The sequence below is a fragment of the Lissotriton vulgaris genome, chromosome 1_1 (assembly GCF_964263255.1).
Source record: "Lissotriton vulgaris chromosome 1_1, aLisVul1.2, whole genome shotgun sequence".
Taxonomy (NCBI): domain Eukaryota; kingdom Metazoa; phylum Chordata; class Amphibia; order Caudata; family Salamandridae; genus Lissotriton; species Lissotriton vulgaris.
Window position 1 is genome coordinate 2,057,813,974 of NC_141685.1, and position 72,089 is coordinate 2,057,886,062.

Sequence of the window (72,089 nt, forward strand, 5' to 3'; positions counted from 1 at the left end):
CGGAATCCAAGGAAAAGCACTGGAATGGGTCACCTCGTTCCTTGCCGGAAGAACTCAGAGAGTCCGCCTCCCACAGTTCAAATCAGAGGCCTCTGAAGTCATCTGCGGCATACCACAAGGATCTTCACTCAGCCCCACCCTCTTCAACGTATACATGAGCCCCCTCGCAACCATCGCACGACAACACAACCTCAACATCATCTTCTACGCTGACGACACGCAACTAATTTTCTCACTCACCAAAGACCCCATCACCGCCAAAACCAACTTACATCAAGGAATGAAAGAAGTAGCAGAGTGGATGAAGCTCAGCCGTCTGAAACTGAACTCGGACAAAACAGAAGTCCTTATCTTGGGAACCACCCCCTCCACCTGGGACGACTCCTGGTGGCCAACGGCCCTTGGAAAAGCACCCATCCCGACGGACCACGCACGGAACCTGGGCGTCATCCTGGACTCCTCACTCTCGATGACCAGACAAGTCAACGCCGTTTCATCTTCTTGTTTCAACATTCTTCGCATGCTCAAAAAAACATTTCGCTGGATCCCCACCGAAACCCAAAAAAATGGTCACCCACGCACTGGTTACAAGCCGCCTGGACTACGGAAACACCCTATACGCCGGGTCCACCGCAAAACTTCAGAAAAAACTCCAACGCATCCAGAACACATCCGCTAGACTCATACTAGACATCCAAAATGTTGGCCTGCTCTGGACCCTCAGAATGAACTATCTACTCACCCGCCTGCAATGTCACACTCCTAAACACTAAGGGGCCTATTAGGATGGCGGACGGACCTGATCCGTCCGCCACCCCGAGGTGGAGGGACCATCCGCAGGGGCAGCGGCGGTCCCTCAGGTGCAATTAGGATGTGACCACCACCCTGGCGGTCACATCCTGTATCTTTAACCTTGCGGCGGGTGCTGCTTCAAGCAGCACCCGCCGCAAGGTTAAAAATGCATGTTTTACATTTACATGCACAAAGCGGCAGGCACCGCGTGGTGCCTGCCGCTTTGTGCATGTAAATGCTGGGGGGTACCATAGGTACCCCCCATGTGAACCCCCCACCCCCTGACACCCTGGGGGTCCGCAACGGGACCCCAAACACCAAAGATCACATGCTTTTCCATGGCGGAAAAGCTGCAGTGGAAAAGTGTTAGACCTGACATCTTTTGGCGTGATTACCCCTATCTTTTTGCCTCTGCCTCCTGTATTTTTGATGCTGTGCTGGATTCGTTTTTGCTGGTTTAAGATGCTTTGGACACTCTGCCACTGCTGATCAGTGCCAGAGTGTAAGTGCTCCCTATGTAAATTGTTATTCTGATTGGATATACATGTTTGGAATATTTGTATCACCATGAAGTCCCTAGTAAAGTGCACTGGGTGTGCCAGGGCTGGTGATGGCAAATGCTACTAGTGGGCCTGCAGCACTGATTGTGCCACCCACAGGAGTAGCTCTAAAATGGTGTCTCAGGCCTGCCACTGCAGCGCCTACGGGCAGTTTAGAACTGCCATGTCCTCCTGGTCGGCGTCCTGGCTGACCAGGCCTAACCCTTCCCTTTTCGTGCACATCAGTCACCCCTATGGAAGGCCCAAGGTACCCCCCTGGGCAGGGTGCAGTGTATGTGAAAGGTAGAGCATGTACTAGTGCAGGTACCATGCTCTGGTAGTGAATTACAGCCATTTTCGTTTTTCACTATTGTAAGGCTATCTTGCTCCATAGGTTAACATGGGGGATGCTGGCTACAGTGGTTAACAGCATTTCTTCCCATAGGAACAAGATAGGACATAAGTATCTAGTATCCCTGAACTCAGAATTTAATAATACATCTTTTAGGAAAGGTGGTTTTTAAATCCTGTGTTTGAGAACAGCACTTTTAGAAAGTTGCTGTTCTCTTGTCTGACCCTTCTGTGTGCCTGGGCATGTTTGTGTATTGACTGTCTGGTTTGTGAGTGACAGGGGCTGGGGAATTCCCCCAGAGGCTGGATGAGTCAGCACTAGGCTGAATGAAGCAATTGCAACCTGAGTGGTGGGAGCAGTTAGCACCTGGGCTGAATAGGGCTGTGCCTGCCTGCCACAATGCTGGCTCCACCTCCTGCTGGGCGGCTGAGGACCCTGCCCCTCACTCTGAAAGGAAAGATGCAGCCAGCAAAACAAAGTGCTCAGGATCCACCCAGAACTGGTTCAGACCGGGCTCAGGGCCCACATGCACAGAGAGAACAAAGACTTTAGGGGTATAAGTACAGGACCCCTGACAACAGAAAATTAGATCATCCTGGAAATCAAGAAGGAACCTCTGCCAAGGAGAAAGCTGACTCTGAAGAAGGAAGACTGTCCTGCTGTTGCTCTGCTGGACTGACCTGCTGTTGCTTTGCTGCCAAGGAGAGGGGAAGGACTTTGCTGTGAGCTGTGTCCCCTGTCTTGTAAGGAATCTCCAAGGGCCTGAGAAGAGCTGGCTCCCTGTTTTGAAGTCCCAGGAACAAAAGGACTTCACCCCCAGTCTCCCTGAACTCTGCTGAGAGAGTTCTGTCCTTCCTAGAGTGCTTGATCCAGTTGTGGGGCCTCTGGAGGTTGAATCTGAGCTGGGAAGCTTGAGACTAAGCTGAGAACTTGTGAAGCTGAAAAGTGTCGCATCGCTCGCTTGCGGAGCGCATCCCCGACAGTGCGAGAAGTTTCCCGCCGCTACGAAGGTCGAGATCGGCGCAGCGCCTGACGCCGCTGCCGGAGCCGTCGCATCCTTCGTTTGCGGAACGCACCAGACCAGTGCGGGAGAATCGAACATCGCTGCGAGTGTCGTCGCAGAGCCTGTCGTCGCTGGGTGAGATCGCCGCACCGCTTGCTTGCGGACCGCATCACGTCGCTGCGAGCACCGTCGCAGAACCATCGCATCGAGGAGCTGCGAGAGAGAGGATCACCGCTGGACCGCGCATCGTCGCCCCGGAGATCGTCGCAGCCCCTACGAGATCATCGCATCGTGCCTTTTGCGAGAACAGACTTCCCACGGAACCTACGCACCGGAATCTACGCAAGCTGCCTTCCTCCCCATACAGATCGGATTCGTCGCCACACGCCCGCTGCTGCAGCGGGGCTGTCGCATCGCCTCCCCAGGGTCTCAGGAGTGACGCATCGCTTGTTTCCACCGCACCAGCTTCCTGCTTGTGGAACTTTGTTGCATCTAAAAGGTACTGTGAGTAAACGTGACGCATCTGTGAACTTTTCACGCATCTGTGGATTATTTTAACGCAACTTAAAGAACTTTGATTACAACCTGAAGAACTCTTTTGAAACCATATCCTTGAACTGTGTATGTTGGATTTTTTGCCGTTTTGGTCTTGTGTAGTTTAGAATAAATATCTTTATTTTCCTAAACTGTTGTGGAATCAGTTTGTGGTGTTTTCACTGTGTTACTGTGAGTGTTGGTACAAATACTTAACGCATTGCCTCTGGTTAGCCTAGACTGCTCAGGCCAAGCTACCTTGAGGGCGAGCAGGGGTTATCTGAGAGGGTTATCTCCTTGTCCTGACTAGAAGCAAGGGTCCCTATTTGGACAGTGGTACCTACCTCTGCCAACTAGAGACCCCCAGTTCTAACATTGGTGGTCAGGCGGTGGGATTTGAACTTGTATTTGTACTTGACCCACAGTAATTGGTGTACATCACTAGTGAGTGCAGACCATTACGCCACCGCATACTACTGGTTTTGAGTTTTTGAATCCTGTTGTTGAGTAACTCTTCGAAAAGCATCATGTCTCAGAATGGGAAGGCACCCAGTGAGAGGGCAGAAGAAGCAGAATTAGAGTTTTGCATTGAAGATTTGTGTTCATACAAAGTTGAGCAACTGAGGTACTTCTGCCAGCAGTTTGAGTGCCCCATAAAAAGCGCCTACAGAAAGGAGGAGCTACAGAGAATCTTGAGAGCCCATTGGGAGGCGCAAGAGGAAGATGATGTGGATGTAGAAAATGGTTTTCAAAGCAAAGATCTGCCAGTGGGCAGAGTAGGCTCAGGAGCTGGCAGCAACCACTCCGGTAGGGGCCTCACCCCAGAAGAGTTACAGGAAAATCAAAGAATAAGAGAATATGACTTGGAAGTCATGAAAATGAAACTGAGGCAATTGGAGTTGGAGAAAGAAAGGGCAGCGGAAGACAAGAGAGAGGCCCGCGCCTTAGAGGAAAAGAAATTGCTTTTGGATCATGAATTGAGAATAAAAGAGCTGGATCTGAAAAACAAGGAGGTGGATGCCAGTTCTAATGGTGGCAGCGTGCAGCCGGTGCATGGGGGTAAAGTATATATTCCCAAAGACCTGGTACAGAATTACCATAGGAGTGAGGATATTTATGCCTGGTTCACTTCGTATGAAATTGCATTGAAGATGAATGATGTGCCTGACAAGTATTGGGGGGCGGGCCTGTGGAAACATTTTGAGGCGTCTGGGAGGAGTGCTCTAGAGCCTTTAGAGTTGACAGGTGCCATGACCTACCCCAATATGAAGGAGGCCTTATGTCTCAGGTATGGCCTTACTCCAGAGCAGTACAGACTGCAGTTTAGAAACTCCAAGAAGAAAGAGTCTGAGACTTGGATGGAGTGTGTGAATGGGTACTCGCGTGCACTGGAAGGTTGGATGAAGGGCAGTAAAGTAACTGATTTGAAGGGGTTGTTGCATTTAATCAGTTGGGAGCACTTGAGTAGTCTTTGTGTTCCAGAGCTGCGCCAGCATCTTGTAGACAGCAAGCTGACAGATCCCATTGAGCTTGCTAAGGAGGCGGACCGCTGGACCAGTACCAGGGTCCACAAAGGAATTGTGGGTACCACAGCCAAAGGTGGGCAGGGTCCCCAGCAGAAGAGTGGGGGGGACAAGGGTAACCAAAAGGAGTTCTCGCAAGGGCCCCAAAGTAGTTCCCAGGAAAAGGATTCCCAACCCCCCAAGCCTAAACAGCCATGGCCCTCTAAGGGTAGGCGGGACAAGAGAAATAACCAGGGTCCCCCTACCTGCTATCACTGCAACGAGGTGGGCCATATTGCTCCGAAATGTCCCAAGAAGAAGCCCGCACCCACTGGTGCTCCCGCCCCAGCGTTAGCTAGTATAGCTTTGGGTGGGGATTTGGTTTCTAGTGACTGGGGAGAGCCAGCAGTTATGACCCTTGTCTCGCTAGGAGACCGAGAGATGGTCCCGGAAACCTTACTGCCCTCTAACACTAAGAAATATGGGCAGAAGGTGACCATCAATGGGAGGGAGGTTGAGGCTCTGAGAGACACCGGAGCCAGTGTGACATCCGTGAGGTGTCAGTGGGTGTCTGACGAGCAAATCATCCCTGGTGTACTCCGCCCCGTAGTGGCCGCTGACAGCTCAGTGCGCCTCTGCAAGCTAGCGAAGGTTTCCTTTGAATGGGGAGGAGTCTCTGGTCTTTTGGAGGTAGTTGTTAGTGATGCCTTGCCTGTGGACTGTCTGTTAGGCAACGACCTGGAGAGTTCTCCATGGAAAGACATAGAACACCGAACTCACTTGGAGATGTTGGGTCTGCCTGCGTGGATCTGCGTGACCACGCGTGCTATGGCAGCCAGTAAGGGTGAATCAGCAGAACTGGAGCCTGAAACAGTGGCCCAGAGACCTGCCAGGAGAGGAAGAGGCAGAGGGCGCGGGAAACCAGCCCCAGCCGTTCCCACGGTCCAGGAGGAAGCAGAACCTGAGGGGGATGCCCTGGAACCTACAGGGGAACAGGTGGCCGAACTGGGAGACCTACCTGAGCTGACCCATTGGCAGCAAGAAGGTGGTCCCTCCAGGGAGGAGTTCTGCAGGGAGCAGAAGGAATGCCCTTCCCTCATTGGTCTGCGGCAACAGGCTGTAGATCAGGCAGCAGGTGGAGCAGTCAAAGATCACTATGTTTACTGGGAAGGTGACCTACTTTATAGCGAGCCTAAGTTTGCTGAGCCCGGTGCAGCCCGTGTGCTGGTGGTACCCGAGCGCTTCAGAAACTTCCTAATGGGTCTGGCTCATGACGTGCCTCTCGCAGGACATCTGGGGCAAGACAAGACCCTAAACCGGCTTGTCACCCACTTCCACTGGCCCCAGATGAGGAAGCACGTCGGTTCCTTTTGCAGATCTTGCCAAACCTGTCAAGCTAGTGGCAAGACTGGAATGAAGTTGAAGGCCCCCCTTCAACCCTTCCCAGTGGTGAGCACCCCTTTCGAGCGGGTGGGCATAGATATCGTAGGGCCCCTGGACCCCAAGACAGCCCTAGGCAACAGGTTCATCCTGGTCTTGGTGGACCATGCCACCCGGTACCCGGAAGCAGTCCCTCTCAGGACAATCACAGCACCCGTGGTGGGCCGTGCATTGATGGGGATCTTTTCCCGTGTGGGGTTCCCCAGAGAGGTGGTCTCCGACCGGGGTACCAACTTCATCTCTAGGTACATGAAGTCTCTGTGGGAGGAGTGTGGGGTAACTTATAAGTTCACCACTCCTTACCATCCTCAAGGAAATGGGCTGGTTGAAAGGTTCAACCGGACCCTGAAAGGTATGATTATGGGCCTAGCGGAGCCCATGAGACGTAAGTGGGACGTCTTGTTACCATGCCTTTTGTTTGCCTACAGGGAGGTGCCTCAGAAGTCCTTAGGGTTCAGTCCCTTCGAACTCCTGTATGGCCACCCTGTCAGAGGACCTCTCTCGTTGGTGAAGGAGGGTTGGGAAAAGTCCCGTGGGAAAACCCCCCAGGATGTGTTCAGCTATGTGCTGGCCATCCGTAACCAGACACAACGCTTCAGGAAGCTCGCTCAGGCGAACCTGGAAGCAAGCCAGGAAGAAATGAAAAGATGGTACGACCAGAATACCACTCTGGTCGAGTTTCAACCTGGGCAGAAGGTTTGGGTGATGGCACCAGTGGAGCCTTGCGCGCTCCAAGACAAGTGGTCTGGGCCATACGAGATGGTGGAACGGAAGAGCGAGGTAACCTACCTGGTTAACCTGGAGACTCCCAGGCAGCCCCTGAGAGTTTTGCACGTGAACCGCCTCAAACCACACTTTGAGAGGTCTGAAGTAACCATGCTCATGGCTACAGATGCAGGAATGGAAGAGGATAGTGATCCTCTCCCTGACCTCCTGGCAGTCAAAGAGCAAGATGGGTCAGTGGATGGTGTGGTCCTCTCGCCCACCCTGACCCCAGAACAGCAGAATGACTGTCGCCAAGTGTTGGGTCAGTTCTCCTCTCTGTTCTCCCTGACCCCAGGAGTCACCAACTGGTGCGTCCATGACGTGGACACTGGAGACAGTCTGCCTGTGAAGCAAAAATTTTACAGGGTAGCTGACAAGGTCAGGGCCAGCATCAAGGAAGAAGTTTCCAAGATGTTGGCGCTAGGGGTGATTGAGCCCTCCAGCAGCCCCTGGGCTAGCCCGGTGGTCTTGGTCCCCAAGAAAGCTGCTACCCCCGGTGGCCCGCCAGAACTCCGGTTTTGCGTGGACTACCGTGGGCTCAATGCGGTCACGAAGACTGACGCACACCCTATCCCCAGAGCTGATGAGCTCGTGGATCGGTTGGGAGCTGCCAAGTACCTCAGTACGTTCGATTTGACTTCGGGGTACTGGCAGATTGCCTTAACTGATGGGGCCAAAGAGAGGTCGGCATTTTCAACGCCAGAGGGGCACTTCCAGTTCCGTGTCATGCCCTTTGGGTTGAAGAATGCCCCTGCCACGTTCCAGAGACTGGTTAACCAGGTACTGTCCGGGCTGGAGGAATTCAGCGCCGCATACCTGGATGACATTGCTGTGTTCAGCTCCACGTGGGGGGAACACTTGCAACACCTCTGCGAAGTGTTGAAGGCTCTGCAGAAGGCAGGCCTCACTATCAAGGCCAGTAAGTGCCAGATAGGGCAGGGATCTGTGGTGTATTTGGGACACCAGGTGGGGAGCGGCCAGGTGGCGCCCCTACAGGCAAAGATTGATACCATTCTGGCTTGGGAGCCCCCCAAGACCCAGACAGAGGTGAGAGCCTTTTTAGGACTCACCGGGTATTACAGACGGTTTGTCAAGGGATATGGCACCATTGTCGCCCCCTTGACAGAACTCACTTCCAAGAAGTTGCCCAAAAGAGTTGACTGGACTGACGCCTGCCAAACTGCTTTTGAGGCCCTGAAGACTGCCATGTGCACAGCACCGGTGCTCAAGGCACCTGACTTTTCCAGTGAGTTCATAGTTCAGACGGACGCTTCAGAGCATGGTGTGGGAGCAGTACTCTCACAAGCCACTGAGGAGAATGGAGACCAGCCAGTAGCTTTCATTAGTCGGAGGCTACTCCCCAGGGAACAGAAGTGGAGTGCGATTGAAAGGGAGGCTTTTGCTGTGGTCTGGGCTCTGAAAAAGTTGAGGCCCTACCTGTTTGGGACTCACTTTCGTGTTCAGACCGACCACAGGCCCCTCAGGTGGTTAATGCACATGAGGGGTGAGAATCCAAAACTGTTGAGGTGGTCCATCTCCCTACAGGGAATGGACTTTACGGTGGAACACCGCCCTGGTACAGAACACGCCAACGCTGATGGTCTGTCCAGGTTTTTCCGCCTTAGTGAAGAGAACTCCCAAGAGGGTGGGTAGTTCTCCCCACTTTCAGCTGGAGGGGACACGTGTTAGACCTGACATCTTTTGGCGTGATTACCCCTATCTTTTTGCCTCTGCCTCCTGTATTTTTGATGCTGTGCTGGATTCGTTTTTGCTGGTTTAAGATGCTTTGGACACTCTGCCACTGCTGATCAGTGCCAGAGTGTAAGTGCTCCCTATGTAAATTGTTATTCTGATTGGATATACATGTTTGGAATATTTGTATCACCATGAAGTCCCTAGTAAAGTGCACTGGGTGTGCCAGGGCTGGTGATGGCAAATGCTACTAGTGGGCCTGCAGCACTGATTGTGCCACCCACAGGAGTAGCTCTAAAATGGTGTCTCAGGCCTGCCACTGCAGCGCCTACGGGCAGTTTAGAACTGCCATGTCCTCCTGGTCGGCGTCCCCGCTGACCAGGCCTAACCCTTCCCTTTTCGTGCACATCAGTCACCCCTATGGAAGGCCCAAGGTACCCCCCTGGGCAGGGTGCAGTGTATGTGAAAGGTAGAGCATGTACTAGTGCAGGTACCATGCTCTGGTAGTGAATTACAGCCATTTTCGTTTTTCACTATTGTAAGGCTATCTTGCTCCATAGGTTAACATGGGGGATGCTGGCTACAGTGGTTAACAGCATTTCTTCCCATAGGAACAAGATAGGACATAAGTATCTAGTATCCCTGAACTCAGAATTTAATAATACATCTTTTAGGAAAGGTGGTTTTTAAATCCTGTGTTTGAGAACAGCACTTTTAGAAAGTTGCTGTTCTCTTGTCTGACCCTTCTGTGTGCCTGGGCCTGTTTGTGTATTGACTGTCTGGTTTGTGAGTGACAGGGGCTGGGGAATTCCCCCAGAGGCTGGATGAGTCAGCACTAGGCTGAATGAAGCAATTGCAACCTGAGTGGTGGGAGGAGTTAGCACCTGGGCTGAATAGGGCTGTGCCTGCCTGCCACAATGCTGGCTCCACCTCCTGCTGGGCGGCTGAGGACCCTGCCCCTCACTCTGAAAGGAAAGATGCAGCCAGCAAAACAAAGTGCTCAGGATCCACCCAGAACTGGTTCAGACCGGGCTCAGGGCCCACATGCACAGAGAGAACAAAGACTTTAGGGGTATAAGTACAGGACCCCTGACAACAGAAAATTAGATCATCCTGGAAATCAAGAAGGAACCTCTGCCAAGGAGAAAGCTGACTCTGAAGAAGGAAGACTGTCCTGCTGTTGCTCTGCTGGACTGACCTGCTGTTGCTTTGCTGCCAAGGAGAGGGGAAGGACTTTGCTGTGAGCTGTGTCCCCTGTCTTGTAAGGAATCTCCAAGGGCCTGAGAAGAGCTGGCTCCCTGTTTTGAAGTCCCAGGAACAAAAGGACTTCACCCCCAGTCTCCCTGAACTCTGCTGAGAGAGTTCTGTCCTTCCTAGAGTGCTTGATCCAGTTGTGGGGCCTCTGGAGGTTGAATCTGAGCTGGGAAGCTTGAGACTAAGCTGAGAACTTGTGAAGCTGAAAAGTGTCGCATCGCTCGCTTGCGGAGCGCATCCCCGACAGTGCGAGAAGTTTCCCGCCGCTACGAAGGTCGAGATCGGCGCAGCGCCTGACGCCGCTGCCGGAGCCGTCGCATCCTTCGTTTGCGGAACGCACCAGACCAGTGCGGGAGAATCGAACATCGCTGCGAGTGTCGTCGCAGAGCCTGTCGTCGCTGGGTGAGATCGCCGCACCGCTTGCTTGCGGACCGCATCACGTCGCTGCGAGCACCGTCGCAGAACCATCGCATCGAGGAGCTGCGAGAGAGAGGATCACCGCTGGACCGCGCATCGTCGCCCCGGAGATCGTCGCAGCCCCTACGAGATCATCGCATCGTGCCTTTTGCGAGAACAGACTTCCCACGGAACCTACGCACCGGAATCTACGCAAGCTGCCTTCCTCCCCATACAGATCGGATTCGTCGCCACACGCCCGCTGCTGCAGCGGGGCTGTCGCATCGCCTCCCCAGGGTCTCAGGAGTGACGCATCGCTTGTTTCCACCGCACCAGCTTCCTGCTTGTGGAACTTTGTTGCATCTAAAAGGTACTGTGAGTAAACGTGACGCATCTGTGAACTTTTCACGCATCTGTGGATTATTTTAACGCAACTTAAAGAACTTTGATTACAACCTGAAGAACTCTTTTGAAACCATATCCTTGAACTGTGTATGTTGGATTTTTTGCCGTTTTGGTCTTGTGTAGTTTAGAATAAATATCTTTATTTTCCTAAACTGTTGTGGAATCAGTTTGTGGTGTTTTCACTGTGTTACTGTGAGTGTTGGTACAAATACTTAACGCATTGCCTCTGGTTAGCCTAGACTGCTCAGGCCAAGCTACCTTGAGGGCGAGCAGGGGTTATCTGAGAGGGTTATCTCCTTGTCCTGACTAGAAGCAAGGGTCCCTATTTGGACAGTGGTACCTACCTCTGCCAACTAGAGACCCCCAGTTCTAACAAAAAGCATGTTGCAATGCACATCGTAATTTGGCTGACGGTGTCTTGCAGACACTGCCACCAAATAGCCCTCCACATCCCGCGGATCAGCGGCCGACAAACCTGCCATCCACCGCTGGTCCCACCGCAATACGACCGCCATGCTAATCTGGTGGCGGGTGTTTTCTGTGGCCGCGGCGGTGAATCCGCATCCTCTGGGCCGGCGGTGGCTTCCGCCGGCCCGGAGGATGCGGATTCACCGCCATCCTAATGAGGCTCCACGTTAGTTCCTGTCCAAGAGAAGACAGGACTATTATGAAGAAGACCTCTACTTAGTGTAATGAAGGGTACCAGTAAGTATTCAGGGTGGGGGAGAAAAAAACAGAAGTGAAAAAACAAATCAATGCATTACCTTTTTCTATGTTATTGTTAACCCTCACTTGTGTCGTACCATTGATATGTCACTGAAACACCTTTCAGTAAGCTAAGGGATGAATTGCATTTAATTCACTGGAAGAGGGAAGCGTGGTTTGGTAATGGTGTGGTCAGTAGGAGCATCTGTTTTTCTTTGAGTTGTGAGGTTCCTTTGGTGGCAAAACCTAAAAAGCTTTAACAAGTTTCCTCAAAAGGAAAAGGCATCCATTGCCCGGCAAACGTATAACTATGCAAAGCAGCTGATGAATGCCTTAATGGTGAGGGATTTACATATCTGAGTTGTGTTAACCCTATACGCCAGGGAGAAGTTGGAGCTGCATATGGAGCGCTACAAAACTATGCGACACTCATGTGGTTCCACATTCAAAGTAATAAACAACTGCTTACAAGTTAAAACAATGATAGAGTTAACTTTCCTAAAGTTAAATGGCTGAAAGTCTGAACAAATGCTACTGGACCTGAAGCATACCTGGCCAAGACCTATCAGCACTATTATCATTCCAATAATATTCAAAATTAACACTCCCCTGCTAATGCCTTTGGCTCATCTCAATTACCCACTCTTGATGGGCAGTCAGATCAATTCAGTCGTTAAAATGCAACAAACGTCTTCTTTTAAACCTGCATTTGTGCAATTCTCATTATCACAGCTTACAACAACCACATTGTACAAGATACAAAAGCCCATGTCATAACATGACAACAAATTGAAACTGAAAAACTAATTTGCAACTCGAAGGGGAATTTAAAAAATAGTCACATGTTTTACAAATACGTTTACGGATTAGTTCTTAACTAACTCTTCTTAATGGAAAAAAGCTCAAATAGCCTTGCAAGTTCACCTGCACGTGAGGGAGAGTTAATGGTTCTCAAATCCAGCACCAATCCTTTAGATTCTCCAATCTTGGCTATCCTTGCCCTGTAATATCCCCATTTCTTTAAACGGATAAAAACCCCTAACTATTAGGAATTTAATTTTGTTCAAAGCCAAAGTTGAATGTTCATGGCAAGCACGTGTACAGGCAGCTGTTTCTTTACTCACGCTGCCAAGCGCCTAATGTAACTGTTTGGAGCAAGGTTCAAAAGTATCTTGGAGGCTTATTGGTTTACAGTGCGTTACACAAAACAAAGCATAAATAACCAGGACGGTATCGGGTATCAGACTTTTTTGACGTTTATGAAAAACAATTCTTTTATTCACACCTCAAAACTTGAACCGTCATTTCAAACTGAAGATAAAGCCCATGTGAGTGTCAGCATACCCATCGATATGGAGTACTTTTCCCAGTTGCTCATGTTGGTTAATCTGGGTATCATGAGACATCCATCGGCTCGTGAAACCAAAGTGCCCCAGACTATAGCCTTGAATTTGTTGGAAAAATTCAGGTCGCAGTGCTCTAAATCTTAAGGACTAGAGTGTCCGACTGCCCCAAGCAGAGATCAGACAGACATACTGCAAAGAACTATCGGAACCGGTTTAGCAAAGGGATTTGGAAGCTATAGGGCACAAACACATTCTTAACCCTGAATATACAAGTGAAAATGCAGTGGAAATGCACACCAGTCATGGAAGCAAAGTAAAAGCAGCGCTTGCATAGAATGGGAGAATACAGCTAAACAAACCAGACCGGAAACAAACATGCACAAAAGAGTACTTCGTTATTATAATGCACAGGGGTACAAACAAGATAAAACACGTAAACAGATTGCTAAAGTAATGCCTTTGAGGAAACAGATGCAGCGCGCAGGGCACTTTCAGAATTATAGAGTCTACACATATACACCTCTGTAAGTGCAAGTCTCTTGGCTGAGGCTTAAGTTACTACATTTTAGTTTCAACTGTGCGTTGCCATTCATGGTATCCTGTAAACTTGATCGGCCAGTGATTGTATTTCAGTTTTGGGGACTGTAATTGAGTATTAGAGATTGTGGGGGTGTGCATTGGGGGGCTCCTTTGTTAAACGACTCTTAAAGTTGTAGGGGTTTTATCCCCATCAGAAGGCTTTTGAAGAGACCAACAGAGAGCTGGCGTCATGTTGTTATAGTAACACAAGTCTCAGCCAACAGACTTGCACTTTCTTACAGCAGTATATATGTACAAATGGATGCATATGTTTCATGCACAGGGGAAACACACAAAGCGGGGGTACAACGCTGTAATCACCCCCTGCAGGTGACAATGTACCTTAGCAAGAATATGACCACCACCCAAAGGTGAACATGAAGCGTGACGCATCTGTGTCATTTTTGCCCCATGGTGCGCCGCATTGTAAATGCGGCGCATCCAGGGTGCTGATATGCAGGGATGCACCAGTTATTGTAAATCAGCCCAAACATTTTTATCATCTTCACATAGGTCATATATTTATTGCTCAGGGTGAAACGTAGGAAACGGAGTAGTTTTCTGCTGCATACTAAACTTGAGTGGTTTGTCCCCTTAGCTAACCAAGACCGTAAATGCGTATTTCGTATTAATCAAGATGAAGACATTATTAACCCAATCAGTCATGTTTTAGCCCACAATTGATAGTAATTTCCTGAAGCTCTCCCAACCCTGCTTGTAATTTTACAGCATATATTTTCCAGTCGGACTGAAAAGTGATAAATCGCTCACAGTCCGGGAACTTTCATTATTCCCCTCATTTATGTCTCGACTAAAAATAAAAAAAAGCGAAATGTTTATAGAAATGACAGAATACAAGTGGCTATTGGAGCTCTGTTCTGACATCTGTGAATATAAAAAGATTAAGGCAACTTCTAAATTAAATAAGAATGCTTACTTCTAATTCAAACATTTAGTCAAATCTTTATTTAAGTTTTGGAAAGAAAATAAAGTCAGTGCATTTCTAATTGCTCAGTAGAGCAGCGATTAAATGAACGCGGGTAGTGACCTTGCAAGCAAAGCCCTCTGCTTAAAACTGAAACTCAATTCACTTTTTGAAATACACAAAGACCAGGCTGTAGCAATTCAAGTCTGTCTGCGACCGAAATACCTCAGCTGTATGGTTTGTAGTCAGAGATAAGTAATCAACACAAGAAACTTGTCTGGAGTCCAAAGAAAAAGGTCAACCAAGATAGCACACTCAGTCCAGCTGGCATGTGAAGGAAGAGTACACAGAAGTTTACCCAGATATGATACGGGGATACCAAGAAAATAACCAGACATATGTCAAAATTTGTCGTTGCTACAGCCTAAGGACCCCGTTTTCATTAGAGATGAGATTCACTGCAGATTAAAGTATTGCTTTGCAGTTATTACATAACATTTATTTTGTTTGAATGCAGCAACGTGTTTTATTGACCCAGCTCTGTTGTGCAGATAACGGCAACTTATTAAACATATTAACTACGACTGTCTTTGATTATAAAGATGCCTTTCCTAAATTTGTTTAATATATATATATATATATATATATATATATATATATATATGTGTGTGTGTGTGTGTGTGTCTGTTTGTGTGTGTGTGTGTGTATATGTATATATAAATATATAGGGCCTTATTTATGGAGGCCTTGCGTAATTTTTGTGACGCCACTTTTTGTGACGCACCAGCGGTGTAAAAAATGCGCCTCGTTGCCATATTTAAAAAGTGACGCATCTAGGTAGATGCGTTTTTTTTTAAACCCTTCGCCACATTATACCTGCGTCAGGTATAATGTATGCAGAGGGGGCGTTCCCCCGCAAAAAGCCTCGTAATAGTGACGCAGTGAAATCAATGAGATTTCACTGCGTCACTTTTAGGACGCTGTTGCGTCAAAATCTTGCGCCTGCCTCACAGCAGGCGTAAGACTGACGCAAGCCCTTTCACATGGGGCTTTCCCCATGTGAAAGGACGCATTGCTGGAGTTGCGTCACTTTTGTGACACACTCCAGCAATGCGCCACTTTTACGCTTACAGATACGTCAGAAATACTGACGTATCTGTAACTCCTTGCGACATGATGCGTCATACATTAAATATGACGCATCAGGAATGTCGTAAGTGGTGCGCAGTGAAAAGTGACGCATCGCTGTTTTCATGCAGCGATGCGTCACTTTTCATAAATGAGGCCCATAGAACGTGGAGAAGGAGCAGTCACCGCCTTGTGAGCAGTACCTCAACCAATCAGAGCGGGGATGGTGCTTTAAATGTGGACTTAGACAGTACTTACTTGTTTGGTGGCACTTGAGAAAGTCATTTCATGAGGAAACGCGTCATGATGTGTGCCAAATAAACGAGCAACTCTCCTGGTGACCCGTGTATGCTCAAACTTCTTTTCAGCAAGGGAGTGTGGTTTTGGTGCGGCCATGAGCACTTGTGAGCGCCCACCCCTGAAGCAGTTTGGTGGATTTGTGGCAAATTGTGGAAGTCTAAAAACATTTGGGAAACGACGAACCGCCACATTTGCCGCAGGATTGCCTTACCAGCATTGCTTGGGACTGTGATTATACAGAGGGATTCTACTTACTAAAGTGAGATCCCAAGGACTCATATGGGATACAAGCGGTGGGGTGAGGATTATGGAGAGCTGTTCATCACCCAGAATGAGATCCAGAAGGGCGTGGAGAAGGAGCAGACACTGCCCACTAGGGAAGTACTTACGTTGCAGTTTCTTCTCCACATGGACTCGGAGTTCCGAGTTCGGGACACTCCCTTTCCAGACTGTCAGCAGTGTCTCAACCAATCAAAGCGGAGCATGATGTTTTAAATGTGGGCATGGACAGTACTTGCTTGTTTGGTGGTATTTGAGAAAGTCATTTCTCAAATACCATGCCGTGTGCCAAATAAACAAGCCACTTTCCTGGTGACCTGTATGTGCTCAAACTTCTTTTCAGCAAGGGAGTGGGATTTTAGGGTTTTGGTGCTGTCACGATGACCTGTTAGCGCACATCCCAGAAGCATTTTGGTGGATTAGTGGCAAACTGTTGGAGTCTAAAAACATTTTGGAAACACCGAACAGCCACATTTCCCGCAGGATTGCCTTACCAGCATCGGTTGGGACTGTGATTATACAGAGGGATTTTACTTTCTCAAGTGGGATCCCAAGGCCTAATACAGGATACTAGCGGTAGGGTGAGGGTCCCGGAGAGCTGTTCACCACCCACAATGAGATCCAGGAGGGCGTGGAGAAGGAGCAGACACCGCCCATTAGGGAAATACTTACGTTGCAGTTTCTGCTCTACACAGACTCCGAGTTCCGAGTTCCCCTCGCCAGCCTGTCAGCAGTGCCTCAACCAATCAGAGCGGGGCATGGTGGGCTTAGACAGTACTTGTTTGGCGGCATTTGAGAAAGTCATTTCGTGATGAAACGTGTCATGCCGTGTGCCAAATAACTATCCTGGTGACCCGTGTGTGCTCAAACTTTTTTCAGCAAGGGTGTGTGGTTTTGATATACATATATATGTATGTGTATATATATATAAAACCTTTGAAATTCACTGAAAAAAACATAGGTTTCAGACATGTTATAGTTAGGAATTAGCATTTAAAAAACCTTAGAAATTCACTGAGAAAACCTTTGGTTTCAGGGGTGTTATCGTTAGCTAGACATTTCACACCTACAAAACCATTTAAATTCCTCCGTTATAGTTAGTTGTACTAACTATAACTTGCGCGCCCGCAATCCACTGCTGATGATGTCACATATTACATCATTCATGACATGGTCAGTAACATCAGTGATGACATCACTGATGACATCTCAAATGACATCACTGATGATATCATCCAGTGAATGTTGTTTGGTTCGTTATTTAAATATGTTTTATATATATAGCAATCTGCATTGAAGAATGAGTGGATTTATTAATATCTGGATGGAGGATTTAGTAGCAGTGTGATTGACTGTTTACTTGACTAATTTATAGATTCCAACTAAATATATTGGATAGTGAATAAACTGTGTGAATATCTGTTTCACTTTGTCAGTTGTTGTGTAAACTGCTGCACCAGTTGGTTACTAGCTATGTGAAAGTCTATATTATTTATTGATTAGTTAACTTAGTATTTGTATGGGAAAGTGAATGTGTGCGTGGTTAGGTGGGGGGGTGTGACTTCCCTAAAATATGTGAATAGTTGATTTAGTAGATATATGAGGTTAAGACTAAATATTATACCAGTTATTTGGTTGAGTGAATATCTTTATGTGTGTGGTGATGAGCAAATATATGTCTGAATGGTACATGTCCAACAAACTGGAAAAATAAAAGGCAGTGTATGTGACAGTTGTTCTATATAAATAAGTATTAAGAAGAGTCAGTGATTGTATGAGTGACTGTATGAATAACTGTATACTTGTTAAAGTGATTTTATAACACACTAATAATGATTTACTATCTACATGAATAAATGAAGTGGTGTTTGTATAAGTTTGTAGCTGAGTAAATGTAAGTATGTTCCATTGTTTGCCTAAGTGAGTAGGAAGGATGACTGCATAAGTGAATAGGATATGTGCTGGTGTGTAATGTCAATATAGGTGTATAAGTATATTTGATAGTGTTCTATTGATCATTGACAACATATATGAGTGAATCTATAGGTAATTGATTAGATGTGTGTGTAGATCTAGGAATCACTGAGTGGATATTTAGATACTTGTATTGCTGTGTCAATGGATTCAAATATGGTACTCTGTATTTTACTGTGAGTGATGAAAGGTTATACTAGTGTATAATGAGGTGTATCACATTGTCACATGGATGATGTCATCAGTGATGTCAATAGAGTTGTCATCAGTGATGTCACTGACCATGTCATGAATTATGTAATATGTGGAATATGTGATGTTATTCCGCGGGATAATATCCTGCATACCATTACTCCGCATTTTTTATAACGCAAGTGCGTTTACTCCGACCTACCATGACCCCGCAAACATTTACTCCGTATATGCCTTTACCATGCATGTCATTACAACGCAAAGGCATGCATGGTGAAGGCATAGACTTTTTAAAAGTACTATGTGTATATATATATATATATAAATACACATATATATTTTGTTAATTTAAAAAAACATTTTTAATTTAAATTGAATTATTTATATATATATATATGTATGTACAGTAGGTAGTTATAGTTAGGATTTTTTTCAATGTTAAATCTCAAAATTCTATTTGGAATAACTTTGGCACCGGTTGACGAATCTGCCTGAAAATTTCCTGAAAATGGCCTCGTCGAGCTCGGGTCCTTCCTTGAAAGTTTGGGGGGGATACGTCAAGCGGGGGCCGAGATAAAAGGGGGGTCCCAAAACGCATTTTCCCCATGTAAATTTCCATAGGGCGGTCGATTTCACTTTTAGCCCGAACGGCTGAATGGATTTCCAGCAAACTTGGCAAAATTGAAGGGACTGGTAGCCCGATGTGCCTTTGCTATGTCTCAAGATATGTGCTGCAGTGGATTTTGAGTAATTTAGGTTCAAAAAAATATATATATCTATAGGCGCTCTCCGGTGCGCGCACCGGAGTGCGCTCCAGGCGCGACACGCGACTTGCGCGCAGGAAGCTGATTGGCTCTTGGGTGTCTGTAAACATTCTAAACAGTCTGGAGCGGCCGCCATCTTGTGTCTCGGTAAAATCGAGACACAAGGGGTTTGAAAAAAAAAGGGGCAAATGACCATAAGGGGGAAGAGTAGACCCCCTCTGACCCCCTAGGTTTGATGTAGGGGCTAAAATAGGGTCCTGCAGGGCATTACATTTTTTATTTTTTTTTTCGTTTTGCGCGGGGGAAGCGCATGGTACGCGCACCGGCGAAGCACGGGGAAAATCCAGGACCATATTTATGAAGGCCTTGCGCTGCTAGTTTTGCGCCTCCTGTGCGTCAATTTTTGTGACGCACCAGCGGTGTAAAAAAATGCGCATTGTTATGCAAAATTTAAAAAGTGACGCATCTATCTAGATGCGTCACTTTTTAAATATAGTGCAACGAGGCACATTTTTTAACACTGCTGTTGTGATGCGTCACTTTTCTGTGCGCACTCCTTATGACATTCCAGATGTGTCATATTTAATGTATGACGAATCATGTTGCAAGGAGTTACAGATACATCAGTATTTCTGACATATCTGTAAACATAAAAGTGATGCGAGGCAGGTGCAAGATTTTGACGCAACAGCATCCTAAAAGTGACGCAGAGAAATCTTATAGATTTCAGTACGTCGTTATTACCAAGCTTTTTGCGGGGGAATGCCCCCTTTGCATACATTATACCTGACGCAGATATAATGTGGCGCAGAGTTTTAAAAAGTGACCCATGTACCTAGATGCGTCACTTTTTAAAAATAGCGTCAGGTATAATGCATGCAGAGGGGGTGTTCTCCCGCAAAAAGCTTTGTAATAGCGACGCAATGAAATCTTTGAGATTTCACTGCGTCACTTTTAGGATGCTGTTGCGTCAAAATCTTGTGCCTGCTTTACAGCAGGTGTTAGACTGACGCAAGCCCTTTCACATGGTGCTTTTTCCATGTGAAAGGACACATTACTGGAGTTGCATCACTTTTGTGACGCACTCCAGCAATGCGTTACTTGGAATGTCATAAGGAGTGCGCACAGAAAAGTGACGCATCGCACCAGTGGTGTAAAAAAATGTGCCTCGTTGCGTTATATTTAAAAAGTGACGTATCTAGGTAGATGGGTCACTTTTTAAAATCAAGCGCCACATTATATCTGCGTGAGGTATAATGCATGCAGAGGGGGTGTTCCCCCGCAAAAAGCTTTGTAATAGCGACGCAGTGAAATGTTTGAGATTTCACTGCGTCACTTTTAGGATGCTGTTGCATCCTTTAAATATAGTGCAACGAGGCACATTTTATTACACTGCTGGTGTGATGCGTCACTTTTCTGTGCGCACTCCTTATGACATTCCAGATGTGTCATATTTAATGTATGACGAATCATGTTGCAAGGAGTTACAGATACGTCAGTATTTCTCACATATCTGTAAACATGAAAGTGACGTGAGGCAGGCGCAAGATTTTGACGCAACAGCATCCTAAAAGTGACGCAGAGAAATCTCATAGAATTCAGTACGTCGTTATTACCAAGCTTTTTGCGAGGGATTGCCCCCTCTGCATACATTATACCTGACGCAGATATAATGTGGCGCAGAGTTTTAAAAAGTGACCCATGTACCTAGATGCGTCACTTTTTAAAAATAGTGTCAGGTATAATGCATGCAGAGGGGGTGTTCCCCTGCAAAAAGCTTGGTAATAATGACGCAGTGCGTCTTTTTTAGGATGCTGTTGCGCCAAAATCTTGCGCCTGCTTCACAGCAAACCTTTCACATGGTGCTTTTTCCATGTGAAAGGACACATTACTGGAGTTGCGTCACTTTTGTGACGCACTCCAGCAATGCGTTACTTTTGTGTTTACAGATACGTCAGAAATACTGACATATCTGTAACTCTTTGCGAATTGATTAGTCATATATTAAATATGACATATCTGTAATGTCATAAGGAGTGCGTCCAGAAAAGTGACGCATCGCTGTTTTCACGTAGCGATGCGTCACTTTTCAGAAATGAGGCCTCCAGTTTATTCACTGTGTCATAACTTTCTTTTCTAACACTCACCTTCTTTCATTCCTCCTACTTCACTTCCTTTCACCTCTCATACCTTTCTGTTCTTTCTTACTCATTCTCCTTTCAATTATCAATGCACTATATTTCACTTACTCTTCATTTTTTTAAGAATATAGCTCTTTGATGAGAATTGGAGGTAGTTCTGAAAAGAACTTTTGGTTTTCTTCTTTTAACTGAACAGGAACAAAAACAGGGAATGGAAACTGCTCAACAGGAGCAAAAAGAAAAGAAAAAAATTAGGGGTGGGAAGGGCAGCGATGGTTCTCCAATGCTCGAACCATGAGCAGGACACTTTGCTCCCCATAGGTGAGGAGTTGATTGCAGTATCTGCATTTGACGACCCCATGGTTAAATGCAGGTTGTATGTTTGCCACCTGCTCCTGCGATTGTTCTCTCCCAGAAGAAGTTGCTCCTCCTGTTGATGTAGAGGCCCCATCTCTGGGAACCTCTTGTGCCAGAGCCCTGACACTTTCCCGGGCAAAATTCTGGGGGTGCCACCTCTCCACATGGCGAATCATGGTGAAGTTGCCAAAAGAGTATTTTTTTGGGGGGTTACCCCGTGACAGGACCTGTTTGCAGATCCTGCACTCTACTTTTGGTGCATTCACCTTCTTCTGGTCTGCTGGAAACTTAAAAAATTTCCAGATGAAATGTTCTTTGACCTTCGGCTGTGGAGGCTCTTCATCAATGAAATCATTGGAGTCATCTTCACTGCTGGATGGTCTGGCAGCCATGATTAATCAAGGAATATGGAACAGCAAAAAAGGCAGGTCTTTCAGTCACAAAAGTGAAAGAAGAAGTGAAGGAAATGGGTGGGGATTTCATTCATTGTAAAAAAAAACTGTTAGCAACCAATGAAAAGTGTTATTTTAGGGTCACATGACCCGACGCGTTTACGCTGCGCGCTCCGGAGCACTTCCGGTGCGTTTACGCAGCGCGATCGTAGGCGCTTCCGGGGCACAAACGTGGCGCGATCGTAGGCGCTTTTGCGTGCGTTTATGCGCCGCGAACGTAGGCGCTTCCGAGGGCACTTACGTTGCGCGCCGAAGTGACGTCATCAAACTTTTACAGAAATGCATAATCATTTTCCTTATTAAAAAAAAACTAATTTTATTTGTATGGTACGAAATGTTTTGCATTATTATTAACTTTTCATTCATATTTTTTTCACGAACGACAGTTGCGCTCTGGGTGCGCTTTCAGATGAGCTCACGGAAAAGCTTACCGGAGAGCTTAGCTGAAAGCTTCCCGGAGCGCGCACCCAGAGCGCAAAAGAAAAAAATTATATAAAAAAAACATGAATACTTTAAAAAAAACAGCAAATTGTAAAAAAAAAAAAAGGTTAGAAACTCGATATACAAAGGAATTAGCATTTAAAAAACCTATGAAATTCACTGAAAAAACCATAGGTTTCACACCAGTTATAGTTAGGAATTAGCATTTAAAAAACCTATTAAATTCACTGAAAAAACCATAGGTTTCACACCAGTTATAGTTAGCTGTAAATTTTACTGATATAAAACCATTGAAATTCCCACGTTATAGTTAGATGGACTCACTATAACTTGCGCGTGCAATGCACTGCTGATGATGTCTTATTATGCCAGTTAACCAATCAATTTTTAAAAACCATCCATTTAGACACTTATTTAAACATTTATTCTTCCATCAACTTTTACATATACATATATAAAATATATTTATTTTTCAGAAAGACACACATTCACTGGATGGTGTCATCAGTGATGTCATGAGTGATGTCACTGACCATGTCATGAGTGATGTAATATGTGACATCATCAGCAGTGCATTGCACGCGCAAGTTATAGTGAGTCCATCTAACTATAACGTGGGAATTTCAATGGTTTTATATCAGTAAAATTTCCAGCTAACTATAACTGGTGTGAAACCTATGGTTTTTTCAGTGAATTTAATAGGTTTTTTAAATGCTAATTCCTAACTATAACTGGTGTGAAACCTATGGTTTTTTCAGTGAATATATATATATATACATATATATATATATATATATATATATATATATATATATATATATATATAACTTCAAAACGGCGTTCCAAAACAGGCACTCGGGTACATAACCACAGCTCACGTGTCTAATCCAAGTAGTAAGGTTTATTAAGCCATAAACCCAACGTGACGCGTTTCGCGCTCCACAGAGCGCTTGATCGCACACATTGTCAATAAAGTTCATCATGTTTAACCACATCGTACTTAATAATAGAAAGAGGACTAGCGACCTCGTTTTTGCGAGCCATCTTAGCCTAGTACACATTGTTATATAACACCATCACAAATGCATTATTTGTACATTGATAGTCTCATCAAAAGTAGCATAGTTGTTTATTTCACGCTCATTTCTGATCATTCAACCGCCCTTAGATTTTGACAGCAAGTGTATGTAACACTCTGAGTTATCGGCCGAGCACACACAAATACTGCTTAATACTATTCCCAGTCATGGGCCACAATTCTAGTTTCTATTGTGTACTAATGCCAGTCGAAGTTATATATACTCTTCGTTCAGTCGCTTTTTACATTAGCTGTATACCCCAGGACAATCATGCATCATCCAAGGGCGTGGTGCTAACCTGAGTGGGCGGGGCCTGGCGCGGTACTGTTTATCCATTGCCATAACTACCACTTGGTATTGTTTGTAAGACGGCAACATGTGAGATGCAGTTCATCTAGTTTAGGCACCAATGAGGATCCTCCTATGTTGGGGGTGCATACCTCGCTGTGCAGTCAAAGATGTTTGAAACAATCTAAGCATTGCAGAGCCAATAAAAGCTGTGATGCCCTCAAACAGAATGTAATGTCAGACCCTAACGTAAGGCTGCCTGTCATTCCGTATGTAAGCCCGGACCATCTTGTCCGCGTGTAAAACTGTGTTCTTCCTAGTTAGTGGAATAAATGGACTGACAAAATAGCGACTGTACAAGAGCACTACTCTGGTTAGTGAGTGCAGTCTACTAAGTCTCTCTGTCAATATACGTTGCACATCAGTGGTTAAAGAAAATCCATGAAGAGGCCTGACAAACCTCTTCATGGGAGCATGGGAGGCTGATATTAAAAATGATACACAATTCAAAGAGGACTTTGACAAAGTCCAATTATGGCTACGGTACATAGATGATATTTCCGTCATCTGGAAAGGTGGGAAAACACAGGCCTCTGAATTCATAGAGAGGTTGGATAACAATACTAGAAATATAATTCTCACAAGCAACATCAGTGAAAAAGAAGTAGAGTTTTTGGACACTAAAGTCCAAATTAAACAGAACACCATACAGACAGTACTCTTTAGAAAAAGCATAGCAGGCAACTCTCTACTTCACGCAGAAAGTAGCCATCCAGAAAACCTCAAGTGGAGTATTCCCTTTGGGGAATTACTAAGGGCAAAACGAAACTGCAGTAACAACAATGATTACCTTGCTGAAGAAAAAGTGATGACACAAAGATTTCTCACTAGAGGGTATCCAATGTGGGTTATCAAAAAAGCAAGCAAAAAAGTGGCAGAAATAAGAAGAGAAGATTTACTATCTGTCAGAGAGAAGGATAACAAAGACAAGGAAGAAGAGGGAACAACCAGAGTTATCTTAACTTATAATGGAAATACCAACCAAATTAAGAGAAGCTTAGTTAAGAATTGGAATTTACTAACAAATGATTCAATTATGGGTGACACTCTTCCCACTCGACCAAGTATAACCTATAAAAGAGGGCGTACCCTTAGGGATATACTTGTACACAATGACATAGGTAAAAAGGTAACCCCTAGAGGAATCAACTTACAGGGCTTTTAAACATGTGGCCACTGCAAAGCTTGCGCAAATAGTCACATGGTAAAAGAATACTGGAATCCTAGCAGCAAAACCATGCAACAGATTAAACAATTCTTGACTTGCACCACTACCTTTGTTATTTATGCATTGGTATGCCCGTGCAAATTAATCTACATTCGCAGTACAACACACATGGCCAAAAAACGGGTATTAGAACATACTCGTGCTATAAGCAATCTGGACTAGCAATACCCCATAGCACGCCACTTCGAAAGCCATCATTTTTCAGACCCCAAAAAATTTGCATACTATGTTTTAGAACAAGTAAATTTAGGTCCTAGAGGTGGCAACTGTCTAATGAAATTGAGACAAAAGGAATCCAGATATATTATAAGCTTATGCACCCGTTACCCAAAAGGCCATAATATCGATGAAGAATACAATGTACATCTTCAAGAATGATGTGTATGATATTTGTAACATATGTACAATAATTTTCTTAAGCTGTGTATGCCAGTTGTATGTATATACCTCTGACTTTTGCCTCTCATTCCTTCTTTCCCACAGATGCAAAGGGAGGGATGGTGTCTAGAGATCCACGACACAAGTACCCTAATCCTTTCACTGTGGTTATCTTCCATCTGGAACGAAAGTATTTGGTTTTAAATTTTAATTCACATTGTTTACACTGAGTTATAAAGTTGCATGTGTTACCTATTAACAAAAAGTTTGGGCTGTATAGCACTATAAAGAACATACACTTAATGTCTGTTCTGAAATAATTAATTTGAGAAGTATTACGCACAATATGATGGTCCTCATACCATATCAATTGGGATAAAACCAGTAATGTACATCTATTCCACTAACCAGGAATGTACATCTATTCCACTAACCAGGATACAATTGTAACACTATCACGCTATTAACGCGATCGGAGCAACCCGTCAATACCTTGCCATCATGGTAACCATGACTACCCCCAACGATATGCGGTCTTGAGACCCGATAGCCGGGAACCAGGGGTCTGAATTTATATAAGTTTCTACGAGCCCGTTTGGTTCGATATCGCATTAATAACGCGATCGGAGCAATCCGCCAACAACTTGCCTCATGGTAACCATGACTACCCCCAATGATATGTGGTCATGAGACCCGATAGCCGGGAAACAGGGGTTTGAATTTATATAATTTTCTACGAACCTGCCTGCTTTTATCCCAGCGATACGGTTAAAAGGACATATATAATTTAAATGTTATAAATCATATAAATTTAAAAGCACTATTTGCAATGAATTTATAAGCATATTAGTACCATAATGTTTAGGTCCTATGCGTATACTGTTCCAACATGGCGGCACCCATACAATCCAACAGGGCGGCACCCATGCATTCAGTCTGCTTTCTACTCCGATGAACATGTAAACTTAAAAATGTTTGTAATGGTAATAGCAGCTTGTTTGATCAAGCTCTCTGTGGAGCGCGAAACGCGTCACGTTGATTTATGGAGCAATAAATTCAACTTTGTTGGACCTGTACGTGGATTGTGGTTTTGTACAAACGACGCCCGAGTGCTCGTTAAGGAACACCGTTGTTATACGGATATTGTTGCCGGTTACTCCGCCGGATCGAGCCACCCCAGAAAAAGGAGAGGGGTGGTCAGTAGGAGCAATTTGCTGTGGAATATATATATAGGTAGTTATAGTTAGGATTATTTTGTATAGGGAATTGGCAACATTCTATTGGGAATAACTTTGGCGCCGGTTGAGGAATCTGCATGAAATTTTCCTCAAATTTGCCTCGCAAAGCTTCTCTCCTTCCTTGAAAGTTTGGGGGGGATTCGTCAAGCGGGGGCCGAGATAAAAGGGGGTCCCAAAACGTGTTTTCCCCATGTTAATTTCCATAGGGCGGTCGAACTCACTTTTAGCCCCAACGGCTGAATGGATTTCCACCAAACTTGGCAAAATTGTAGGGACTGGTAGCCCGATGCGCCTTTGCTATGTCTCAAGATATGTGCTCCAGTGGATTTTGAGTAATTTAGGTTAAAAAAATATATATATCTATAGCCGCGCCCCGGAACGCGCACCGGGGCGCGTACCAGCGTGCTACGCGAGTTTGCGCACGGAAAGCTGATTGGCTCTCGGGTGTCTGTCAACATTCCAAACAGTCCGGAGCGGCCGCCATCTTGTGTCTCGGTAGGATCGAGACACAAGAGGTGGCAAAAACAAAGGGGGAAATGACCAAAAGGGGGCAGAGTAGACCCCCCCGACCCCCTAGGTTTGATGTGGGGGCCATAAAAGGGCCCCGCGGGATAAAAAAATCAAATACAATTTTCGATTTGCGCGGGGGAGCGCCCTTTACGCGCACTGGGGAGCGTACCGGGGAGCGTACCATGGGGAAAAAAGAATGACAGAGTTCTAAAAAAATTTAGCTTTTTTAATAAATTGGAGGTAGTTCTAAAAATAACTGTTTTTTTCTTTTTGTTGTTTTATATTTTTTATTGTTTTTTTTAACATTTTGTACTTTTTTTGGCTTTTATGAACATTTTTATATTTTTTTGTTATTTTTATGAGGAGAAACAAAAAACAGAATTGTAAACGGCTCAACTGGAGCAAAAAAAAATCATGAAAAAATTAAGGTTTTTTGGGGCAATTGTGGTTGTCACCAGCACGGTTGATGAGCCTTATGCTTTGCTCACCATAGGTAATTGTTTTACCACAAAATATCCAAGTGATTTTGTATTGCCCAAACTGGGGTTGTATGTTTGGGACCATCTCCCTTGTCTCTGGACCCGATGGGGTGGGTTGCTTTCTTTTGGAGGTGCTGGGAGAAGATTGGGGAGGGTTTCTGGCCAGTTCTCGGACCTCTGCCGCAGCATAGTTGTTAGGATGCCGGCGTTGCATGTGGCGAATCATGGTGTTATTGCCAAAAGAGTACTTCTTGTTAGGGTTCCCCCTTAAAAGTTCAGTGCCACAGATTAGGCAAGTAACCCTTGGCGCATTCACTTTTTTGAGGTCCTTTAGGATGGAAAAAAACTCCCAGATAATGTGCTGCTTTGGCCTATATGGGGTATTATCTTCTGGCAGGAACGTCCTCCTCCTCTTCTTCATCTCCACCACTGTGGTGTTGTGGTGGTCCTCTTGGTGGTGGTGGTGGTGGCTGAGATGCTCCTGCTGCTGCTGCTACTAAAGCCATTTTTCAGTCCAAAAAGGTACAGAGAAGTCTTTCAACAGGTCTTCTTCACTCAAAGTACAAAGTGAGAATGAGGGAAAAAAGGTGGGGGCTTTCATCATTAGGAAAAAAAACTGTCCTGAACCAATGAAAAGTGTTATTTTCAGGTCACATGACCAGGGCTTTCATCATTTGGAAACCAAAACTGTCCTGAACCAATAAAAAGTGTTATTTTTAGGTCACATGACCTGACGCGCTTACGCTACGCGCCCCGGGGCATGCCGCGTAAGCGCGTCGGATGCTTATGTTGCACGATCGTATGCGCTCGAGTGCTTCCGGGTGCGTTTACGCCGTGCATATCACGCGAACGCGGCTACGCGATACGTCACGATGATGTTTTCGTTCGCGGCAATAGCGCTAACGGGACGCTCACCGGTACGCGCCCTGGGGCGCGCCGCACGACTGCGCTTACCGGTGCGCTCCAGGGCAAAAAAAAAAAAAAAACATGAACAATATACATTAAATAATAGTATTATATAAATATATAATATAGGATTCATTATAAAAAATATTACATTTCATAGCTATAGAAATTTGCTATTAAAAAACCTTTGAAATTCACTGAAAAAAACATAGGTTTCACACCAGTTATAGTTAGGAATTAGCATTTAAAAAACCTATGAAATTCACTGAAAAAACCATAGGTTTCACACCAGTTATAGTTAGGAATTAGCTTTTAAAAAACCTATTAAATTCACTGAAAAAACCATAGGTTTCACACCAGTTATAGTTAGCAGGAAATTTTACTGACATAAAACCATTGAAATTCCCACGTTATAGTTAGTTGGACTCACTATAACTTGCGCGCCTGCAATGCACTGCTGATGACGTCACATATTACATCACTCATGACATGGTCAGTGACATCACTCATGACATCACTGATGACACCATCCAGTGAATGTGTGTCTTTCTGAAAAATAAATATGTTTTATATATGTATTTGTAAAGGTCGATGGACGAATAAATGTTTAAATAAGTGTGTAAATGGATGTTTTTTAATAAAATATTGATTGGTTAACTGGCTTATAAAGTGTATCTTAGTGAATACATATATTAGCGAGTTATTTTAAAATATTTAAATATATGTATCAGTGTTTCACTTTGTGTATAAGTGGCTGCATGGGTTGGTGACTGACTCACTGTTTGTATGTGTTTTGAAGACAGCATATGTGCAGGACTGTATGGGTGGATGAGTGTGTATATGTGTGTGTTAGTGAGTGAATGCCTGCCTCACTAGTGTCTTTATGAGTAACTACATATTTTTTAATCTAGTATATGTGAGTATTGATGTATATAAGTGAGTATGTGTAAGAGTGAGAGATTGAAAGAGTTCCTGTTTAAATAAGTATGTGTTTCTATAAGTGATTGTTTAAGAGAGTAAGTATGTGTAAGTTTCCTTAGAAGTAATGTGCTAGTGTGTGTATAGCTGTATATGCAAATAAATGGATGTTCAATAGTTTATTTGCATGTGTGAGTATGTGTGTGAGTAACTTTTGGATGACTGTCGGTGTGTAACAGGATGTATATGTGTATCACTACATATGATGAGTGAGTATATGTATGAGTGACTATATAGAACTGTTGCTGAATGAGAGGATGTGTATATAGATGGTGGAATTACTGAATTGGTTGTTGTAACTGAATGAATGAATGAATGAATGAAACATTATTTATATTGCGCAGCTATGCCCAATGGGCGTCAAGGCGCCTAATCCAAATAACGACTGTGAGCGAAAAGAAACAGAGCCTACTGGTAAGCATTGATAAAGAGCCAAGTTTTCAATGACTTCCTAAAGAGGTCAAGGGAGGGCAGTGTTTTGATTTCCAGGGGGAGTGAATTCCACATCAGAGGAGCCAGTATGGAAAAAGCTTTGCTCCCCCATCTAGCCTTCTTGGCTCTGGGAATTACCAGTTGATTGCGCTCACTGGATCGGAGACATCTACTCGGAACGTATCTAGAGAGAAGTGATCCAAGGGCATCAGCTGGGCCTGCAGTTAAAGCCTTATATGTAAGGCAAAGGAGTTTAAAAGTGATCCTTGAGGGGATGGGGAGCCAGTGGAGGTTCTTCCTCGCTAAGGTCATCGAGGCCAGCCAGGGCAAAGCGAGAGCAAACCGCGCTGCCGCGTTTTGTATGACCTGCAGACGCTGAAGCAGGCCCTTGTTGGCCCCGGCGTACACTGAGTTGCAGTAATCAAGCCTTGAGCCAACAAGGGCGATCACCACCTGTTTCCGTGCCTGAGGGGACAAGTAGTGTACGATTCTTTTCAAGGTCTTGATGACTCCCCAACAGGTAGCCACCGTTCTGTTGACCTGAAGCTCCATGGAGAGCTGGGTGTCGAAGATGACGCCTAGGTTCCTGGCAGATTGTGTTGGTGTTGGGCAGCTACCTAAAGAAGGAGGCCACCAATCATCTGACCATATGCCCTGGTCCTTGCCAAAGACCAGGACCTCTGTCTTGTCCCCGTTCAACTTTAGGGAGTTGGCAATCATCCACTCTGCAACAAGTTGCATGCAGGCCCTAAAGTTAGAAGCGGTTTCACCCACAGAGTGAGTCAGGGATACCATAATCTGCGTGTCGTCGGCATACGACACTACCTCCATCCCCTGAGATCTTACTAGTATGGGTATCTGGTATGGGTATCTCCATTGTTTTGAAAATGTTAGTTTCTATTTTTGAATATGTGTTTCAAGGGTTACATTACACTGAAAGGAGGTCTGTCAGTCTGTCACAAGGATGGTGTCATCAGTGATGTCATGAATGATGTCACTGACCATGTCATGAGTGATGTAATATGTGACGTCATCAGCAGTGCATTGCAGGTGCGCAAGTTATAGTGATTCCAACTAACTATAACGTGGGAGTTTCAATGGTTTTATGTCAGTAAAATTTCCAGCTAACTATAACTGGTGTGAAACCTATGTTTTTTTCAGTGAATATATATATATATATATATATATATATATATATATATATATATATATATATATATACATATATATATATATATTTGTATGTATTTTTGTTTTATTACCCTGTACACCCTGTACACCCTAAAACAAAATCCCACCCTGGTCCCTTTAAATACCCCTGCACCCCATAATCATAACCCACCCTTATTCCGTAAAATACCCCAGCACCCTTAAACATTAACCCATCCTGACCCTAAAAATATACCCTGCACCCCAAAACCCAAACATAGCCCTTAACCCTAAAAATACCCCTGTTCCCTAAAACCCAAACCTAGCCCTGAACCCCCCCAAAAAGCATGTACCCCAAAACCCATACCTAACCCTGAACCCTAAAAATACCCCTGTACCCCAAAACCCAAACCTATCCCTGAACCCTAAAAATACCCCTGTACCCCAAAACCTAAACCTATCCCTGAACCCTAAAAATACCCCTGTACCCCCAAACCCACCTTAAACCCTAAAAATACCCCTGTACCCCAAAACCCAAACTAATCCATGAACCTTAAAAATACCCCTGTACCTCAAATCCCAAACCTAGCCCTGAACCCTAAAAATACCCCTGTACCCCAAAACCCAAACCTATCCCTGAATCCTAAAAATACCCTTGTACCCCAAAACCCAACCAGAACCCTAAAAATGACCCGGTACCCCAAAACCCAAACCTAGACCTGAACCCTAAAAATACCCCTGTACCCCAAATCCCAAACCTAGCCCTGAGCCCTAAAAATACCCCGGTACCGCAAAACCCATACCTAGACCTGAACCCTAAAAATACCCTTGTACCCCAAAACCCAAACCTAGCCCTGAACCCCAAAAAAACCCTGTAACCCAAAAACCCATACCTAGCCCTGAACCCTACAAATACCCCTGTACCCCAAAACCCAAACCTATCCCTGAACCCTAAAAATACCCCTGAACCCCAAACCTAGACCTGAACCCTAAAAATACCCCTGTACCCCATACCCAAAACCCACCCTGAACCCTAAAAATACCCCTGTACCCCATAACCCAAACCTATCCCTGAACCCCAAAAATACCCCTGTACCCTATAACCCAAAACCCACCCTGAACCCTAAAAAAATAATCTAATAAAATAAATAATGAGAAAATAATAATAAATATAAAATACCCCTGAACCTCTAAAACGTATACCCCACCCTTAAAATACCACTGAACCCCTAAAACATATACCACAACACCCCCAAACTAAAACCATATACTTACCTTAAACTTAAATATTAAGAGGTATTGAAGAGTAATTAATTCATCAACTTAAAATGCACCAAAGGGCGGGTTTTCACACATATCAATTCAGAACCCGCCCCCTACCTTCACCACTCTGCAAACGTGCCCTATGGCACGTTTTATGTTGGGGGATTAAGTCCCCTCGAATCCTGAGGTCCCCTGGGGGCCAACCAGCCCACCAGGTACATCCAGTAAGCGCCACGGAGCTGCATTGCAGTGGTGTAACAAGGAGCGTGGCCTCAGAACAGCTCTCTGCAAGGCAGCCCCCTGGCGCATACTGGAGGTTCCTAGTGGGCTAGTTGGCCCCCAGGGACCCCCAGTATTCAAGGAGAATGTGTTCCCCCTCTGCAAACGCGCCAGGGGGCACGTTTGCAGAGTGGTGCAATGAGGGGGTGTGGCCTCCAGCCGCGATCCCGTTTAAAAAAAAAGTTAAGAAGGGGGGCTGTGTTTAAAAAAAATACTTTTCATTTGGAGGGGGGCTGCCTTGCCCCCCTCCTGTGGCCACTTATGGCCCCGGGGACCCCATCATACGGGTCTGGCCCTTTTTTTTTTTACATTTTGGGGAGAGGGCCGCGTGGCCCCCCTCCCAGGCCACTAATAGCCCTAGGGACCCCATCCCCCGGGGCTGGCCCACTCCATTGGGGACCGTGGGGGGGTCCCCAATACCCCCTACGGTCTCAGCTGGATCCCCATATCCTGGGGGAGCCGGCATTGCTTTTCCACTTGGGGAGCAGCTAGCATGTGGAAAAGCAATCTGCTTTGCGATTTGGAAGAGAGAGCAGGTTTCCTGCTCTCTCTTCCAAATAGTAAAGCAGTTTGCAATGACAGGGTGGGAGCCGCAAGGCAGTGTCCCGGGGGTGGGCAGTGGGCCAGGGGTGGTGGTCCCCGGGGCTTGGGGGTCCATAATGGACCCCCAAATTAAAAACTTAGTGCCCCAGGGAGGTGGTGGTCCCCGGGGTGTGTGGGGTGGGCTCAAGCAACCCCCACACAGGTTTTTTTATTTAAAAAAAAAGCCCCGGGGTGGCGGTCCCCGGGGCTGCGGGGGAGCCGTGAGCCCCCGCATATATTAGCAAAAAGCCCCGGGTGGTGGCGGTCCCCTGGGCCTTTGAGCCCCCACCCACTTTTGATAAAAGCCCTGGGCGGTCCCCGGGACTGGGGGGCCCCTTTGGACCCCCACCTAAACTAACTCATTGCCCCGGGATTGCCCTCCCTTGGGGCTAATATCTAATATAGCGCGGTTTTTATATTTTTTCCATTGGCAAGATCTGCGCACCCTGCGCTGATTTTGCCGATTTAAAAAAAAATGGTTGCCAACACTTCCTGATTTGGAGTGTTGACAGCCAATTAGAATACAACTTGTGCACGGCAGGTTGCGCTTAGGGTGCGCTTGGGGTGCACGGATCCACTGCGGCCATAGATATATAGGTACTTTTAAATGTAATTTTCTCAGGAAGTACTGAACAGATGTACACAATTTAAGCAAAGGCCACGAGTCTGAACTAAGGACTACCTCTTTGCCAAATTTGGTGTAATTCCGTTCAGCAGTTCGGGCTATAGCTGTGGCTAAAGGTCCCTATGGAAAATTGCACGGGGAAAACACATTTTAGGACCCCCCTTTTTTCTCGGCCCCCTCTACACGACTCATCCCGAGACTTTCAGGGTAGGAGCGGACCAGAGCTGGCCATTAGTTTTGAAAATTTCACGATGATTCATCAACCGGCGTCAAAGTTATTCCAAATAGAATGTTGCGGATTTCCTATGGAAAGTAGGTCCTAACCATAACTACCTACTGGTAGGTAATATATATATATATTTCATATATATATCATTTCAAAGAAGCACATGGGAAAAATGTAAATTTATTGCAATACTGTGCTTTAGCTAGAGTTTCCAAGTCAGAACGAGGGGGAAACCGTGTTAAAGAGCTAAGACGCCTAGAATCAAGAATTATCATTAAATATGATACAGTACACCCTAAAGGCCTGAATAAGGATGAGGAATTGTGGGTACATTTGGGATAATGTGATGATAATGTGATAAAGTTATCATGTTCTAATTTACTGCCTCTGTAATTATTGGATCCTGCTATGTGCATACATGAACAATTGAAGCTATGTTCTTTTTTAACTTTTTAGATATATTAATTGCATTTTTTATTACTTTATAGGAGACTCAATTGTCAGCAGCTCAGGTGGAGAATTGGGCACTTATAATTATAGGACATTGGCCATGAATGTGTTAACACAAGATGTACAACATAGGGAACAACTTTTGTGATAAATATATTCCCACTTGGGCAATATTGTTATTACTTTTCGTGAATACGGCATTTGACAATATTAAGATTTTCAGTTAGATCATATTTATGCCATTAATGGAATGCCCACTGGGGCATTATGGATTGCGTGATATTATTCCGCGAGATTTATATAAATTCTGAAATGTATATATAAATATAGAAGGATGACATAACATAATGTTTTTTATGTTTGAATATATTGTGTACTCACACTGTGCCTTTTGCAATTAACATTGTGCCAAACACCGTTACAAAATGGCCGCCATTAAATGAGTGTAGTGACTGGTAGTCCTATTTCACTTATTATCATTTGCACTATATGTATAACATTGTGACAAACAGCTCGTTTACCCGTGACCAAGGTGTTCTACACCGAAACGCGTCGGGCATGTTCCTTGTTTGCATGTTCTAAAATAAATCTCACGCTGCAAGAAAATACTGGGCTCGAGCATTCTTGATTTTTGTCGTCGGAATCAGCGTTTTGGATATAAATATATATATATATATATACAACAAACACTAAGCCATGAGAGCCACCTACTTTTTGCACTTTGAGAAATCAAATTCCTTCCACAATCCAATAACAATTGTTCAGACACTCGACTTGGAATGGCCCACCGCGAAAGCCACTGGAACTAGAAATTATATACAAAACCCAAGGAGTATCTTATATCATCAAAATGATCATTCAATAGTCACATGTAGACAAAATCATTCCAACGAAAAAGAAACTCTTTACAGCAGGCTTGCTTCTTCTTTTGTTTTTTTTATTATTTTCACACTTCAAGTGATATTCTTCAAAGATGGTTCAATAATATCCATACAGTTCAAATGATGATCAAATACAGCCTACGTGTTTCATCCCAAATGGGACATCATCAGGGCTGTAAAAAGCAAAGAAAAAAGAACAATAACTAACCATTCGCTAATAAATACATTATTATCCTTGCATTTAATAATTTATTTAACAGTAACTTGTCTTACCCTGCCTATATGACGATCTAAAGCAATGCCTGCCTACATAACATTCTACCAACTAATACCATCAAGTTGAGAACCATAAACAGAACAGCCCATCCTGAGTGGGAAATATCTAAAGTCTTCAACCATTATTATCATGGTGTTCCTGAAAAAAGGTATGTAAGTACCACATATTTAATTTGGAAAAACATGTATCTCCCCTTGAAATCACATTTAGGTTAACTGGAATCCCCAGCATACCCTCACATTTATGTAAAATCAATGCTAATATGTCTTGAAGGTTCAGCCAATCTTAATTATGTATCCCCTTGACTTGTACCGTCTCGTTTGGGATCAATCTAAAATTAAAACAAAAATGATTCATTCAGTGTCTCAAATATATATATGCATGGGCTAAGTGATAGACCACTATCACCCGCCCCGAAAGTAAAGTAATCATAAATGCTCGCTCACCTAATTTAGCAAATTTTCAAATCAAAAAGATTTTCCTAGATGCGGTAGAAGAGTCTCCAGTTTTGAGATAGTAGTCTCTGTGTGAGCAATTTAATCTGAGGAAAGAGAATATGTGTACTATGAAGTAGGCTGTGGACAGGATGTACCTTGTTTCTCCCAACTTCCTATGTTTAAGAACCATTGACAACTATTCTCTACCACTATAGATTCCGTAGGTTCAGTTAGATTGTGTCTGTGCGATATATAAAAGAAAACATCACAATCGCCTCGAAAGTTCTTAATTAAAAATACTAAGTCTGTTCTCCAAAAATTCAAATTCCATATTCCTAGTTCCTAAATAAAGACCCCACGTCTCTACTCTAAAGATTCAAGTTCCATGATTCCTACCTCTGAAATTTTGCAGTGCTGCCTCTTCGGTCAGCTCACACAGAGACTACTATCTCAGAACTATACTTACTCTCTTAAACAATCACTTATAGAAACACATACTTTTTTAAACATGAACTCTTTCAATCTCTCACTCTCACATATACTCACTTATACCAGATTAAAACATATGTAGTTACTTTAAAGGCACTAGTGAGTAATTCACTCACTAACACACACATATACACACTCATCCACCCATACAGTCCTGCACATATGCTGTCTTCAAAACACATACAAACAGTGAGTCAGTCATTGATGCATCTATGTGCTAAGTAACACCCCCACCAAACCATACAGACACTCATACTGATACTAAAAAAAACATATAATAACCCATATACACACACATGTAGCTACTCACCAACCCATGCAGTCACTTATACACAAAGTGAAACACTGATACAACCATTTATATATTTAAACAATACTCGCTAATATATGTATTCACTAAGATACACTTAATAAGCCAGTTAACCAATCAATTTTTTTTAAAAAAAACATCCATTAAGACACTTATTTAAACATTTATTCTTCCATTGACCTTTGCATATACATATATGAAACATATTTATTTTTCAGAAAGACACACATTCACTGGATGGTGTCATCAGTGATGTCATGAGTGATGTCACTGACCATGTCATGAGTGATGTAATATGTGACGTCATCAGCAGTGCATTGCAGGCGCGCAAGTTATAGTGAGTCCACCTAACTATAAAGTGGGAATTTCAATGGTTTTATGTCAGAAAAATTTCCATCTAACTATAACTGGCGTCAAACCTATGGTTTTTTCAGTGATCAAGCAGCGGCTGCTGCGAAACGCGTCAGCTTTTTGTTTTGTCTTGCCGAGTGAACCGATAACATGCAAATCTGAAAATTAAATAAGCAACCTTGTTGAAACGCAATCCTTTGGCGTGTGCGACCCTTCTTTTCCTGGTCTCCGGGAGTTATATATATATATATATATATATATATATATATATATATATATATATATATATATATATATATATATATATATATATATTACCTACTGGCGGTCGCCAGTAGGTATATATAGTTAGGATTTTTTTCCTATGGGATTTCTGAAAATTCTATGTCGAATAACTTTGGCGTTTGTGGACGGAATTGGCTGAAATTGTCAGGAAAATGGCACATTTTGTTTCTGAGCAGCCCCTGAAAATTTGGGGGGGTTTCGTCAAGGGGGGGCAGAGAAAAAAGGGGGGTCCCAAAACGCATTTTTCCCATTTATTTTTCCATAGGGCGGTTGGAATCACTTTTAGCTCGAACGGCTGAATGGATTTATACGAAACTTGGCAAAATTGTAGATATGGTTTGCCCGATGTGCCTTTGCTATGTCTCAATATATGTGCTCCAGTGGATTTTGAGAAATTAACGTTTTAAAAAACAGATATATCTGTGACAGCGCTCCGGTTAGCGCTCCGGTTCGCGTACCTGACACGTAACGGAACTTCGCGAAGTGAAGCTGATTGGCTCTCCGGTGTCTGTCAACATTCTAAACAGTCCGGACCGGCCGCCTTCTTGTCTCTCGGTAGGATCGAGAGACAAGAGGTGGAGAAAAACGAAGGGGGAATTTAATGAAAGGGGGCAAGGTAGACCCCTCCTGACCCCCTAGGAATGATGTGGGGGTTATTAAAGGGTCCCATGGGGCAAATAAAAAAAAAATCGATTTTTTGCGGTAGAAGCGCTTCCCGGTACGGGAACCGGGTAGCTCACCGGTAGCGTAACGGGAGTTCGCCATTTTGTGTTTCGGATGAAATAAATCACAAGATGGAGGAAAAACAATGCAGGAAATGGGTATAAGGGGGCACGGGAGACGTATCCTGACCCCCTAGGTTTTCTGAGGGTGGCTGAGGAGGCTCATATATGTCGGGGAAAAAAAAACAAATTGAATTTTTCGCGCGGTTAGCTGCCGGTACATTCGAATTTAAAAAGAGTAATTATAGTTAAGGTAGCTCTGAAAAGAGCTTTTGGGTTCTGTGTAAGTTCTAGGTACTTATAAGTAGGTACCAATACACAGTCTTAAATTTTGTATGAAAACTCTGTTTCCCTCATCGGAGAAGTGCACACCATCTCCTCTGTAGATATCTTGCATGTAGTAACGCAAGTTATTGATGTAGATGGCGCCCATTCCATGGTCTCTCATATAAGCTGAAATAGACTTATTTACATGTTTCCTCGCTTTCTCAATTTGTGGACAAATTTGATTGGACCACCTCCATTTCTGTCTTTGGCATATATTGGAATATACCAAGGCAGTTAGAGGAAAAAGTGCCATCAATTGCTCAAATGTGTCCTTTAAAAGCATTTCCAGACCTACCCCAGTCAAAGTGCCAAAATCATTTCCTCCACAGTGCACTATTATGAGGTCAGGGTTTGGCAAATGTAAAAAGGTTTTCGCCAATGGTATCAATTGGTGACATCTCAATCCTCTTTGGCCAATCCATTTGATTTCCACATTTTGTAAGTTGAGGTTGTGTAAATTTCTGTTATCAGCATACCTGTGAGCCCAGTGGATGTAGCTATGTCCAAGAATCCAGACAGAAAACATGGTGAGAGGAGGTTCTGCTGCAGTCAGATGAAGTATGGGAATGAAATGGCGGTTGAAACAGTAGGAGTTTGTAAAGAAAAAAACTGTGGAGTTTCAGTGCTAATGATTCACTAGCAGTGATTGGTGGATTTCTATTTCTGAAAACAGAAAGTTAGGGTGCATGGATGTGTTCTTTGAAAGATGTAATTTGAATGGTTAAGAAAAAATGATTTTTAGAAACATTGCAGTGGCTTAGCAGGTGTACTGAGAGTTCAGAGTTCATTTGAAACATTGTTGTGTGAGGCTGTTGATTTGAAAAAAAGTGAGGACGCCTTTACCTACTCCGATTGATACCATGGCAATGATTCCTTGGCTCAACGAATACCCGGATCATGTCTCCGCTGGGGTGTTGCGAGACGGGTTTTCATATGGTTTCCGCATCCCAGTGGGGGACTTTCGGGGTGAAGCAAGTTGTAAGAACCAACTGTCGGTCTTGCAGCATACGGCTGTGGTACAGGCAAAGATTGGGAAGGAGGTGACTCGAGGTCGTGTCGCCGGTCCATTTGATTTGCCACCAGTTGCTAACTTTGTTTGTTCCCCTCTAGGGGTGGTCCCCAAGAAGGACCCGGGTGAGTTTCGGTTGATACATAACTTGTCAGCCCCACGTGGTCTTTCCGTGAATGATGCGATAGACCCAGAAGTGTGTTCGGTGCGGTACGCATCTTTCGATGAGGCCGTCGCCATGTTGAATCGCCTGGGGCCCGGAGCGCTGATGGCAAAATCAGACATCGAGTCAGCGTTCCGGTTGCTCCCGGTACACCCAGACGATCAGCGTCTTCTTGGTTTCATGTTTCAGGGTCGCTATTACATGGATAGATGTATGCCAATGGGTTGCTCTATATCTTGTGCTTATTTTGAGAAGTTCAGCTGTTTTCTACAATGGGTATTCACGAGAAAGACGGGTTTTCACCATGTTATGCATTATCTCGATGACTTTCTGTTCCTGGGGGCAGCCGGAGATCCGGAATGTGGACAGGCTTTACAGGAATTTTGTGTTCTAATGAATCATTTTGGTGTGCCATTGGCACCAGGTAAGACTGTGGGTCCCTCGACTTCACTCGAGTTTCTGGGGATCGAGCTCGACTCGGTAGAAGGTTGTTTTCGGTTGCCCAAAGAAAAGGTGTTAAAATTCAGGGCATCACTTCAAACTTGTATTCGAGAGGCTAAGGTAAACCTGCATCAATTACAACAAACGGTGGGCCAGTTGAATTTTGCCCTCAGAGTAATACCAATGGCCCGCCCCTTTTCCCGCTCGATCGCACAAGCCATGGTCGGCCTTAAGGAGGGACATCACCGCACAAGGCTTTCGGCAGAGATTCGCCAGGACATGCGCATTTGGTTGGCATTCCTGGCGGATTTCAATGGTCGAATTGTCTGGAACAAGCCGGCGGTGTCCTCCGAGGAGTTGGGGCTGTGGACAGATTCGGCGGGGAGTATAGGTTTTGGCGCCATATTCGGTACGCAATGGTTGGCTCAGAAATGGCCGTCATGGTGGCACGAGTGCGGGCTGACGAGTAACATTGCCTTCCTCGAGCTCTTCCCTATTTTGGTGGCCCTGAGAACATGGCCTGAGGGGTTCCGAGATCACTCTGTGGTATTCTGGTCTGATAACATGACCGTGGTTGAGTGTATCAATAGGCAGGCAGCACGTTGTAAATGGATTCTGAGACTGCTTAAAGAAATTGTATTGTTGTGTATGCAGTTGAATGTGCTCTTTCGGGCGCGACATGTCCCGGGGGTGCTGAACCAAGCGGCTGATGCGCTTTCTCGTTTCCGTATGCAGGCCTTCTGGGGTTTTCTGCCCGCAGCGGACCCGGTGGCGGCACCCTTTCCCGAAGCTCTCTGGTCTCTCGGTGCCCCGAACTACAAAACCTCGTGGGAGAGAGTTTAGCACCCAGGACAAGGAAGGCATATGAAGGGGCGTTTCGTCCCTATTGGTCCTTTTTGGGTTCAGCTAGGTGGGAGCTTTGGGGCCAGGAAGAACTTGTCGTACAATTTTTGCTGTCTTTACATCGGGCAGGCAAATCAGTAGCTACGGCCCAGAGGCATCGGGCCGCCATTTCCTTTATGGCAAGGGCTCATGGGATCCAGGACCCGACAGCGTCTTTCGTAGTACAGAAAGCGCTACGTGGGTGGCAACGTCTGGAGGGTCGCAGAGTAGATGAGAGACACCCGATAGGTCTGGATAGATTGGCCCTGTTATTTTCTGTACTCCCTGCGACATGTTCATCCCAGCATGAAACAGTGTTATTTCGAGCCGCTTTTGCGCTAGCATTCCATGGGGCTATGCGGGTAAGCGAACTGGTGGCGAAGAACAAGCAGGATACGGTGGGGGGACTGTGCCGTGAGCACATCCAGGTTAAGGGGGAGACGATGACTGTCTCGTTTGTCAGTTCCAAGACCGATCAGGGTGCGATTGGGGACTGCATAGTCATACATAGGATTCCCGGGTCTCCCATGTGCCCTGTTGTTTGCGTAGAGGAATATTTGGCACAGAGGGTGGCATCATGGGGGGGGGCCTTGTTGAGACACGCTGACGCCACCCCACTGACGAGGTTTCAGTTCCAGCGGGTGCTTGCGATGTCAATTTCTGCCGCGGGCTTGAATCCCGGCGAGTTCGGGACCCATTCCTTTCGGATAGGGGCTGCTACTGAGGCTACAGCCAGGGGTCTGAGTGTGGAAAAAGTAAAACGTTTGGGGCGTTGGTCCTCGAATTGTTACAAAAGGTATGTGCGGTTGCACATGTTGTGAAGCTGTAATGATGTACTCACGCTTCTTGTTTTTGTTGGTTTACAGTTTCGCAAGCCTACGAGGCGGGGCAGACTGTGCAGTCGACCCGACACCGGGGAACCAGCGGTCAGACATCACCGGCTGCGGAAAGAGAGGTGTGGGTCGTGGGCCACTCATACGTGAGGCGTGCCGCGGACGTATTCAAAGCAGGTGACATGATTCACATGGCTGGGGAATACGGGTACAGGGTGACCTTCTACGGAAGGGGCGGGCTCTGTATTGACCAGTTTCATTCCTTTTTCGAGGGTTTGTTAGGGCGGACAAGGTCACCGCCGTCTATAATCATAGTCCATCTTGGGGGCAACGATTTGGTGGCCACTGGTAGACGACTTCTTCTCGAGGCAATACTTTCCACAGTAAGTTGGTTGGCGAGAAGAGTTCCAGGGTGCACAATTGCATGGTCCCATATGATTCCATGAAAAGTGTGGCGGGGGGCTAATTCGGTTTCAGCTCTGAATCACTCAATGAAGAAAGTAAATAATAAATTGGGTAGATTGTTTCGTTCAAGTACACTGCATTCTATTCCGCATGGTTGTATCAAGGGGGACAGTATGTACCTGGGAGATGGGGTCCACTTGTCCCGGGTGGGGAATGAGTTACTCATAGGAGACCTCATAGCTTGGCTAAAGAGTTTAATACATGACCTTTAGGCAGGAGTTGTGGGGGGTCCGGATAGCCGGTCAGCTATCCGGCCTTTGGCGGTAAGGTCATGATCGGTGAGCAGTAATTGGAAGATCCCTATGGGGGGGCGTCACCCATTACTGATGGGAGCGCTCGGGGGAGGTGGCCATTGGCCCCTCAACGGGGAGGCGGTCCCTTCTAAGGATAGGCCGCCGGAAGGAAAGGAAAGGTGGTCAAGGCCCCTTCCTGGATAGGAGGGGCTACGGGCCCTCCTGGGGAATTTACCGGGGCCAGGACATCTGCGACGGCAGATGGGGTAAGTTGTGTGGGGTTCGGGAGGGGGTTTACGCTACCTTTTAGACACCTCACACGAGTCCTCGGACGACCGTTAAATGGCGTCGAGTTCATTGGGGCCCCCGTCAAGTACAAGGGAAATTGGGAGATGCACTTGAGGTACGCCTCTGTGCGGTCGCTCCCCTCACAAGTGAGGGGGGGTATTTCTGGTTTAGGGATCTGACACCGGTTACGACCTTGCCGTTGGCCCTTAACGTTAGGATGTACAATTTCAAGTCAAATGTTTTGTAGGATGTTAGTTCGGCTAGGAGAACCTTTGTATTAGAGATCTGTTAAGGTTAGCCAAACATCGTAATGTGGAAATGAAATTGTACATAATATGAAACTGTTATTTTAATGTTTTGATTTTGTTTCATATTTTAATAAATACGGCCGGGAGGGTCACTCCCTCCCGCCTTCCAAAAGTTCAGAACCGTTTCCGGTTTCCCATCCTTGGGGATTGTGTTGAGAGGGGGTGGCGGGTATCTCAGCCATATGGAAAGGGGCGACCATTCGGTCCCCCTGAACGTATGGTGGAGTACCACGATCCCCCCGGGAAGCAGCCATCTTGGGCGGGAGGCGAGTCTCGGCTGGTATGCCCGAAGCGGCGTAGCCGGGGCGCGCCTTTTCCCGCCCTGGAGTGGGTTGTCCTAGACACTGACGCGGCTGGCCACGCCCTCGGAGGCAGGCGGGGGCGGGTTTACGCCCGCCCGAAGACGGATAAAAGGAGCAACAAGCCAAGAAAGCATCCTCTTGTTCCTGTGCTCTGAAGCTGCGTCTCCCCGCTGCACGTGAGCTCGAGACGGAACGAAGAGACAATTTTGACCCACCCACCAGCCCCTGAGGACAGCAAGTTGTTTTGAATAAAGTTTTGATGTGGTAACTCTATTTCTTACAGGTTGTGATGATTGTCGTGATATTTTGAGTATGCAATAAAGAATGATCATTTTCAGTATGTTTTTTCAAATAAAGTAATTCTGCACTATAGTGTTGAGCAGTAATCATGCTTGTAATAGTTATGATTGTTTTGTAATTTAGTAATTTAGGTAAATTGTCGTATTTATTTTGGTCGGGCGGTAAGGTCATGATCGGTGAGCAGTAATTGGAAGATCCCTATGGGGGGGCGTCACCCATTACGGATGGGAGCGCTCGGGGGAGGTGGCCATTGGCCCCTCAACGGGGAGGCGGTCCCTTCTAAGGATAGGCCGCCGGAAGGAAAGGAAAGGTGGTCAAGGCCCCTTCCTGGATAGGAGGGGCTACGGGCCCTCCTGGGGAATTTACCGGGGCCAGGACATCTGCGACGGCAGATGGGGTAAGTTGTGTGGGGTTCGGGAGGGGGTTTACGCTACCTTTTAGACACCTCACACGAGTCCTCGGACGACCGTTAAATGGCGTCGAGTTCATTGGGGCCCCCGTCAAGTACAAGGGAAATTGGTAGATGCACTTGAGGTACGCCTCTGTGCGGTCGCTCCCCTCACAAGTGAGGGGGGGTATTTCTGGTTTAGGGATCTGACACCGGTTACGACCTTGCCGTTGGCCCTTAACGTTAGGATGTACAATTTCAAGTCAAATGTTTTGTAGGATGTTAGTTCGGCTAGGAGAACCTTTGTATTAGAGATCTGTTAAGGTTAGCCAAACATCGTAATGTGGAAATGAAATTGTACATAATATGAAACTGTTATTTTAATGTTTTGATTTTGTTTCATATTTTAATAAATACGGCCGGGAGGGTCACTCCCTCCCGCCTTCCAAAAGTTCAGAACCGTTTCCGGTTTCCCATCCTTGGGGATTGTGTTGAGAGGGGGTGGCGGGTATCTCAGCCATATAGAAAGTGTGTCTGAAATTCGAAATCTGTTAGACAAATGTTCAGGTCAAACACAATTCTCTCAAAATATTCAGCAAGATTGTCAGGAGTTTTTAATGTATATGCTTAATGTGAATGTCTGACAAATTATCGAAATTCACATTATCGTCATACACTAATATCGGAACAAAAATATCGGCATCACTATTATCGACTTCCTATACTTAACGATATATTTACAAAAATATCGATATCTTAATATCGACATGCACAAACATCGTTTACATTGATATCGACGACTTTTACATCGGTATACATATATATCGATTTCTTAAAAATACATACACAATAAATAAAATATCGACATCAAAAATATCGTTAACTAAAATATCGGATTTTCTGATATATCGACAATTTATATACATATCTTTGCACATTTATTTAACTTTTTATTTTTTTACATCTAAATAAATACACACTACTTAAAGTAACATAATTTTATCCCAATTCAATCTTCTAAACAAATCTATTTTTACCATTATATTACCTACATATTGAAAACTATTCTATGCTATTTTTATAATTATATAATGTATTTTATTTTTCAATTTTATTACTAAATACTCACAACTGAAATTCAAATATACTAACTAACCAATCACAACACTGATTTTTTAAATGAACCTATAGCAAACTAATTACTAATGACACTCCCCTATATAAACAATTAAACCCAAAACACAAACTACTTGCTAAAAGTCACGGAAGGAGATTCATCTCTCTACGAATTGTAGCACACCAAGAAGAACATCAAGACTTCCAACATATATTTACATCTTCAAAGTAAGTAAATAAATAAGAAACTACATTAATTGCTACTACTACATTACTTACCTGCTCAATACCCACTGCTCCTTCTCTATTCATACTACTGAACATGCAAATAATTTATAGATACTAATTTTTTATAGATACTACAACTAGAGAATATTCTACACTAAACAACTGTGAAGAAAAACATAGGAATACAGATAATAATAACGAAGTAAGTAAATTGTCAGTTTTTATTTAATTGTAAATATTTATAAACACACACAAGTATAACTTTTTTCCCACATATTTAGTGTTTTCCTCCAGATTCTATTACTGGAAACTGCACTACAAATGAACTAAGGACATCATTACTATTTCTACATTACATATTACTAAGTAAGTACTTGTAAACTGAAATAAATGTGCAAAAAACGTACAAACATTTTCTTTTGTTCTAATAAGATGCTATTATCTATTTTTTTAAAACAGCTAACACTACAAATAGATATACAGAAATTGTAAAGATCTCCAAATTCGGAATACCACATATACAACTCACTAAGTAAGTATATTAAAGAACATTATTAAATGCTAATCTGTTAAAAACCTACCAACATGGTGAATATTCTAACACATATGTTCCTTATTTTTTTCAAATAACACTACAAACTACTCTCCAGAAAAAGAACATACAACTACACTGGAAAACACTACCAACAATAAAAATGTAAGTATCTTGACAATGTAAATGAAAAATGTACACTTATTAGTATCCACTTTTCTATTCGAAATTAGCTGTAACATTGTAAATATACACAAAAATGGGTAATAATATACTATTTTCATGTTTTTCCTAACAGCTACAAAACATCACAAAACAGTATCCCCAACAAAAGAATAAAGCAGATCAAAATTTGGCACTGATTTATAAAACATGTAAGTATATACATTCCTACTTATCACTTACTTAGATTCATAAATACATTTTCCTTGACATTAACTATTATGTATATATTTTTTAGATATACAAAGTACAAAATGACAGAAGGAGCAGAATTTGTTACCAGCCAGAAATGAAAATTATTACAGTGCTACATGGGTTACACTTATACACAAGAAAAGCAATATGGCATGAAAGTTAATTGGAAATGTTGTAAATATTATTCTAACAAGTGTTATGGAAGAGCAACAACTAGAGAAGCTACAGTACTGTATACTAGGGAACACAATCATCCACCAAATGTTACTGAAATTGAAGTTAGAACAGCTTTGGAAAATATAAAAGAGGCAAGTACAGGTTCCCAAAAACAAACAAACGTCATATTAAAAGAAGCCATTCCTAAAATCCCTAAAACTGCCACAACTCAAATGCCAAATATTCTCTCCCTAAAAAGAACTATAGCACGAACTAAAAAAGCTACTACTACTACCACACCACCTCCCAGAACATATCATGATATAAATTTAAATGCTAACCAAATTATAACTTTAAACAAACAACCATTTATAGTTTACGACAATGAAAACAATGACAAAAGACATTATATTTGGTACAAATATGAATTTAGTTAAACTTCAGCAAAGCCCATATTGGATGATGGATGGAACATTTACCATCTGTCCCAAACCATTTTTCCAAGTATACACAATACATGGCCTCTACCACAACTGCAACATACCACTACTATATGCACTATTACCAAACAAAAATAATTCCACATATATGGAATTATTAAATATTATTAAACAAAAAACAAATGATTTTTCTCCAGAAAAAATAATTCTAGATTTTGAGCAAGCAATGCTTTCAACAATCCTAAAAATCTACCCCCATACCTGCATTCAAAGCTGCTACTATCATTTAAACCAGTGTTTATGGAGACATCTACAAAAAACTACCTTAAGTGTAGAATATGCTACTAACTCATCTTTTGCATACCAAATTAAAAAGCTCATTGCACTGGCTTATGTCCCAGAAACAGACGTAGCAGAACACTACAACATTCTTATAGACAGCCCCTTCTACAAACAAAATGAATCAAAGTTGAGTCCATTTCTGGACTACTTTGAAGACACCTGGGTAGGCAGACTCCACAGATATGGCCACAGAAGAAACCCCAAATTCCTAATACCCTGGTGGAACGTTTACAGAAGCACTTTAAATGGAGAATCTAAAACTAACAACGCAGTAGAAGGTTGGCACAATGCATTTGTACAATCAACTGGCAGAGCAAAACCTACTCTAGAACATTTTATTAAATGCCTACAGAAAGAACAAAGCTACCAGGAATTCAGAATGGACCAATCCATAACTGAACTAGTCCCTAAAACGTCAAAACAAAATAAGCAAATGCATAAATACCTAGAAGAACAAGTAAAATTATACCCTAGTACAAAAAGCATTGAATACTTAAACATCATTGCCAAAACACTACTCTGAATAATTACCAAAACTAAATAAAACCCTAAAACTATCACCTAAATATGCATAACATTTCAAACGTGATCTTGAAAAGTATTTAATGTATGCAATATATAGAGATATTATTTACATATATGCACACATTAAATAAAAATAAGAACTATAAAACAATGCCATATTAATAATCACATTACCCTGCCACAAAATATAACACAGAAATGACTTACCAATCATGTTCTAAATCCAATGACGTCCTTCTCCACCAAAGTAATCCAGGTAGTGCAAAAGTAACCCCAAAAAAATGCAAAAATACAACTGTTCCCAAAATACCAAATCCACGGTATGAATAGCCATCGAATAACCATAAAAAAAACGAAAAATTTTAATAATTAAAGAAACGCTCCAGGAAAACCGAAAAGTGAAAAGAAGTGTTTGCAAAGCACTGGTGAATGAAACCAACAAACACTTCCTTTAAAAAAAAAACGGAACTTCCGATTCAGCGAACACCTATAACAAAAACATAGAAAACAGACATTCCCACCCAGAGAAAATAACACATAATTAAGTACTAACATTATAAAAAACATAAATTTGGTACTACATATACTTTAAACCTACAAAAAGTAACTCTGAAAACAATCCTATAACTAAGTAAAACTACGTGTATCTACCACACGGAAATAATCGTTTTCTAAATGTAAAACAAAACTCCCTCACATTTAGTACCACTAAATAGAAGCACACTACTTCCAAAACATCATTAAAAGACACATAAAACATATAAAATAAACCTTACCTGAAGCGACGTGAAGTATCTCCCAAAAGCGAGCAGCTCTTCATCCAAATGACCCAAAACTACCTAACCCGGTTACAAAATAAAGAACCCAAAAGCACTAAAATAGTCCTAAATATAATATCAATACTTTAAACAATTGCCTAAAATAATTTTAAAATTGCTATTATTTGGAAAAAAGTTATAATTTTGTACTACTCTGATTTTATTTACAAATATGTATAAAAAGTTAATAAATAAATATTATGAAAACAATTATATTTATTTAAACAATGTATAGAAATATTACTATATTGTCACAAAATGTCTAAATGTAACAAAATTGTAAAACAAATATTGCCCTTATTTTATAACACTTTAATGTTCACAATTAAAGCTGAAGAACATATTTATGAATATAAAAATTGTTATTAATATTTATTTTATAATATATAATATGTAATACTATACAAAATAATATTACATATTAATATTGAGATTTACAAAAAATATAATGCTTCTGTAAATTTGCTTGTCATTGTGTTTACAAATTATTATCATAAAAATAAATGTTTCATAAAGTTGAAATTGTTATGATGTAAATTATCTCAGAAAAAATAAAAAACATAATAAAAAAAAATTTTTACAATCATGTTGCACATTTTATGTTATTGTATTACTATAATCTAACAATCTTATTATTGGGAAAAACTCCACTGTATATAAAATTGAAGTAGGTGCTGGACACTAATTAATTAATAATTACTATTCCAACTCCAGTCTACATTAAATTGGAGTAGGTGCTGGACACTAATTAATTAATGAGCAATATTCCAACTCCAATCTACATTAAATTGGAGTAGGTGCTGGATACTAAATAATTATTAATTACTATTCCAACTCCAGTCTACATTAAATTGGAGTAGGTGCTGGACACTAATTAACCATTAATTACTATTCCAACTCCAATTTACATTAAATTGGAGTAGGTGCTGAACACTAATTATTAATAATTAATATTCCAACTCCAGTCTACAATAAATTGGAGTAGGTGCTGGACACTAATTAATTATTAATTACTATTCCAACTCCAGTCTACATTAAATTAGAGTAGGTTCTGGACACTAACAGCCTGATTCATCAAAGGGCCGTTTTGCGAGTCAGTAATAGCGATTCATAAGGAAACGCTATTACTGACTTGCAAAACGGTATTCATGTAGCAATCGCAAAATAAAATGCGATTCCTACATATTCCTTATTTGCGATTAGCTAATTGCTAATCACAAATAAGGAATAACTCCCCATTCATTCCTATGGGCCAAAAGGCCCATAGGAATGAACGGGGAGTATTCGTCATTTGCGATTAGCAATTAGCTAATCGCAAATAAGATAGCGATTTAAAGGGTGCCAGGGGTGTCCAAAGGACACCCTGTAGCACCCCTTAAATGCAAATTTAAGGGGTGCTACTCTGATTTTATTTACAAATATGTATAAAAAGTTAATAAATAAATATTATGAAAACAATTATATTTATTTAAACAATGTATAGAAATATTACTATATTGTCACAAAATGTCTAAATGTAACAAAATTGTAAAACAAATATTGCCCTTATTTTATAACACTTTAATGTTCACAATTAAAGCTGAAGAACATATTTATGAATATAAAAATTGTTATTAATATTTATTTTATAATATATAATATGTAATACTATACAAAATAATATTACATATTAATATTGAGATTTACAAAAAATATAATGCTTCTGTAAATTTGCTTGTCATTGTGTTTACAAATTATTATCATAAAAATAAATGTTTCATAAAGTTGAAATTGTTATGATGTAAATTATCTCAGAAAAAATAAAAAACATAATAAAAAAAAATTTTTACAATCATGTTGCACATTTTATGTTATTGTATTACTATAATCTAACAATCTTATTATTGGGAAAAACTCCACTGTATATAAAATTGAAGTAGGTGCTGGACACTAATTAATTAATAATTACTATTCCAACTCCAGTCTACATTAAATTGGAGTAGGTGCTGGACACTAATTAATTAATGAGCAATATTCCAACTCCAATCTACATTAAATTGGAGTAGGTGCTGGATACTAAATAATTATTAATTACTATTCCAACTCCAGTCTACATTAAATTGGAGTAGGTGCTGGACACTAATTAACCATTAATTACTATTCCAACTCCAATTTACATTAAATTGGAGTAGGTGCTGAACACTAATTATTAATAATTAATATTCCAACTCCAGTCTACAATAAATTGGAGTAGGTGCTGGACACTAATTAATTATTAATTACTATTCCAACTCCAGTCTACATTAAATTAGAGTAGGTTCTGGACACTAACAGCCTGATTCATCAAAGGGCCGTTTTGCGAGTCAGTAATAGCGATTCATAAGGAAACGCTATTACTGACTTGCAAAACGGTATTCATGTAGCAATCGCAAAATAAAATGCGATTCCTACATATTCCTTATTTGCGATTAGCTAATTGCTAATCACAAATAAGGAATAACTCCCCATTCATTCCTATGGGCCAAAAGGCCCATAGGAATGAACGGGGAGTATTCGTCATTTGCGATTAGCAATTAGCTAATCGCAAATAAGATAGCGATTTAAAGGGTGCCAGGGGTGTCCAAAGGACACCCTGTAGCACCCCTTAAATGCAAATTTAAACAGGTGTTGCGCACACACATGTCCAAAGGACATGTGTGTGTGCAACATGCAACTTAGAAAAATGCTTTTAAAAGCATTTTTCTAAGTTTTCGCTATCTACCACGAGGTTTGACCTCGCAGTAAATAGCGGCCGAAATTTGCGATTTCGCAATTTTAAAATGTTTCAAGAATAGCATTTAAGGAATCTCTAATAGAGATTCCTTAAATGCTATTCCGCGCAAATTTGCGAGTTTCTAAATAGCGATTTTTGCATTTGGGATCATGAATCCCAAATGCAAAAATTGCACTCGCAAGGGCCAGATTTCAGAATCTGGCCCTTTGCGAGCGCATATATGAATGATGAATCAGGCTGTAAATAATTATTAATTACTATTCAAACTCCAGTCTACATTAAATTGGAGTAGGTGCTGGACACTAATTAATTAATAATTAATATTCCAACTCCAGTCGACATTAAATTGGCAACAGGTTGCCCGAAGAAGCTGGAACAAGATCACAGCCGACCAGCTCGCCGCTTCCCTGAGCCAGCACCCTCCGGCCAGCTCAGCGAACCCCAGCCAGGCCGCCGACAACCTCTCGAAGTGGATCAGCAAATGCGCAGTCGAACTCGCCCCTCTGAGGATCCCGCCCAGCAGACCCGGCAGTAAGAGAGCCCCATGGTTCACCGACGAACTCAAGAGCTCCAAAAAGAACTGCCGAGCCCTCGAGAAAGTCTGGAGAAAGGAACCCACGCCGGACAACAGGACCACCCTCAAGCTCGCCACCCGGAAACACCACCAACTGATCCGCACCGCCAAGAAAACGGCTTTCAAGAACCGACTGGACAACAACGCACACAACTGCAAGGAACTCTTCAACATCGTGAAAGAGCTCTCCAAACCCAACGCCGGAAACAACGACATCACCCCATCGCAAGACCTCTGCAACTCCCTCGCCTCCTACTTCCACAACAAGATCGCGGACATACACAACAGCTTCAGCACTCAACCGACGCACGCCACGACCGCAGCAACGCCACCCACCACCACCCTCTGTGCCTGGACCCCGGTCAACACCGAAGACACCGTCCACATGATGAACTCCGTCCACTCCGGATCTCCGACCGACCCCTGCCCTCACCACGTCTTCAACAAAGCCGACACTGTCATCGCACCCCACCTGCGGGACATCATCAACACCTCATTCGACACCGCCACCTTCCCCGAGAGCTGGAAGCACGCCGAACTCAGCGCTCTACTAAAGAAACCTACAGCAGACCCCAGCGAACTCAAGAATTACCGCCCCATCTCTCTACTCCCGTTCCCAGCCAAAGTCATCGAGAAGACCGTCAACAAGCAGCTGGCCGCCTTCCTCGAGACGAATGAATCCCTCGACCCATCGCAGTCCGGATTCCGTGCCAACCACAGCACCGAGACCGCCCTCATCGCCGCCACCGACGACATCCGAGCCCTGATGGACAACGGAGAAACAGCGGCCCTCATCCTCCTAGACCTCTCCGCGGCTTTCGACACGGTCTGCCACCGCACCCTAGTGCAGCGCCTCAGCAACATCGGAATCCAGGAGAAGGCACTGGAATGGATCGTCTCCTTCCTCGACGGAAGAACACAGAGAGTCCGCCTACCACCGTACAAGTCAGAGGCCACCGAAGTCATCTGCGGCGTCCCTCAAGGATCCTCGCTGAGCCCTACTCTCTTCAACGTCTACATGAGCCCCCTCAGGCCATCGCACGCCAACACAACCTCAACATAATCTCCTATGCCGACGACACCCAGCTGATCCTCTCCCTGACCAACGACCCCGCCGCCGCCAGAGCCAACCTTCACGAAGGGATGAAAGAGGTAGCCGAGTGGATGACGACGAGCCGCCTGAAACTGAACTCAGATAAGACGGAGGTCCTCATCCTGGGCTCCTCGCCCTCCGCCTGGGACGACTCCTGGTGGCCCCCCGCCCTGGGCACCGCACCCAAACCAACGAACCACGCACGCAACCTGGGCTTCATCCTGGACTCCTCCCTCTCCATGACCAGGCAAGTCAACGCCGTCTCCTCGTCGTGCTTCAACATCCTGCGCATGCTTCGGAAGATCTTCTGGTGGATCCCCACGGAGACCAGGAAGACCGTCACCCAGGCCCTCGTCACCAGCCGACTGGACTACGGCAACGCACTCTACACCGGAACCACCGCCAAGATCCAGAAGAGACTCCAGCGCATCCAGAACGCCTCAGCCAGACTCATCCTCGACATCCCACGACACAGCCACATCTCCGGACACCTAGGAGACTTGCACTGGGTCCCGGTCAACAAGAGAATCACCTTCCGCCTCCTTACCCACGCACACAAAGCTCTCCACGATCAAGGCCCGAGCTACCTCAACAACCGCATTAACTTCTACGCTCCCAAACGCCACCTCCGATCTGCTAGCCAAGCCCTCGCCACCGTCCCACGCATCCGTAGAGCCACTGCAGGAGGAAGGTCCTTCTCCTACCTGGCCGCCAAGACCTGGAACTCCCTCCCGGCCGACCTGCGCCTGACCCAAGACCACCTCTCCTTCAGGAAGAAGCTCAAGACCTGGCTGTTCGAGCAGTAGCGGCACCCCCCTTGCCCCCCCCAAGCGCCTTGAGACCCTACGGGTAGGTAGTGCGCTCTATAAATGTTTTTGATTGATTGATTGATTGATTGAGTAGGTGCTGGACACTAATTAATAAATAATTACTATTCCAACTCCAGTCTACATTAAATTGGAGTAGGTGCTGGACACTAATTAATTAATAATTAATATTCCAACTCCAGTCTACATTAAATTGGAGTAGGTGCTGGACACTAATTATTTATTAATTAATATTCCAACTCCAGTCTACATTAAATTGGAGTAGGTGCTGGACACTAAATAATTATTAATTACTATTCCAACTCCAGTCTACATAAAATTGGAGTAGGTGCTGGACACTAATTAATTAATAATTAATATTCCAATTCCAATCCACATTAAATTGGAGTAGGTGCTGGACACTAATTAATTATTAATTACTATTCCAACACCAATCTACATTAAATTGGAGTAGGTGCTAGACACTAATTAATTAATAATTAATATTCCAACTCCAGTCTACATTAAATTGAAGTAGGTGCTGGACACAAATTAACTATTAATTACTATTCTAACTCCAATCTACATTAAATTGGAGTAGGTGTTGGACACTAATTAATTAATAATTAATATTCCAACTCCAGTCTACATTAAATTGGAGTAGGTGCTGGACACTAATTAATTAATAATTACTATTCCAACTCCAGTCTACATTAAATTGGAGTAGGTGCTGGACACTAATTAATTATTAATTAATATTCCAACTCCAGTCTACATTAAATTGGAGTAGGTGCTGGACACTAAATAATTATTAATTACTATTCCAACTCCAGTCTACATAAAATTGGAGTAGGTGCTGGACACTAATTAATTCATAATTAATATTCCAACTCCAGTCTACGTTAAATTGGAGTAGGTGCTGGACACTAATTAATTAATAATTACTATTCCAACTCCAATCTACATTAAATTGGAGTAGGTGCTGGAAACGAATTAATTAATAATTAATATTCCAACTTCAGTCTACATTAAATTGAAGTAGGTGCTGGACACTAATTAACTATTAATTACTATTCTAACTCCAATGTTCATTAAATTGGAGTAGGTGCTGGACACTAATTAATTAATAATTAATATTCCAACTCCAGTCTACATTAAATTGGAGTAGGTGCTGGACACTAATTAATTATTAATTAATATTCCAACTCCAGTCTACATTAAATTGGAGTAGGTGCTGGACACTAATTAATTAATAATTACTATTCCAACTCCAGTCTACATTAAATTGGAGTAGGTGCTGGACACTAATTAATTATTAATTACTATTCCAACTCCAGTCTACATTAAATTGGAGTAGGTGCTGGACACTAATTAAATAATAATTAATATTCCAACTCCAGTCTACATTAAATTGAAGTAGGTGCTGGACACTAATTAATTAATAATTACTATTCCTACTCCAATTAACATAAAATATATGTAGGTGCTGGACAATAATTAATTATTAATTGCCATTCCTACTCCAATGTACATTAAATTAGTTCCTGCACACTAATTAGTGATTAATTAATAATCAAACTCATGTATACATTAATTGTCTTCATTTATTGTGAATTAAAAATATATTTTAAAACACTTCCCACCCTTATCCCCTATTAACCCTATTACCCGCTCCTAAAACTAAATAATGTTTTATGAATATTTATTTTATTTATTATTATTATTATATTTTTTATATATTTTGAACATACTTTTTAATACACTCCCCACCCTTATCTCCTATAAACCCAATAACCCGCTCCTAAAACTAGATATGTATTTTTTAATTTTATAATAAATATATATTTTTATATATTTTTTTTTAATTATTTTTACAAAACATTTTTATACTAATTTCATTACTTTTTTTAATTACTTTTTCTTATTTTTTCCTATTATAAACGATATTTTTATTGTCGATATTTTGTCATACGATATTATTAATAGCGATATTTCATTATACTTACCAATTACGATATTTTTGTATTCGATATTTATGTTTCCCAATTTTATTGACCTTCGATATTAAAACTTCGATATTTTGTCTTTTCGATATTTTATTTTTGATATTATGTCTGATTACCGCTTAATGTATTGCAAGATGAAGGTGTAGATGTAGATCATCTGTTTGGCCTTTCTTATCAATGGCAGCATGACTGCGAGAATTGTACGTTATCAAGTACTACTAGTGTAGACTCAGAAAGATTTATGTATTTAACTTTGCCAGACAGTAAATCAGTATCCTTTAATAAGCTAGTAAAAGCAGCCGATCAAAACATGGAGTGTAGCCAATGTAAGTCTGCAATGCAGGCCACATTATTTATACGAAGATATGGCCAGTATGTCATTTTAATGTTCCAACGATGTAGGCCTGATGGAACAAAATTGACAACTTTAATTAAAAATGTTGTGGCTTCTCAGTTGTCAATATCAGGAAGGACTTTTCTAACTGCAGCAATTATATATCATGAGGGTCCTTCAACAACATCAGGACATTACACAACTTATTTGAAGTCTGGAAACGGCTGGTCATTCTGCAAAGATTCTGTTTTAACTTTCAAAAAAAGATTGCCTTTTCACCCTAAAAATTCTTATCTGGTGTCTTACAACCAAAATTTTAGGGGAGGAATCTCGGGATTTGTTCTGAGGAATTTCAAGAGGTTCTAATGGCTCCTACACTATATAGCCTTGTGGATAAGTGTAGCACAGAGCGAAAATTGTTTGTTTTAATAAGCTAATTCAAGCAGCAGATCAAAAGAAGGAGTAGAGGTAATGTAAGTCTGCACTGCTGTCCACATTATTTATAGAAACTTATGGGTGAAATGTCATTTTACATTTCCAACTATATAAACCGGATGTAAATAAGTTGTCAAGTCTAATTAAAAATGTTTTAGCTACACAGTTGTTGATTTCAGGAAGAACATTTGTAACTGCAGCTATTATATGATAAGATGGTCCTTTGACAACATCACGATATTACACAGCTTATTTGAAATGTAAAAAAGGCTGGTCTTTCGGCAACGATTACTATTTGACTATGAAGCAATGTTGCCTTTTGACTTGTTTTCAGAAGTGAGAATTTAGGGTAGGTAACTGGACTATAATGATTCTAGGTAATGCTGAAATTTAGTGTACTGTTTTAAATTGCTTTGTATGTCACATTTTTGTTAAAACGATGGAGCTTTTCTTTCAGAAAGTGGCGGGCAGAAAATAATAACAGCACAACAGAGTATAAGCTGTTCATAGGACATCCTTTGACATCATGGAAAGTAAGTTACTTTTGAGGAGTTCAGATTTCTGATTGGTTACATTATATGGTTTTTTTAAACACAATCATTTTGATTGTGTTTTTTTCCCCGCTGTTATATGATGAATACCTTCAACTCACTGTTTTTAGTGAAATTTGATATATTCTGAGAACAGCAAAAATAAACCATTTAATATGTATAATTAATATTGTACTTTGAATTGTGATTTTTAATATGTACTCATCTTGTCTCATGCTCACTCATCTTTTACTACCTTCTATCAATTTTAAAATTTTTGTTCTTTCATTCACAGATTGAAAGTATAAAAAGAACAAGTGACTAAGTTAACGACAATTATAAGGTAAGTGTTTAATACTCATTCCGTTACATCTCTATCACATTTAACTTTTATTAGTTCAACTGCTTCATTTCTTTAACCCTCAGTTTCCTGCCTTTGCTACTTCCCTCATTCCTTTTCTATTATCTATTATACAGTATCTCTGTGTTACTCCCTCTTGCTATCTTTTAACACTATTCTCTCTGTCTTCTTCCCTTATACTCACTCTTCCTTTTTTTAATTTTTTTTTTTTGTTTCACTTCCGGTTCGCGTACCGGGGCGCGAACCAGGAAGCGAACTTTTTATAAAAAGAGGTTGCCAGAGTGCTAAACATTCTAGCATTTTTTTATAAATGCGAGGTAGTTCTGAAAAGAACTTTTTTTATTGTTTTTGATGTTTTAAATTTTTTAAATTATTTTTATGAACATTTTTTGTCTTTTTTCGTATTTTAAGAACGGTTTTATATTTTTTTGGATTTTTTGGGGGGTGGGAAACGAAAAACAGTCATTATGAAGGGCTGAACAGGAGCAACAAAAAAAAAGATAATTTAATTTCGGGGACGTTTTGAACATTTATGATTTTCATAAGCTATGTTTATGAGAGTTATACTTTTTTCCCCATAGGAAATTAACTTGCCGCAAAAAATACAGGTATGTTTCATGTTACCAAAGTTCATCTGTATGTTTGGGACCGTCTCCCTTGCCTCTGGTCCCGTTACTGTCTGTTCAGCTGATGTACTGGCCACAGGAGGGGGGTTTTCTTGTAGGTCACGTACCTGTGCAGCACTGTAATTAATAGGATGCCACCTCTACATGTGGCGATGCATGGTGTAATTCCCATAGCTGTATTTTTTATCTGATCCTCTGGATAGTTTCATGTCACAGATCAAAAAAGTGACATAACGGGCATTCACTTTTTTTTTGGCCCTGGGTGATATGTAAAGAATTGCCAGATGTAGTTTACTTTGACATGGGACCTCCTTGTTTCTTCTTGCAAAAATGGCCTTCTCACTTGCTGATCTTCCTCTTCTTCCTCTTCTTCTTCCTCTTGATTAATGAGGACCTGAGGAGGTGGTCCATCCTTTTTTGGTGGTGGTTGTGGTGCTGGAGGGGCTCCAGCAGCTGCAGCTACAACACTTGCCATTTTTGCAAATTTCCAAAGTAGGTCTTTCTCTCATAAAAATGAAAGTCAGAGTGAGGAAAAAAGGTGGGGTTTTCATCATTTGGGAAAAAAATGTTCTAAACCAATGAAAAGGGTTATTTTTAGGTCATATGACCTAGCCTTACATCATTAGGAAACCAAAAGTAAAATGAACCAATGAAAAGTTTTATGAACAAGTTATGCTCCGGAGCACTTCCGGGTGCGCTACTCGGCGCGTCATAAGACGCATTACGCGGCAATGCGATACGTCGCGTTTGCGCGACGCGTCACGATGTTTTTTTCTTGCGCTGCAGTTGCACTAACGGAACGTTTCCCGGTTCGCGGACCTGGTCGCGGCACCAAATTGAGCTAACGGGAAGCTACCCGGTGCGCGGACCGGTAGCGAAACAAACAAATATACATAAAAAAATTATATTACAAACATATAAAATATATTTTTGCATTAAAATAAGAATACATTTTACAGCTTTTGATATCTGCTATTAAAAAACCATTGAAATTCACTGAAAAAACCATAGGTTATAGACCATATATAGTTAGGAATTAGCATTTACAAAACCTTAAAAATTCACTGAAAAAACCATAGGTTATAGACCATATATAGTTAGGGATTAGCATTTACAAAACCTTATTTTACTCGCACAAAACCATTGAAATTCGCATATATAGTTAGTTGCACTAACTATATATCGTGCACCCGCAATCCACTGCTGATGATGTCCCATATTACATCATTCATGACATGGTCAGTGACATCACTGATGACATCACTGATGACATCTCAAATGAGATCACTGATGACATCTCAAATGACATCACTGATGACATCACTGGTGACATCTCAAATGACATCACTGATGACATCACTGATGACATCTCATTTGACATTACTGAACACATCACTGATGATATCATTCATGTGATAATACGATGAACCTCTTCAGACTCTAATATAACCTTAGATACAATCACTGTAAACAGACACTCACAGATTGTCACTCATCCATGGAGTTACTCATACATCTAGTCAGTCATGCAAAGAATCAATCACTCCTCCATTTCCTCAACTATACAGTTATACACACCTTACTTATTCAAACATATTCTAACACATATTTACTCTCTAATACAATCACTGATACAAATTTTCAATGATCCATGCAGCCACTCACACATTCACTGGCTCTTATACACAGTAATTTATATATGTCAACTCTCACATGTACTGTGTTTTACATATGTACTTACTTTGACATGTAGCACTGAGATATCCATTCACTCACCAATACACTCATAGACACAGTCAACCACCCATACAGCTGTTTCCACATGCAGTTTTGAACCCATACATCTAGTGAATCAACTGTTCACACATCTATGCACAGAGTCACACACCTCCCATCACCCACACACACACTCACTCTCCCATACAAATACTTGGGCAACCAATCAATAACCCATATAGTTAATCATATAGGTACTGATCAACACATGCAGCAGTTTACAGAACAACAGACATAATGATGCACAAATTAAGACAGTTTAGTCACTAACCCATGCTCTCAGTGAGACACATTTAATCACTCTCTCATACAGTCAGTCATGCACCTACTAAATCCTTCATCCAGACACTTATACATCCACTCATTCTTCAATATGTAAGACATATTTTTACTTTACAGAAACATACAGTCACTGGATGATGTCATCAGTGATGTCATCAGTGATGTCACTGACCATGTCATGAATGATGTAATATGTGACATCATCAGCAGTGGATTGCGGGTGCGCGATATATAGTTAGTGCAACTAACTATATATGCGAATTTCAATGGTTTTGTGCGAGTAAAATAAGGTTTTGTAAATGCTAATCCCTAACTATATATGATCTATAACCTATGGTTTTTTCAGTAAATATATATATATATATATATATATATATATATATATATATATATATATATATAGATATCTCATTGGAAAAACACACAGCTGTGGTAGGATAGGTTAGTTATGGTTTGGCCAAATCACCCTCCAAACACCCAGAAATTTGCCAGTTATGGTTAATACTGCACTGTGTGCACATCATAACTCAAGCCACACATCATACTCATAGGAGTCATCTTGTCCTTCTTGACCAGTTGGCAAAGTGGTGTATTGAGAGTGTCAGGTAGCTGGAGTTATGGTGTATATTGTGTGTGCTGAAAACCATACCCTGCGAATTTCAGGGGGGGCTTGGGTTAGAATTTTCAAAACCATAAATAACCTGTAACTATTTTGTCAGTGAATTTCTATTTTTATTTTAGAAGGCACTGCTCTAAACCTCCTGCAGGTAGCCAGCCCTACCAACGTCCAAACTCCACTGCTCAGCTGCTCCACGGTTTTTGCAATAGTCAATAAGCAAGTTACAATGGGGGGAACAAGTTTTATGGAGACCCCCTTAACTTTTTTCCCCTGCACAGCGATGTACAAAAATGGGCATGCTGGACCATAGCTGAATATTCCAGTGACTGCCAAATTTGTTGCAGATCCTTAACTGGGACCAAAGTCATAGGGAAATAAAAAATTCCTTTTCAATGTTATGTGTGACTATAGGCACACTTTTCCACGAAATCCATTGAAGTTATCATGAATTAAACTTCAGAAGGGTCCATTCAAAGTATTTGAACTATTAAAACTAAGGAATTTCACAAGTAGAGTGGACTCACTATACAAGCTCATAACTTCTCCAGACACATTAATGTTAAATAGCTAAATGAGTGGGAGAGCGACAAACTCTTGTAAGCAAATCAGGATATTTTTAATTAAACCCCGGCTTCCAATTGAAAACAGTGTTGATACAATCCAATTGTCTTCCTCCTGTTGTTTCTCCTGTTGTAGCAATGCTAAAGTACAAAAAGTCAAAATGTAATTCCCTTTGGGCGAATTAACATAGAACGACTAGTTCTAACACACAAAACATATAAAAATACACCATATCAGAACAGATGAACAACAAGGAAGCAATGCAAACAATATTAAAAACCAGTGAAAACACTATAGTAAAATTAAATCTAGACAGTTTTATTCATATACACTATATACTATATTATGAACCTTTTTGCCTACAGATCTATGTTATAGATGCGTGGTTCATAAACCATATAATAGACCAGGGTCGCTGTTCCACTATTCTCTGCATGGGAAATGGGAGGTGAGCACCCGTTTGCGATTTGCGATATGATTAGCATTTTCATTTCTATTTATAGTAGTTACTAGCAAAGTAGCTGTAGGCGTGTTCTCTTTGATTTAGAGGAAAAGTGGCATTATACAAGTCTGCCCGTGGCCATAAAATGTCTCATGATTCTGTCTGAGATACTCTAGAATATGTGTATGTATACAGACCATTCAGTCGGTTCTATCATATTCAAACAATATGTCCTTAAGAGGCCAAATATTCCCAGAAGTTTTTGTTTCCTTATATTGATTAGTATTAAATAGCGATTAATATTTGTCTCAAACAGTTATTTAGATCAGTTTATACATGCTAACAATCTACAAAAGGTCCCGCGCTTCGAATATTATTCAGGAGCTACTACAAACTATTTAGCTCGCTTAACTACATCGACCTCAATAGTGAGTGATCTATTGCTATAAAAACTAGCTGCTAACCTTTGCTCATTCTCTTATATAGGAATATACTGTAACTATTAATTTGAGAAGATATCTCGCTGGACGAATATCTTTTTTGAGTGGAAAGGAGGCTGAGTACCCCTCACTATAACCCTAACGATTTTTAATGATTGAGGTAGGTGATACATCAAGTGTATCGTATTATCCACCTCTCTTGTCTATAATGGACCAAATTACATCAAGTGTACGCACCAAAAGGGCTTTAGTATTTAATGCAACTGAATTGAGAAATGGAAGGGCACTACAATGTTCCCTGATGATCTATGACTAGCCTATAAAAGCTATATATGTTACTGTCTAACAGACAGATATTGATATGATCACCGTGAATGTACTGACTATAAACTCAGTTTCTTATATATATAAACATATTGCGGCAATATGTGTGACTATTATGTTATGTTGTTACAACAATGTGTATTGTTTGTCTTGTATAACATGGAAGCAGTGTTGATACATTTTGCTAGGGCTGTATAAATCTACACACTATATTTTTTAGGGAGAACTGTATCTTGTTGGTTTTATTATTTGTTATTATTTTCTGTAACTAAGATTGGTTCTGTTTTAAATTTTTAGAACTATTGGGAAACTGTCATTACAACTGTCCTGATGAAGGTGGTCTGATTTCTCATTCACCACCGAAACGCTTCGATGCACAAGGAGTAATACTGGGTCAAGAAATTGAGGAAAATTCTGTATCAGTGTTTGAATTTAGTCCTCAACCTGTACCTCCTTTTTTATTGGAATGTTTGATTGATTTACTTTATAGAAGCCTCGTCCTGTATGTTTCCCATTTTTTTAACAAAATATAGTGTATATGAATAAAACTGTCTAGATTTAATTTTACTATACTGTTTTCACTGGTTTTTAATATTGTTTGCATTGCTTCCTTGTTGTTCATCTGTTCTGATATGGTGTATTTTTATATGTTTTGTGTGTTAGAACTAGTCGTTCTATGTTAATTCGCCCAAAGGGAATTACATTTTGACTTTTTGTCGATTACGGAACCCTATCCCTTTGGCTTTGGGGTCCCTCTCTCTTTTATTAGAGAAATGCTAAAGTAGTCTAATTATGATCAACCAGAAAAACATTACCTTTTGGCACGCTTGGGGTCGGTACTGCTATTGTAAAGCTTTCAGGAGCCATAATGGACTCAATGCAATGAAGGAATTGGATTTTGCTAATGAAAGTAGGAGGTTGACAAGAATGGCAAGCACAGATCTGGGCAAGAATGTTTTCAAGAAACCTAGGGCCACATGTACTAACATTAGTGTTTGGGATTACCAAATAGCTAAATTTTGCGATTCGCTGTTTGGTAATCACAAACACCAATATTCTAAAGTTTGTTTACTCTTTTTGCGAGTCCCAGTGGGTCACAAATAGGCCTACCTCATGAGATTCTTTAGGGGTTGAGATATTGTTTCACTAGACATTGTTTTACCTGGTTATTGATCAATAATAGTTCTACATGTTGAGATGCTATAGACACTTTTTGACTTCCTGTAAATACTCATAACCAGTTAATTTTTGCATTGTGTGTCTTTTGTATATATTTTGCATTTATTCACACACTGGAGCACTGCATCATCTGCACTTATGTTAATAGTGGTGTCATTATCTGCATATTGATTTAAAAATGATAAAAGAAAAAAACACAGAAACCCTTGACAGCAATTATTATTTTTAATTTGTTTATGAAATACTACCAAAGTGTGTATGTGCCAATTGGTTACTTTTAGTGATGTACCGAATGGTGGCTTCCCCAAACAGATGTAGGTGGGTTGCTTATTCATGAATAGAGTCCCAAGGATGCACTCTGTTTGTAAAATTACCATTGACCCTGGTTTCCATGGACATACGAGGGGTTGTTCTTGTGATAATATACAACGTTCAGGCCTCCAGGTGGGGTAGTGAGGTTCCACTGCTATACAAGAAAATCAGTAGACACATGTGAATCCAGTGTCTACAACTGTAGAAACGGTTTGAGCAGGTTCTCCTACCAAGTGTCCCTTTTAAGCTGCTCTGTAGATGCAGTCTTTGTGTAGAGAGATGATTATCTCAACAAACCAGTCTCCAATCTGTAGGACCCACAATATAGGCACAAAACAGTGTGAGATTTCTGCACCCACCTGTCAGCACCAGACTGAAAGTGTAGTCATGGAAAGACAAAAGCGTAGGTCACATCTAAAGGTTACTTCATCTCTGCTGAACAAAGTCTGCAGTCCGACTTCCCTCTCCTACCAGTCACCAATTGCCAGTATTCAGGAAGACTAATCAGCAACTCCTGGATAGCAAAAGGCCTAATTAAATTTCTTACACAGCCCTGTCTCCACTCCCCTCTCTTCAGTATCCGGATCTCCCTCCAGCTTCAGGAATGTGATAAATACACTTTCACTGTTAGTGAAAACAACCTCACCTTTATCTTGGGCCACTGTAATGATTAGTTTATATAGGTATGTACCAGGTAGGCTACACACATCAACATTCATAACACTCACTCAGGATGTTACCACTAAGCACTCTGTAAGCGAATATAAGGAACTTTAGCCAGTGTGCCGGTAGGCCTCCACTCAGTTACACAAATAATTTAAAAAAAGTTTTGGTCACACAATGGATTGTCAAAACGCAGTTGTTGCCACCACTCTGTATGTGCTAAACCCATGGTATTGATAGTAGTTCACTGTCTGTCAAAACAAAAATGCATGGTGCGCCCACCAGGTCACAGGGCAGGTCACTGATGTTACTCAGGTCAAAGGGCACCCTTAGGCTTATGCACACATTCAATATCAGCATGAAGCCAGAGCCAAATCAAAAACCACTGCCAAAGGCAATAGGTCTCGCCATTGACCACAAGTCTTTCAGCTTTGGCAGTTCTTAATTTATTTTGCCAAGGATTTTGCAATACTTTATTGTCAAGCTCGCTAATACCACAATAGCAAGCAACATAGGCAGGACATACAGGCTTCACTGGTTTAAAAGTACTAGAGGCAGCCCCTCCACAATGGTGGAGGAGCGTTGCCCCACTGCTTGGCTCAGAGCCAGTAAATCTGCTGGCTCTTAACCAGCGCTTTGGGACGGGCGGGTTGAGGTATGGGAGGGGGAAGGAGGAGTGCTAGTGCACTCTACTCTCTAAGAGTGTATATGTGTTTTGGCCGGCCGCCTCAAGACAACCAAAACACTCATGGACACTTAGGTTTTCTCCAGCACAGCTGGATTGAGCACCCCACCACCCGTCGTTTATATCCGCGGCCGCTGACAAGTACAACTGCAGTCCCCCATTTAAGATGCATACCAGTTTGACATATCTGTGCTTCATTGTGTCTATAATAAAACGAGGATAACTTTATGAAGAACAGTCTCAAATGGACACAATCTAATGTGCTCTGAAATAGCAGCAGTCAGATAAACAAAGATCTCTTCAAAGAGAATTTACAACAGCTTTCGGAAGAGACAGGAACTGATGAAGATGGAATTCGCCCTGTGCTCACATCAAAAGCAACAAAAGCGTCCTGCTATCACAACAGGCTCCAAAAACAAAGGCAGCAGTAAAGTAACAATAAAGTTAAAACAAAAACACTGTCAATGATGGGCAATATCTTGTTTGTGGCTGTGCTTCTTTTGAAAGAGCAAAATGCAGTCACTCAAAGTGAATTTAGCCAGTGGCTGAAGAAGGCTGACCCACTGGCCCATGATGTATGCTGTAATGAGTGGAAGCAAAATGTGATGGATACAACAACACACCAATGGATAAAGCGAGGTGGCCAAAAGCCATTTTAAATAGGTATATTCTATATTATTTCAGCAACATTAAAATGTCTTGGCTAATGCCAAACTAAGAATCAGGATACCAAATGCTCACAGTTGGTCACTCAAAGCAGAGAAACTGCTTTATGTCATACAAGGGACATTACCATTCCATTCGAATAAGAGGTTGAACAAAGCTGGGAAAAGTCGACAGCCCTGCCTACCTCACCTTTTTCAATTATTTTTATTTAGTGTAAAAAACATACCAGATTACATAAAGCAGACACATTTACAAACTCTCCAATTTCATATTATAAATGGACAATAAGTAAAATGAGTTTCATGTTCCATTTGTACATGAAAAATGTGGTATACAAAATATACAGAAAAAAGGTTAAAAAAAACCTATAGAATATTGGGTCGCATCTTTGAAATTTAAAGTAATAAAAAGCGCAAATTCATAACCCATTTTAGATGGTGTGCAGTACCAGCATTCTAAAAAGAAGCTCAGTGATAACCTGTGTTGCCTACCTTGATGCTCTAAATAATTATAGATTTTCCTTTAGAATAATGTTACAGTATGATCAAGGTAAATCTACCTCCTGAGCTCTCTCCTGGGAACCATTAACCATGACAATACCATACTGAACCAGGAGGAACATGGCGGCGGGTTGACATCTGCCGGGGGAGCTCTGATCCGACGGCAGTTTTTCCCTCTCAGATAGGAAGAATAATGATACGGAAAACTGTGAGCAGATGTGGGAGCCTGCTTTAATGTTTGAGCGAACCGAGTGCTAACCTTCTTTTCCGTTGTTTTCTCTTTTTTGGTGCCGTTTTCCCTGTCACCCTGGTCAGTGGGCTGAGGTGAGTCCGGCGTCTGTTCAGTGTTGGTGTTGGCGTTGGGACCCTGCGGAAGTTTGGGAGGCCGGCAGGAGAGAGGCGGTGTGTCCAGAGTGCGCCTCCAATGGGCGTTGAGTTTACCCCCGTGCACGTCCCGGTCTGTGTGGAGGTAACCGGCAAGGTAGGACTAGCGTGGGAGCTGCTGCGGCACCGGCAGCGAGTAGCGGCACTGTCAGGTGGCAGCTTTTGCAAGGAAGTCGGGCCAGTCTATAGCGAAGATGGATACTGATTAGAACTGGCCTCCACTCACCTCGTAGTTATATCGACAATTCTACACGGTCAGTAAGGGGAGGGCTGGGTGGCAGTCCAGGTACTGCAGGAAGCACTGTTATTACCGCTGATTCATCTAGCGCTGCTGCTGCCCAATATCTCGGCTGTTTCATCTCAAAAGTGCCTAACACAGATACAGACACAGAAACGGGTGCTGCTGCCCCCACCTTTTTCAAACTGGCACAGTGCAAGGGGATGGACTTAATTAAAAAGTCTACAGTTACACAGTTGAACAACACATTCAGAATAGAAGAGACAACTTTACCTGTAGTTTCTGGGAGAAGTGGTGATAGCAAAGAGACACTGGTATCTGGACCCCCCACGCCACAAGCTATACCTGTTATACCCGTCAGAAGCAGGTACCAACTTAGGTCCCATTTAGAACTCCAGAAGTCTGGGCTCACAGACCTGGGTGTTCTAACAGGGTCACAGGTTATACCACTTACCCCTAAGGGAAGGAAGAAAGCAAAAAGGGATAAAAATCTCATATTGGGGGAGACTAACAAACGGAAACTGCCAAAAACTTGTCCCTCTCAATTAAAACCTACTCCATCTCTAAACACCTTTTTTAAGATCATGGAGAAAGTGGTGGGTCCTAATTCTCCTCCCTTCTCCTCTTCTTCTACCACTACCCTCATTTCCCCCTCACTCAGTCAGCGGCCAGCTGCCCAGACTATAGGGCCTCAGCAAGTGACCCTGGGGAGTAGGTATGCGGGCTTAGCAGATGACCTAGAAATTGGTGAGCGGACGCTGCTAGAGGAGAATATGCCCGGGCATCAAGGTCCGACACAAGGGGCACAAGGTACATCTACTCCCGTTGTTGTAGCCGATGCCATACTAACTGAATCAGCCAAGAGCGACAGAGGCAATGAGACAGTACTGGCTGCCTTCGATGGAGGCCTTTCACAGGTGGAATTACTTCTGCACAACCTAAGAGGCGATTTACTGTCCAAATTTGAAATATCAGAGGCTAATCAGAAAAGTCTCCATGAGCAATATTTTAATCTAGAGGCCAAATTGGACGATGTCTGTAAGCGAACAGGCACTATGGAAGAGGAAGTCACCTTGCTTACTGGGGCCTCGAAACGGCATGACAGGGACATTGAGACTCTTAAAACCCAAAATACTGCCCTCCAAATGGATAATGAAAGACTAGAGATTCACTCTAAGAGAAATAATCTAAAATTTTTGAGGATTCCAGAAGGGGCGGAAAATGGTGACGTTAAGTCTTTGATATGTAAGCTTCTTAGGGAGGGAGTTCTTAAAGATAGACCTGATATAGATCTAGAGTCAGAGATTCAAAGGGCCCATAGGGACCCCTTTAGGCAGCATACTAATAGGAAAGCCCCCAGGAAGATCCTGGTAAATTTCTTAACGTATACTATCAAAGAGCTAATCTTGGGTAGAGCACTGTCAGATTCCAATCTTCAAATAGATTCTGTTAAATACCTTATCCGTTCAGACGTCAGGAAAGTAACAGCACAACAACAGTGGGAACTGGGGAATAGGATGCCAGATCTGAGGAGCCTGGGTGCACAGGTTCAGATGAAATTCCCAGCCTTTCTGAGAGTGGTTTGGAGAAATAAAACGCACAACTATTTCTTGTCCCAGGAAGTAGACTCCTTTTTGATTTTAATGAGAGAGAGTCAAAATGAGCATTGCTAACCTTCCTCAAGACTGATGATAACAAGATATGTCTGTTTTTCTTAAATCAGGATAAAATAAGGAGATAAAGAGATAAAAGGGGAAAGATTAATCAATATAGGAGAGAGGAATGGGAAAAAAAAATTGTACATATAAAGAGAAGAAGGTGCACAGGAGTTTCACATGACACGGCCGGCGGAGAACACAAATTTAAAGGGGGAAAACGAGAAAGAAAAAAAATACATATAAAAAAAATGAAGAGAAAAAAAGAGGGAATTGTTGTTTAGAGCACATTAGATACACATTAGTAAGTGTGAGCGGGAAATCCGTTACGCTCGCGGATTTTGCAGATTTTTGGGAAATCCGCAATCCGCGAATTTTGCGGATTTCCCGCAAAATCCGCAAAAAAAAATCCGCGAGCATAACGGGTTCAAAAGTTGAACCCCCACTCATGCAACTATTTTACAATGGCGCCAGCAAGCTACCAGCGCCGTTGTAAAATAGTTACAAAGTTAGCTTGCACAGGAACCACTAGATAAAACGAAGCAGGTGCTGCTTTATTTTATCTAAGTGCTTCCTGTGCAAGCTAACTTTGTAACTATTTTACAACGGCGCTGGCAGCTTGCTGGCGCCATTGTAAAATAGTTACAGCTCACAGCTCACTCAAGGGACCCCTGCGCCCTTCGGGACGATTGCATAGTAACACACACATGGACGCTCGAACTAGTTGATGCTCAAATTCAGTGACTCATTCATTAGCCCAAAAACAATCGTAAGCGTCGTCGAGGCTGGACAGGTGTGCCTTCTTCCCAAATCTACCGTGGAAAATCAGCTGTGATGCTGGATAGGCTTTGCATCCTTGACTTTCACGAGCGCAATACCCGTGCTGTTCCTGTGACCAGGAGCTTCTTTCTCTTCATCTGCTGAACTGATCTTTCTCTGACCTTTTATTCACACAAGACGAGGCACATACCCTACTGGGCACATTGTGTTCGCACGGGTTTCTGCAAGTTTGCACGCGTTTTGTACAATTTCGCAATTCGCGAAATTGTACAAAACCCTCGCGAACTTGCAGAAACCCGTGCGAACATAAAAAAAAAAATTCGCGGGAATTCGCCGATTTTGCGGATTGCGAGTTCGCAAATTCGCAAAATTCGCGAATGCGAGATTCGCAAAATTCGCCCATGCTTACACATTAGATGCACTAGAGACTACATTAGGTGCCCATACACAGTCTATAAGAGGAGGGAAATTCTGACCGAACATCGAGAGCCCCAAATAGGCGACAGGATCGCTAAAATAGGTATGGGGGGGTTCCTCATGGGTGATGGGTAGTCAGTTGGATGGTAAAAAAAAGGGGAAAAATTAATCCTCATGTACTTATGAAGAAAGATAAAAGTTTTGATGGGAGCGAGGCAGCAGTACACCCAAAAGGTCAATATGGCTAATACGTCAAGCGAAATAAAAATTATTAGCTGGAATGTCAACGGCCTTAGAGATAGAAGAAAATTGCATAGGGTAACTGAGTATTTGTATAAATCAAGAGCCCATATTTGTCTTCTTGAGGAAACACATCTAGAGAGACAGGAGTGTAAGTCTGCATTTGAAGGGCGGAGGTGGATTCAAGAGATTATTTGTTATAAATAATAAATAAATAAATAAAAACCAGTTATAAAGCGCCTGGTTACCCAAAAACAGTGTGTCCCCGCGCTAAATACTGCAGAGTAGCTCAAAGGAAAGAACAGGGGTGGGCCTAAAAGGAGCAGAGGAAGGAGAATGGATTAAACACGGGGAAAAAGAAAAGTTTTAAGTTTTCCCCGGAATCTAATTTCAGAAGGTTCCATCCGGAGCTCGAGCGGGAGTTCGTTCCAGCACTTGGCAGCCAGGTATCTGAACGAACATCCTCCCATCCTGACTCTGGTGATTTTGGGGAGTTTGAACATCATCGTTCCAGAGGATCTTAGATTCCTGATGGGGCGGTGTATTGAGAGAAGGCTGCGTAAATAGCCTGGCCCAGTGCCATGGGCAATTCGATAAGCAGAGGCACTTACATTTAATACGCTCCTTGATAGGGAGCCAGTGCAGGTTAGACAGAGCGGATTTCCCTGAAGCTCTGCGAGGAAGTTTGAGCACAAGGCGCGCTGCGGCGTTCTGAGCACGCTGAAGTTGGTGAAGTTCTTTTTTGCTCAGACCTAAAAGCAAAGCATTCCCATAATCAAGATGGGGGGTTACTAGAGCGTGGACAATGGTCTTTCTGGAATCGATGGGGAGAAGATCTAAGACCTTACGGAGAACTTTAAGGATGCTGAAGCACCTGGCTGTTACTTTGCTGGCATGTGACTTGTATGAGAGGTCAGAGTCGAGTGTAATGCCCAGATTGCGCACCGAAACCACAGGACAGGGAGGTCTTACTAGTTCCGCAGGCCACCAAATGTGTGACCATGCTGAAGGTGATTCCCCTACCACCAGCAGCTCGGTTTTGTCGCCATTAAGGCGTAGGCAGTTGCTATTCATCCAAGCTGCCATAGATGAAACACAGTTGGAGAAATTGATGGCATCTTCTCTGTGGTCGGGCATGAGCTTGAACATCAGTTGGGTGTCATCAGCATAGCTAACAATGCCCACCCCAAAAGTCTCAGCTATGCGAGCCAGGGGTTCCATATAGATATTGAACAAAGTAGGGCTCAAACTCGAGCCCTGAGGAACCCCATGGCTTGCCTTCCTGAGAGAGGATTTAAAGGGGGGGCAGTGCAGCTGAAAGCTCCTGTTGTCCAAGAAGGACTCTATCCAGGCAAGAACTCTTCCCTTCACTCCCATGTCCGACAGCCGGGACAGCAGCGTTGAGTGCAGCATGGAGTCAAAGGCTGCACTAAGATCTAATAAAATCAACGCTGCTGTCTCTCCTTCGTCCACTATGCACCTTATGCTCTCGGTGGAGAAGAGTAGGGCTGACTCTGTGGAATATCCAGCTCTGAATCCCGATTGTGTGGGGTGCAGAAGAGATTGCTCCTCCAGATAACTCATAAGCTGCCTATTCGCCACCTTTTCCACAATCTTTGTGCAGAAGGGGAGGAGGGAGATAGGACAAAGGTTTTGAAATTGGGAGACATGAATGTTGGGCTTATTTTTAAGGGGGATTACCTGGGCAGTTTTCCATGCATCTAATACCTGACATTC